At 45.9% G+C, this 72,089-nt stretch overlaps 1 long non-coding RNA gene across 1 annotated transcript; it reads left to right on the top strand.

Annotated features, from left to right (window-relative positions):
• The first annotated feature begins 26,310 nt into the window (after positions 1 to 26,310).
• LOC125554348 lies at positions 26,311 to 53,034 on the top strand. Its single transcript, XR_007304375.1, has 3 exons — positions 26,311 to 26,356; positions 50,607 to 50,683; positions 52,911 to 53,034. It is a non-coding gene; the product is annotated as an uncharacterized LOC125554348 (long non-coding RNA).
• Positions 53,035 to 72,089: the final 19,055 nt, after the last annotated feature.

Genomic DNA, 72,089 nt, shown 5'->3' with positions numbered 1-72,089 from the left:
CGCACTCGAGGTGAGTCATGAATTATGTCGCAGGGCAGAACTGCCTCTGCGTCATACACCATAAAGAAGGGTGTGTGTCCAGTAGTGCGATTCGGCGTGGTCCGCAGCCCCCAGAGTACGGAGTCGAGCTCCTCTACCCAGTGCATGTTAGATTCCTTTAAGGATCGCACTAATCAGGGTTTGATGCCGCTGATGATAAGACCATTTGCTCGCTCGACTTGACCATTAGTTTGTGGGTGATAGACAGAGGCATAATCGAGCTTGATGCCCATGTTGCTGCACCAGAGTTTTACCTCGTCGGCCGTGAAGTTCGTGCCGTTGTCAGTGATGATGCTGTGGGGGACGCCGTAACGGTGTACAACCTCGGATATGAAGTCTATCACCGGTCCGGATTCAGCCGTTTTAACGGGTTTGGCTTCTATCCATTTGGTGAATTTATCCACCATGACCAGTAGGTACTTTTTCTTATGGGTTTCCCCTTTAAGGAGTCCAACCATGTCAAGCCCCCAGACCGTGAAGGGCTAGGTAATGGGGATTGTTTGGAGGGCGGTGGGTGGCATATGGCTTTTGTTTGCAAAAAGCTGGCAACCGACGCAGCGTTGGACCAAGTCATGTGCATCTGCCCGGGCCGTCGGCCAATACAAACCTGTACGGAAGGCTTTTCTTACAAGGGCCCGGGCTGCGACATGGTGGCCGCCTAGTCTGGCGTGAATTTCTGCCAAAAGCTTCCGTCCTTCCTCTTCGGAGATGCACCTTTGAAGGACTCCGGTAGTGCTTTTCTTATACAGCTCTCCCTCATGGACCCTGTAGGCTTTAGACCGCCGCACTATGCAGCGTGCCTCATTTTGGTCCTCGGGAAGTTCCTGCCTAGTTAGGTAGGCCAGGAATGGTTCTGTCCACGGGGCGATGATGGCCATTATTACGTGGGCTGAAGGTGTTATTTCGGTGGCAGAGCTTCCGATTACGTCAGAGTGTTCGGTATCGGGCATTGTGGCCGGGTCCGAACTATTGTTACGGGTGTCCCCTTCCCATACCACGGACGTCTTAAACAACCTTTCCAAAAAGATGTTGGGGGGGGATTGTATCGCGTTTTGCGCCAATGCGGGCGAGGATATCCGCCGCCTGATTGTTTTCCCAAGCCACATGGTGAAATTCAAGCCCCTCGAACCAAGCTGACATCTTTAGGACGGTGTGGGATAGGCCGCCATTTTTGGATCCTTAGCATCGAAGTCTCCATTTATTTGGGATATTGCGAGGTTCGAGTCCCCACGCACCTCCAGGCTGCGAATGCCCATGGAAACTGCCATCCGAAGACCATGCAGTAGGGCCTTGTATTCGGCTGCATTGTTGGAGTCTGTATACAGTATATGGAGTACGTATTGAACTGTATCTCCTGTTGGGGACGTCAGGACGACGCCAGCCCCCAGTCCAGCCAGAATTTTGGAGCCGTCGAAATGCATGATCCAATTGGAGTATGTGCCGTACTCTTTAGGGAGTTCGGCTTCCGTCCATTCGGCGACAAAGTCGGCCAATACTTGCGACTTAAGGGCTCGCCGAGGCTTGTATGTTATGTCGAATGGGAGGAGCTCAATGGCCCATTCGGCAATCCGGCCCGTAGCGTCACGGTTGTTTATAATATCATTAAGTGGCACCTTCGAGGCCACTGTAATTGAACACTCTTGGAAGTAGTGTCGCAGCTTCCGGGATGCCATGAATACTGCATAGGCTCTCTTTTGATAATGTGGGTACCGTGATTTGCATGGAGTGAGGACAGTGGATACATAATATACCGACTTTTGAAGGGGGAATTTATGTCTGTCCGTTTCTCGTTTGACGACGAGCATTGCGCTTACAACCTGATGAGTTGCGGCAATGTACAACAACATTGGTTTGCCGATGTTTGGCGCGGCCAGGATTGGGTTGGTTGCCAGTATGGCTTTTATTTCTTCCAGTCTGGCTGTGGCAGCATCCGTCCACTTGAAGTGTTCGGTGCGCCGAAGGAGGCGATAAAGGGGTAATGCCTTTTCTCCTAAGCGGGAAATAAAGCGGCTTAGAGCCGCCACGCATCCAATTAATTTCTAGATTTGTTTGAGGTCCCTTGGGATAGCCAACTGTGACAGGGCTCGGATTTTGGCCGGATTTGCTTCAATTCCTCTACTGGAGACAATGAAGCCCAGGAGCTTTCTGGCTGGTACACCGAAAACTCATTTTTCTGTATTTAGCTTGATGTCGTATGTTCGGAGGTTATTGAATGTGAGCCTCAAGTCGTCTATTAGAGAGTTGACGTGTTTGGTTTTGACGACCACATCATCTACGTATGCCTCTACTGTTTTGCCAATCTGTTTCTCCAGACATGTCTGAATCATGCGCTGATATGTTGCACCGGCATTTTTGAGCCCAAAAGGCATTATGTTGAAATAGAAGGGGCCGTATGGTGTGATGAATGCCGTTGCGGCTTGGTCGGACTCCGCCATCTTGATTTGGTGGTAGCCAGAGTATGCGTCAAGGAAACACAATGAATCGTGTCCCGCGGTAGCATCGATAATTTGACCGATGCGGGGGAGGGGGAAGGGATCCTTTGGGCAGGCCTTGTTGAGGTCCTTGAAATCGACACATAGGCGCCAGGATTTGTCCTTCTTTGGTACCATCACCAGGTTTGCTAGCCAGTCCGGATGTTTTATTTCTCTAATGAATCCGGCCTCCAATAACTTGGCTAGTTCCTCTCCCATAGCTTGTCTCTTAGGTTCAGAGAAATGCCGAAGAGTCTGCTTGACCGGCTTGAATCCCTTTAGAATATTAAGGCTGTGCTCGACCAGCCTACGTGGGATTCTTGGCATATCTGAGGGATGCCAGGTGAATATGTCCCAATTCTCACGCAGTAACTCTCGTAGTGCGGCGTCCGTGGCGGGGTTTAACTGTGCCCCGATGGAGGCTGTTTTTGTAGGGTCCGTTGGGTGGACTTGGAATTTGACTATTTCATCCGCTGGTTTAAAAGAGGTGGACTTGGATCTCTTGTCAAGTATCACGTCGTCCCTATCCACCGTGGAGCGCAGTGCAGTTAATTCTTCGGCCGCAAGGGCTTCGGATAATGCCTCGAGGGCCAATGCGGCTGTTTTGTTTTCGGCGCGGAGGACTGTGTCCGGATCACTAGCGAGAGTGACGATTCCATTGGGCCCAGGCATTTTGAGCTTCATGTACCCATAATGGGGTATGGCTTGGAAGATCGTGAACGCCTCCCGCCCTAAAAGACCGTGGTATCCACTACTGAACAGGGCCACTTGGAATGTAATTTCTTTGGACCTATAGTTCTCTGGCGTGCCGAATACCACATCTAGTGTGATTTTCCCAGCACAGCGTGCTTCCCGACTGGGGATGATTCCTCTGAAGGTTGTGCTGCTTTGCTCAACGCGGTTCTAGTCTACTTCCATTTTCTGAAGAGTTTCCTCATAGATGAGGTTTAATCCACTGCCGCCATCCATGAGTACTTTGGTGAGTCGAAGGCCGTCCACAATTGGACTGAGGACCAGTGCAGCTGGTGCCCGGGCTGTTCGGAATTTAGGTTTGTCACTGGCATTGAAGGTACTAGCCGTGTCACTCCATGGATTTATTGCTGCCACGTGGCAGATTTCGGCAAGGCTGTTTAGTGTTCGCTTGCGCCTATTATTCGATGCGAAGGTCTCAAAGACTGTTAATATCGTATTTTTATCCCCGGGATGGTGCTCTGTGGCATCTGGGATGAGAAGATCGTCGCCACTTTTGGCCACCTGCCGGAGTATCCAACATGCTCTAAGGCTGTGTGTTGGTATGGTATCCGATGTACTATGAATTTTGCTGGGTCCGTTGAGCCATCCCTCCAATACGGTTCCATGCCCTGTAGAGGGTTTTTGCTTTTTTAGGATTAACTCGGGTGTCTTATGATAGTGCACCCTTTTACTTCGGACTAGGTGTATATTCGGAGCCGGATTATCCCAATATTTTGTTTCGGTTTTACAGGCGCTTTCCATCGCATAGTACTTTCGTACTATGGACGCCAAGTTAGCGAAGCGTGATATGTCACGGCGACTTATGGCTTTAAGGATTCCCTTGTCCGTGCAATTATTGCAGAAAAATAAGATTGCGTCTTCCTCACGACAGTCCTTAACCTTGTTCATCACAAGGAGGAATGTGGCCCAATAATGATGTACTGTTTCCTTGGGCTCTTGCCTGATGTGGAAAAGATCGCTTATGTTTGGGTGGGTGGGTGGAATTGAGTCCGAACCCTTACCCGATCTAAGACCCAGGGGCCGAGGAGTTTCCAATCTTGGAAGTTCGGGTTCCGGGATGTTGCCCGATAAGTCTGGCCCGCTGCCTGACTCTAGGTTCAGGGCTTGGGTGATGTCCTCCCGTAAACGGTTGTCCGGCTTGGAGAGCTCAGGGATCCGGACATAGTTAGTCCTCAAGATAGAGGAAGAATCGCTGCATTGTTCCTCCACCACCGCTATATGATGGGTGACCGGTGGAGAGTTAACCTCCCTTTGATCGGGTTTAAGACCAATCCGATCATAGTCCGTAGCGACTCCCAAGGCGACGATGCGATCCAAGAGCTCGTTTAGGGAAGAGAGCTCCATTGGATCCATCTGCTCGGCAAGTTCTGAGTTGACGTGGAGGCTGTTTTCGATGACCCGAGAAGTCATCATCGGTGCAGCAGCCGAACAGGCGGTCATGATGAAACCGCCTAGCCGGAGAATTTGGCCGACAGCCAAGGCTCCCCGGGCGGTAATGTTGTCTTTAAAGACGAGACATCCTTCCTTGTGGTGACGGCACAGTGAAACTCTCAATGAAAGCACCAATGTCGGTATCAAAACCGGCAGATCTTGGGTAGGGGGTCCGGAACTGTGTGTCTAGGCGGATGGTAACAGGAGACAGGGGACACGATGTTTTTACCCAGGTTCGGGCCCTCTCGATGGAGGTAAAACCCTACTCCTACTTGATTGATCTTGATGATATGAGTATTACAAGAGTTGATCTACCACAAGATTGGAGAGGCTGAACCCTAGAAGCTAGCCTATGGTATAATTGTTGTTGGTCCTATGGACTAAACCCTCTGGTTTATATAGACACCAGAGGGGGCTAGTGCTGGAAATATGCCCTAGAGGCAATAATAAAATGGTTATTATTGTGTTTCCTTGTTCATGATAATCGTCTATTGTCCATGTTATGATTGTATTAACCGGAAACCGTAATACATGTGTGAATACATAGACCACGACAAGTCCCTAGTAAGCCTCTAGTTGACTAGCTCGTTGATCAATAGATGGTCATGGTTTCCTGACCATGGACATTGGATGTCATTGATAACGGGATCACATCATTAGGAGAATGATGTGATGGACAAGACCCAATCTTAAGCGTAGCACAAGATCGTGTAGTCCGTTTGCTAAAGCTTTTCTAATGTCAAGTATATTTTCCTTAGACCATGAGATTGTGCAACTCCCGGATACCGTAGGAATGCTTTGGGTGCACCAAACATCACAACGTAACTGGGTGGCTATAATGGTGCACTACAAGTATCTCCAAAAGTGTCTGTTGGGTTGGCATGAATCGAGACTGGGATTTGTCACTCCGTATGACGGAGAGGTATCTCTGGGCCCACTCGGTAATGCATCATTATAATGAGCTCAATGTGACTAATGAGTTAGTCACGGGATCATGCATTACGGTACGAGTAAAGTGACTTGCCGGTAACGAGATTGAACGAGGTATTGGGATACCGACGATCGAATCTCGGGCAAGTAGCGTACCGATTGACAAAGGGAATTGTATACGGGATTGATTGAATCCCCGACATCGTGGTTCATCCGATGAGATCATCGTGGAACATGTGGGAGCCAACATGGGTATCCAGATCCTGCTGTTGGTTATTGGCTGGAGAGTTGTCTCGGTCATGTCTGCATGATTCCCGAACCCATAGGGTCTACACACTTAAGGTCCGATGACGCTAGGGTTATAGGGAAAGTTTGTGCGTGGTTACCATATGTTGTTCGGAGTCCCGGATGAAATCCCGGACGTCACGAGGAGTTCCGGAATGGTCCGGAGGTAAATAATAATATATATGAAGTGAGGTTTTGACCATCGGAAGTATTTCGGGTGTCACCGGTAATGTACCGGGACCACCGAAGGGTTTCGAGGGTCCATGGGGAGGGGCCACCAGCCCCGGAGGCTTGCATGGGCCAAGAGTGGGAAGGGACCAGCCCCTGAGTGGGCTGGTGCGCCTCCCACCAAGGCCCAAGGCACAGCTAGGAGGAGAAGGGGGAAAACCCTAGGCGTAGATGGGCCTAAGGCCCACCCTAGGGCGCGCCCCCTCTCCCCCTCTTGGCTGCCCCCTCCATCCCATCTAGGGCTGCCGCCCCCTAGGGGTGGGAACCCTAGAGGGGGCGCACCCTCCTCCCATCCTCCTATAAATAGTGGGGGTTTTGGGGCTGCCCAACACACGAGTCTTTCTCCCTCTTGGCGCAGCCCTACCCCTCTCCCTCCTCGTCTCTCGTAGTGCTTGGCGAAGCCCCTGCTGGAGTACCGCGCTCCTCCACCACCACTACACCATCGTGCTATTGCTGGATGGAGTCTTCCCCAACCTATCCTTCTCTCCTTGCTGGATCAAGGCATGGGAGACGTTATCGGGCTGCACGTGTGTTGAACGCGGAGGCGTCCTTGTTCGACGCTTAGATCGGAATCGACCGCGATCTGAATCGCCACGAGTACGACTATCTCATCCGCGTTCTTGCAATGCTTCCGCTTAGCGATCTACAAGGGTATGTAGATGCACTTCCCTTCCCCTCGTTGCTAGATTACTCCATAGATTGATCTTGGTGATGCGTAGAAAATTTTAAATTTCTGCTACGATCCCCAACAGTTGTATCAGAGCTAGGTCTATGCGTAGTTTCTATGCGTAGAACACAAGTTGTTGTGGGCGTCGATTTTGTCAATTTACTTGCCGTTAGTAGTCTTATCTTGATTCAGCGGCATCGTGGGATGAAGCGGCCCAGACCGACCTTACACATACTCTTACGTGAGACAGGTTCCACCGACTGACTTGCACTAGTTGCATAAGGTGGCTAGCAGGTGTCTGTCTCACTCACTTTAGTCGGATCAGATTCAATGAAAAGGGTCCTTATGAAGGGTAAATAGAAATTGGCATATCACGTTGTGGTTTTGGCATAGGTAAGAAACGTTCTTGCTAAGAAACCTATAGCAGCCACGGAAAATTTGCAACAACAATTAGAGGACGTCTAACTTATTTTTGCAACATATGCTGTGTGATGTGATATGGCCAAAAGGATGTGATGAATGATATATGTGATGTATGAGATTGATCATGTTCCTGTAATAGGAATCACGACTTGCGTGTCGATGAGTATGACAACCGGCAGGAGCCATAGGAGTTGTCTTAATTTATTGTATGACCTGTGTGTCAATGAAAAACGCCATGTAATTACTTGACTTTATTGCTAACCGTTACCCATAGTAGTAGAAGTAATAGTTGGCGAGACAACTTCGTGAAGACACGATGATGGAGATCATGATGATGGAGATCATGGTCTCATGCCGGTGACGAAGGTGATCATGCCGCGCCTCGAAGATGGAGATCAAAAGGCGCAAGATGATATTGGCCATATCATGTCACTTTATGATTTTCATGTGATGTTTGTCATGTTTACATCTTATATGCTTAGAACGACGGTAGCATAAATAAGATGATCCCTCGCTAAAATTTCAAGAAAGTGTTCCCCCTAACTGTGCACCATTGCGAAGGTTCGTTGTTTCGAAGCACCACGTGATGATCAGGTGTGATAGATTCTAACGTTCGCATACAATGGGTGTAAGCCAGATTTACACATGCGAAACACTTAGGTTGACTTGACGAGCCTAGTGTTGGAAATATGCCCTAGAGGCAATAATAAATTAGTTATTACTATATTTCCTTGTTCATGATAATCGTTTATTATCCATGCTAGAATTGTATTGATAGGAAACTTAGATACATGTGTGGATACATAGACAACACCATGTCCCTAGTAAGCCTCTAGTTGACTAGCTCGTTGATCAATAGATGGTTACGGTTTCCTGACCATGGACATTGGATGTCATTGATAACGGGATCATATCATTAGAAGAATGATGTGATGGACAAGACCCAATCCTAAGCACAGCACAAGATCGTGTAGTTCGCATGCTAAAGCTTTTCTAATGTCAAGTATCATTTCCTTAGACCATGAGATTGTGCAACTCTCGGATACCGTAGGAATACTTTGGGCGTGCCAAACGTCACAACGTAACTGGGTGGCTATAAAGGTGCACTACGGGTATCTCCGAAAGTGTCTGTTGGGTTGGCACGAATCGAGACTGGGATTTGTCACTCCGTGTGACGAAGAGGTATCTCTGGGCCCACTCGGTAGGACATCATCATAATGTGCACAATGTGATCAAGGAGTTGATCACGGGATGATGTGTTACGGAACGAGTAAAGAGACTTGCCGGTAACGAGATTGAACAAGGTATCGGGATACCGACGATCGAATCTAGGGCAAGTACAATACCGCTAGACAAAGGGAATTGTATACGGGATTGATCGAATCCTCGACATCGTGGTTCATCCGATGAGATCATCGTGGAACATGTGGGAGCCAACATGGGTATCCAGATCCCGCTGTTGGTTATTGACCGGAGAGTTATCTCGGTCATGTCTGCATGGTTCCCGAACCCGTAGGGTCTACACACTTAAGGTTCGATGACGCTAGGGTTATAGGGAATAGATATACGTGGTTACCGAATGTTGTTCGGAGTCTCGGATGAGATCCCGGACGTCACGAGGAGTTCCGGAATGGTCCGGAGGTAAATATTTATATATGGGAAGTCCTGTTTTGGTCGCCGGAAAAGTTTCGAGTTTTATCGGTAATGTACCGGGACCACCGAGAGGGTCCCGGTGGTCCACCAAGTGGGGCCACTAGCCCCGGAGGGCTGCATGGGCCAAGTGTGGGAGGGTACCAGCCCCAGGTGGGCTGGTGCGCCCCCCCACCAAGGCCCAAGGCGCCTCCAAGAGGGAAGGGGGGCAAACCCTAGGGCAGATGGGCCCTAAGGCCCACCCCAGGTGCGCCTCCCCCTCTCCCCCTTGTGGCCGCCACCCAGATGGGATCTGGGGGCTGCCGCCACCCAGATGGGATCTGGGGGCTGCCGCCACCCCTAGGGAGGGAACCCTAGGTGGGGGCGAAGCCCCTCCCCTTCCCCTATATATACTTGAGGTATTGGAGGCTGCAAGACACACGAGATTCTCTCCCTCTTGGCGCAGCCCTACCTCTCTTCCTCCTCATCTCTTGTAGTGCTTGGCAAAGCCCTGCTGGAGTCCCGCGCTCCTCCACCACCACCACGCCGCCGTGCTGCTGCTGGATGGAGTCTTCCCCAACCTCTCCTTCTCCCCTTGCTGGATCAAGGCATAGGAGACGTCACCGGGCTGTACGTGTGTTGAACACGGAGGTGCCGTCCATTCGGCACTAGGATCATCGGTGATTTGCATCATGACGAGTACGACTCCATCAACCCCGTTCACTTGAACGCTTCCACTTAGCGATCTACAAGGGTATGTAGATGCACTCTACTTCCCCTCGTTGCTAGATTACTCCATAGATTGATCTTGGTGATGCATAGAAAATTTTGAATTTCTGCTACGTTCCCCAACAGTGGCATCATGAGCTAGGTCTATGCATAGTTTCTATGCACGAGTAGAACACAAAGTAGTTATGGGCATTGATTTTGTTCAATATGCTTACCGTTACTAGTCCAATCTTGATTCGGCGGCATTGTGGGATGAAGCGGCCCGGACCGACCTTACACGTACTCTTACGTGAGACTGGTTCCACCGACTGACATGCACTAGTTGCATAAGGTGGCTAGCGGGTGTCTGTCTCTCCCACTTTAGTCGGATCGGATTCGATGAAAAGGGTCCTTATGAAGGGTAAATAGCAATTGGCATATCACGTTGTGGTTTTGCGTAGGTAAGAAAAGTTCTTGCTAGAAACCCATAGCAGCCACGTAAAACATGCGAACAACAATTAGAGGACGTCTAACTTGTTTTTGCAGGGTATGCTATGTGATGTGATATGGCCAAGAAGAATATGATGAATGATATGTGGTGTATGAGATTGATCATGTTCTTGTAATAGGAATCACGACTTGCATGTCGATGAGTATGACAATCGGCAAGAGCCATAGGAGTTGTCTTTATTTATTGTATGACCTGCGTGTCATTGAACAACGCCATGTAATTACTTTACTTTATTGCTAACCGGTAGCCATAGTAGTAGAAGTAATAAGTTGGCGAGACAACTTCATGGAGACACAATGATGGAGATCATGATGATGGAGATCATGGTGTCATGCCGGTGACGATGATGATCATGGAGCCCCGAAGATGGAGATCAAAAGGAGCAATATGATATTGGCCATATCATGTCACTATTTGATTGCATGTGATGTTTATCATGTTTATACGTCTTATTTGCTTAGAACGACGGTAGCTTAAATAAGATGATCCCTCACTAAAATTTCAAGAGAAGTGTTCTCCCTAACTGTGCACCGTTGCGAAAGTTCGTCGTTTCGAAGCACCATGTGATGATCGGGTGTGATAGATTCTTACGTTCGAATACAACGGGTGTTGACGAGCCTAGCATGTACAGACATGGCCTCGGGACACATGCGAAACACTTAGGTTGACTTGATGAGCCTAGCATGTACAGACATGGCCTCAGAACATGGAAGACCGAAAGGTCGAGCATGAGTCGTGTGGTAGATACGATCAACATGAAGATGTTCACCGATGATGACTAGTCCGTCTCACGTGATGATCGGACACGGCCTAGTTGATTCGGATCATGTATCACTTAGATGACTAGAGGGATGTCTATCTGAGTGGGAGTTCATAAGATGAACTTAATTATCCTGAACATAGTCAGGTCTTCGCAAATTATGTCGTAGCTCGCGCTTCAGTTCTACTGTTTAGATATGTTCCTAGAGAAAAATTAATTGAAAGTTGATAGTAGCAATTATGCAGACAGTAGGAGGCTTATATCCTTAATGCACCGCTCAGTGTGCTGAACCTCGAACGTCGTCTGTGGATGTTGCGAACATCTGGCATACACGTTTTGATGACTACATGATAGTTCAGTGCGTAATGCTAAATGGTTTAGAATTGAGGCACCAAAGATGTTTTTGAAACATCGGAGAACATATGAGATGTTCCAAGGACTGAAATTGGGATTTCAGGCTCGTGCCCACGTCAAGAGGTATAAGACCTCCGACGATTTTCTTAGCCCGCAAACTAAGGGAGAAAAGCTCAATTGTTGAGCTTGTGCTCAGTTTGTCTGAGTACAACAATCATTTGAATCGAGTGGGAGTTGATCTTCCAGATGAGATAGTGATGTTTCTCTGAAGTCATTACCACCAAGCTGCTAGAGCTTCGTGATGAACTGTAATATATCAGGGACATATATGATGATCCTTGAGATATTCGCGATGTTTTGACACCACAAAAGTAGAAATCAAGAAGGAGCATCAATTGTTGATGGTTGGTGAAACCACTAGTTTCAAGAAGGGCAAGGGCAAAAAGGGATACTTCATGAAACAACAAATCAGTTGCTGCTCTAGTGAAGAAACCCAAAGTTGAACCCAAGCCCGAGACTAAGTGCTTCTGTAATAAGGGGAAAGGTCACTGAGGCAGAACCACCCTAGATACTTGGTAGATGAGAAGGCTGACAAGGTTGACAGAAGTATGTATTGGACATATATTAAATGTGTACTTTACTAGTACTCCTAGTAGCAGCAGGGTATTAGATACGTGTTCGGTTGCTAAGTGTTATTAACTCAAATTAAAAGGCTACAGAATAAACGGAGACTAGCCAAAGGTGAGACGACGATATGTGTTGGAAGTTTTTCCAAGCTGGATGTGATCAAGCATCGCACGCTCCCTCTACCATCGAGATTGGTGTTTGCGTTGAGCATAGACATGATTGGATTATGTCTATCACAATACGGTTATTCATTTAAGGAGAATAATGGTTACTCTGTTTATTTGAATAATACCTTCAGTGGTCTTGCACCTAAAATGAATGGCTTATTGAGTCTCGATCGTAGTGATACACATGTTCATGCCAAAAGATATAAGATAGTAATGATAGTACCACCTACTTATGGCACTGCCACATAAGTCATATCGGTATAAAACGCATGAAGAAGCTCCATGTTGATGGATCTTTGGGCTCACTCGTTTTTTGAAAAGTTTGAGACATGCGAACCATGTCTATTGGTGTATATGCATGAAGAAACTCCATGCAAATGGACCGTTTGGACTCACTTGATTTTGAATCACTTGAGACATGCAAATCATACCACATGGGCAAGATGACTGAAAGCCTCGTTTTCAGTAAAATGGAACTAGAAAGCAACTTGTTGGAAGTAATACATTTTGATGTGTGCAGCCCAATGAGTGCTGAGGCGTGTAGTGGACATCATTATGTTCTTACTTCACGGATGATTTGAGTAGATGTTGAGTATATTTACTTGATGAATCACGAGTCTGAATTATTGAAAGGTTCAAGTAATTTCAAGGTGAAGTTGAAAGATCGTCATGACAAGAGGATAAAGATCGTCAGGTTCAAGTAATTGCTGTCTCAGATCCGAAAGCAATAAGGGATTGTTTCTAGAATCGGGTCCTTTCTCGAGGAAAAGTTTCTCTTGAAAGAATTGAGTGGGAGGATGGTGGAGACTTTATGAGGTTATTGAACCGTCTCTTCAACTAGTGTGTGGCAGGGCACAGGGAGTTGTTCCTGTGGCACCTACACCAATTGAAGTGGAAGCTTATGATAGTGATCATGAAACTTCGGATCAAGTCACTCCCAAACCTCGTAGGACGACAAGGATGCGTGCTACTTCAGAGAGGTACGTAATCCTGTCTTGGAAGTCATTTTGCTAGACAACAATGAACCTACGAGCTATGGAGAAGCGATGGTGGGCCTGGATTCCAAAATGGCTCGAGGCCATAAAATCCTAGAGAGGATCCATGTATGAAAACAAAGTGTAGACTTTGGAAGAACTACTTGATGGTCGTAAGGCTGTTAGGTACATATGGATTTTAAATGGAAGACAGACAATGATGGTAAGTATCACCATTAAGAAAGCTCCACTTGTCGTTAAGATGTTTTCCGACAAGTTCAAGGAGTTGACTACGATGAGACTTTCTCACTCGTAGCGATGCTAAGAGTCTGTTGGAATTATATTTTCGATTACTGCATTATTTATGAAATCTTGGAGATAGGATGTCAAAACATTGTTTCCTCGACGATTTTCTTGAGGAAAGGTTGTATGTGATACAACCAGAAGGTTTTAACAATCCTGAAAGATGCTAACAAGTATGCAAAGCTCTAGCAATCCTTCTAAGGACTGGAGTAAGCATCTCGGGGTTGGAATATACGCTTTGATGATGGTCAAAGATTTTGGGTTTATACAAAAATTATGAGAAACTTGTATTTCCAAAGAAGTGAGTGAGAGCACTATAGAATTTCCGATGAGTATATGTTGTTAACATATTGTTGATCGGAAATGATGTAGAATTTCTGGAAAGCATGCAGAGTTAGTTGAAAAGTGTTTTTCAATTGAAAACCTGGATTAGGCTACTTGAGTATTGAGCATTAAGATCTATAAGGATAGAGCAAAATGCTTAATACTACTTTCAAATGAATACATACCGTGACAAGATTTTGAAGAGTTCAAAATGGATCGGCAAAGAAGGAGTTCTTGGCTGTGTTATAAGGTGTGAACATTGAGTAAGACTCGAAACCTGACCGTGGCAGAATAGAGAGAAAGGACGAAGGTCGTCCCCTATGCTTTAGACGTAGGCTCTACAGTATGCTATGTTGTGTACCGCACCTAAAGTGTGCCTTGCCATGAGTCAGTAAGAGGTACAAGAGTGATCCAAGAATGGATCACAGGACAACGGTCAAAGTTATCCTTAGTAACTAGTGGACTAAGGAATTTTCTCGATTATGGAGGTGGTAAAAGAGTTCGTCGTAAAGGGTTACGCCGATGCAAACTTTGACACTAATCCAGATTATTCTGAGTAATAAACTGGATTCGTATAGTAGAACAGTTATTTGGACTAGCTCCAAATAGAACGTGATAGCTGCATCTAGGAGATGACATAGAGATTTGTAAAGCACACACGGATCTGAAAGGTTCACACCCGTTGACTATAACCTCTCTCACAAGCATAACATGATCAAACTCAGAACTCTTTGGGTGTTAGTCACATGGGGATGTGACCTTGAGTGTTAATCACATATCAATGTGAACTAGATTATTGACTCTAGTGCAAGTGGGAGACTGTTGGAAATATGCCCTAGAGGCAATAATAAATTAGTTATTATTATATTTCCTTGTTCACGATAATCGTTTATTATCCATGCTAGAATTGTATTGATAGGAAACTCAGATACATGTGTGGATACATAGACAACACCATGTTCCTAGTAAGCCTCTAGTTGACTAGCTCGTTGATCAATAGATGGTTACGATTTCCTGACCATGGACATTGGATGTCATTGATAACAGGATCATATCATTAGAAGAATGATGTGATGGACAAGACCCAATCCTAAGCATAGCACAAGATCGTGTAGTTCGCATGCTAAAGCTTTTCTAATGTCAAGTATCATTTCCTTAGACCATGAGATTGTGCAACTCCCGGATACCGTAGGAATACTTTGGGTGTGCCAAACGTCACAACGTAACTGGGTGGCTATAAAGGTGCACTATGGGTATCTCCAAAAGTGTCTGTTGGGTTGGCACGAATCGAGACTGGGATTTGTCACTCCATGTCACGGAGAGGTATCTCTAGGCCCACTCGGTAGGACATCATCATAATGTGCACAATGTGATCAAGGAGTTGATCACGGGATGATGTGCTATGGAACGAGTAAAGAGACTTGCCGGTAACGAGATTGAACAAGGTATCGGGATACCGACGATCGAATCTAGGGCAAGTACAATACCGCTAGACAAAGGGAATTGTATACGGGATTGATCGAATCCTCGACATCGTGGTTCATCCGATGAGATCATCGTGGAACATGTGGGAGCCAACATGGGTATCCAGATCCCACTGTTGGTTATTGACTGGGGAGTTATCTCGGTCATGTCTGCATGGTTCCCGAACCCGTAGGGTCTACACACTTAAGGTTTGATGACGCTAGGGTTATATGGAATAGATATACGTGGTTACCGAATGTTGTTCGGAGTCCCGTATGAGATCCCGGACGTCACGAGGAGTTCCGGAATGGTCCGGAGGTAAATATTTATATATGGGAAGTCCTGTTTTGGTCGCCGGAAAAGTTTCGGGTTTTATCGGTAATGTACCGGGACCACCGGGAGGGTCCCGGTGGTCCACCAAGTGGGGCCACTAGCCCCAGAGGGCTGCATGGGCCAAGTGTGGGAGGGTACCAGCCCCAGGTGGGCTGGTGCGCCCCCCCACCAAGGCCCAAGGCGCCTCCAAGAGGGAAGGGGGGCAAACCCTAGGGCAGATGGGCCCTAAGGCCCACCCCAGGTGCGCCTCCCCCTCTCCCCCTTGTGGCTGCCACCCAGATGGGATCTGGGGGCTGCTGCCACCCCTAGGGAGGGAACCCTAGCTGGGGGCGCAGCCCCTCCCCTTCCCCTATATATACTTGAGGTATTGGAGGCTGCAAGACACACGAGATCCTCTCCCTCTTGGCGCAGCCCTACATCTCTTCCTCCTCGTATCTCGTAGTGCTTGGCGCAGCCCTACTAGAGTCCCGCGCTCCTCCACCACCACCACGCCATCGTGCTGCTGCTGGATGGAGTCTTCCCCAACCTCTCCTTCTCCCCTTGCTGGATCAAGGCGTAGGAGACGTCACCGGGCTGTACGTGTGTTGAACACGGAGGTGTCGTCCGTTCGGCACTAGGATCATCGGTGATTTGGATCACGATGAGTACGACTCCATCAACCCCGTTCACTTGAACGCTTCCGCTTAGCGATCTACAAGGGTATGTAGATGCACTCTCCTTCCCCTCGTTGCTAGATTACTCCATAGAATGATCTTGGTGATGCGTAGAAAATTTTGAATTTCTGCTACGTTCCCCAACACCTAGCATGTACAGACATGGCCTCGGAACACGGAAGACCGAAAGGTCGAACATGAGTCGTATAGTGGATACGATCAACATGTAGATGTTCACCGATGATGACTAGTCCGTCTCACGTGATGATCGGACACGGCCTAGTTGACTCGGATCATGTATCACTTAGATGACTAGAGGGATGTCTATCTAAGTGGGAGTTCATTGAATAATTTGATTAGATGAACTTAATTATCATGAACATAGTCAAAAGGTCTTTGAAAATTTTGTCGTAGCTCACGCTTTGGTTCTACTATTTTAGATATGTTCCTAGAGAAAATTAAGTTGAGAGTTGACAGTAGCAATTATGTGGATTGGGTCCGTGAACTGAGGATTGTCCTCATTGCTGCACAGAAGGGCTATGTCCTTAATGCACCACTCAGTGTGTTGAACCTCGAGCATCGTCTGTAGATGTTGGGAAACATCTGACATACACGTTTTGATGACTATGTGATAGTTCAGTGCGTAATAGTAACGGTTTAGAATTGTGGCACCAAAGACGTTTTTGAAACATCGCAGAACATATAAGATGTTCCAAATACTAAAATTGGAATTTCAGACCAGTGCCACTGTCAAGAGGTATGAGACCTCTGACAAGTTTCTTAAGCCTGCAAACTAAGGGAGAGAAGCTCAATCGTTGAGCATGTGCTCAGATTGTCTCAGTACTACAATCGCTTGAATCGAGTGGGAGTTAATCTTCCAGATGAGATAGTGATGGTTCTCCATAGTCACTGCCACCAAGCTATTGGAGCTTCGTGATGAAATATAAAATATCATGGATAGACATGATGATCCTTGAGCAACTTGCGATGTTTGACACCGCAAAAGTAGAAATCAAGAAGGAGCATCAATTGTTGATGGTCAAACCACTAGTTTCAAGAAGTGCAAGGGAAAGAAGGGTACTTCATGAAACATCAAATCAGTTGCTGCTCTAGTGAGGAAACCCAAGGTTGAACCCAAACCCGAGACTAAGTGCTTCTATAATGAGGGGAACGGTCGCTGAATCAGAACTACCTAGATACTCGATAGATGAGAAGGCTGGCAAGGTCGACAGAAGTATATTGGATATACATTATAATGTGTACTTTACTAGTACTCCTAGTAGCACCAGGGTATTAAAATACCGGTTCAGTTGCTAAGTGTTAGTAACTCGACATAAAAGGCTACAGAATAATAGGAGACTAGCTGAAGGCGAGATGACGATATGTATTGGAAGTGTTTCCAAGGTTGATGTGATCAAGCATCGCATGCTCCCTCTACCATCGATATTGGTGTTAAACCTAAATAATTGTTATTTGGTGTTTGCATAGACATGATTGGATTATGTTTATCGCAATACGGTTATTCATTTAAGGAGAATAATGGTTACTCTATTTATTTGAATAATACCATTGTCACATCCCTAGTTTTGACAATGCCTAGTACTAGCATCTGGTGTTGCATCATGTTTACTTTTCACAGAAACTTGAAATGGGGACATGTGAAAGCCTCAGAAATCATTTCTAGAAATGACCAAGATAAAAATTGCTCCAAATGGGTCCAAGAAAATGTTCATGTTTCTCTCTGAAAATATTGGTCACAGGTAAAATTCAAACCAGTATTTTTAGGAGCTCATAAATATTCATTTTGGGCAGTTGGAACTAATGCAATAATTATTTGCATTGGATATATATGTTATATATTTTATATATGTCCAGTAATTCTAGGTAAATGTGAGGGGCTCTGGAATAATCCAAATAGTCCCTACAATAATTATCAGAAGAAAAGATAATGATTTAGTTCCTAAAACTAAATCAAGCTAATGTCAGAAATAGAAAAGAAAACAAAAAAACAGGAAAAAACCCTTATCTGGGCTCACTTGGTGGCCCAGCTGTGCTAGCCCAGCAGGCTGGCCCAGCTGACTGGAGATGCCAGTCATCCCCTAGCTCGCGCCAGTAGGCAGGGGGAACAACGCACACGCGCGAGGACACCACGCCACCAGGCTGCTTGCCTGCTTGCCTGGTCGTCTCCTCGGTGCCGTCCTAATATGCCCGACCTCCTCACTCGCCCCCTTGCTCTCTCCCTTGCCTCCTGTATCCATGGCCGAACCTTTCCCGAGCTTGCCGTCACCATGGTCGTGTCCACATCCATCCCCGAGCCTCTCCCACGTGCCCGCGAGATCCGCCAAGAAGCTCTCGGCCTCTCCGCTGAGTCACGCGGCGCCGGACACCCCCAAACGCCTTCACCGCTATCTTGTTCAACCTCGGGTCACCGAGATCGCCGGCGACCGTGCACCCGCTCCGACGCTTCCTCGAGCTAGCTGAGGCCACCAAACGAACCGCTGTGAGCTCCTGCGTGGATCCCCTCCTTCCCCCCCCCCCTTCGATTTCGAGCCTTAGACGTCGCCCCCTTGACGACCGTAGCCGCCGCCGCTTCAGCTCGTCACCGACGCAGCTCCGGTGACCAAATGGTCACCCCGACAAGTCCAACTTGCTCCCTGCAACGCGTAGTGCCCCGCTAGACCTTAGCCTCGCTCGTTTGCGCATCGCAACGCCAATCCCACACCCACCCGAGCTCCGGCAGCCGCCCAGCTCGACGGTGCGCCCAATTCCGTCCACCCCAGCTCCGGCGAAGGCCGCCGTTGGACTCGCCGCAACGCTAGCTTCTCGTAGAACCCACCCGCACGACCAGCCGTGGTCTGAAACGGCCTGCCAGCGATAGCCGCCGTGCACTGCTTTGCGCCGGTGATTAGTCGCCGGCTAAACCCCACTGTTAGCACTAATTAACTCCCCCCGCTCTCACTAACATGTGGGCCCAAGTGCCTAAATTAATTAGTTTAACTTCTCTATTAGATTAGTACTAATCTCAGAGGGCCCCTCCTGTCACCTTTGACTTGTACACGTCAGCATTGACTGGGTCCCACGTGTCAGCCTCAGTTGCTGACTCTGTGCCACTGACCAGTGGGCCCTACGGGTCAGGGTTGACCTGGACCAGTCGGTTGACCTGCTGACATCACTGGTACATCATGCTGACGCAGTAAATATTTTCTAGGATTTATAATAAATCAGAAATGATTTATTTATCTCAGAAAATATCCAAAACATTAAAAATTCATAGAAATTCAACGATAACTCCGAATGAAATAATTTATATATGAAAAATTATCAGAAAAATCCAATCTATCCATTGGTACTGGTTTCATGCATGATAAAGCAACTTAACCTTGTTGTATAGATCAAAACATGTTTATGCACTTTGGAAATTCATAGTTTGAATTTGAATTTGAACCTTGAGTTCAAATCAACCCAAACCCTTCTGTACTAGCTGCATTAGCTCAAACCACAGCATATTGCTACGTCATGATCATGCATCATATTGTGCATTGCATTGAACGTGTTTCTTCTTTGTTTGCCGGTATTGTTCCCCGTCGGTAGACGTTGTTCCGACGTTGTGATCGTTGACACTGATGAAAAGTCAATGCTATCTTCAGAAGTGCCAGGCAAGCAAAAACCCCTTGTTCATTCCGATACAATCCCACTATCTCGCTTCTGCTCTCATTTACTGCATTAAGACAACAATGCTTCAACTGTTACATGCTGCGGTAGTTGAACCCCTTTCCTCTGCATGTCCTGTCTTTGCCACAGTAAATAGATGAAACCCACTAGCATGAGTAGGAGTTGTTTGAGCCTTGATGTGCCTACTCCTTATGCTTGTTGTCATGCCTGCTACTGCTTAGAGTTGAGTCGGGTCTGATTCATCGGGGATGAATTGGAATGTGGTGAACATGTCTTACTGTTGAGATCTAAGTGTGTGAACACGATTTGGTAAAGGTAGCGGTGAGAGGCCATGTAGGAGTACATGGTGGGTTGTCTCATTGAAGCCGTCCTCAGGAACTGAGTTCTGTGTTTGTGATCGATGAAACAGTTAATACCACACATTGTGATCCTTAATTGACTCTCTCGGCTTCTTAATCACCCTTGTCCTCTGTCCAGGAGTTGCAAGTAGTTTCTGGTGTTTGTAGTATGCTGGAGGTCGTGGGCAGCGCTGACCCGTGGGGTGGGCTGTGATGCGGTAGGCACGTGGCACGGTGTACCGGGCGCCCGTTTGGTGTCTCGGGAACCTTGCTCACATCGTTCGGGGCCGTATGTGGAAACCTCGGCCGGACTCCCTGCGGATGGAACCTAAATAGGCGATAAACCTGGACTAGAGACTTGAGTGTTTAGGTAGGCCGTGGCCGGCACCCTCGCCGGGCTTCCGCTTGAAGGTTGCCGAGTACATGTCGTGTAAACGGCGATAAGTGGTGAGAGCATGTGTGAAGAAGTACACCCCTCCAAGGTTAACAACATCTATTCGAATAGCCGTGTCCACGGTAAAGGACTTCTGGGTTGTGTATAACAGTTCATAGATAACTTCAAGTGGATACTCTAAAACTCGCAAGATAAGCGTGAGTGCTATGGATGGCGTATCTCATAGGTTAATGGGAGCGGATCCATAGTGGCGTATTGCATGGTGAATATGTGGACTCGTGTTTGCTTATTTTATGTTTTGTAGAGAGACGACAGTCTCGCTAGTAGTTCCGTGTGGACTCCGACATTTAGCTTGATACCTCAGCTACGATCTTGTGCCCTCAGCAGGATCTGGTAGATAGTCAGGCTTCTCAGCCTTTTTCATTTGCAGATGTCTTTACCCAGACATGTTAAGCTTCCGCATGTGCTTTGACTTGTATGCTTTGAATGTTGGGTCATGAGACCCATGTTTGTAATATCTGGTTCTTCGGAGCCTAATGAATAAATACTTGAGTCATAGAGTCTTATTGTGATGCCATGTTGTATTTACACATATCGAGCATATTGTGTGTATGGTTGAAATGCTTGGTATGTGTGGGACCCGACAATCTAGTTGTTTATCCTTGGTAGCCTCTCTTATGGGGAAATGTGGTCTAGTGCTTCCTTGAGCCATAGTAGTCCGCTACAGCCCGGTTCACCGGAGTCCTGCTAGCCCAGCACTACTGCTCAGGACACTTGACTGGCCGGGATGTGTTTCACTTTGTTCCTGTGTCTGTCCCTTCGGGGAAATGTCACGCGGTGACATCCGGAGTCCTGCCTAGCCTGCTACAGCCCAGGTTACCGGAGTCCTGTTAGCCCAGTGCTACAGCCCGGATTCACACGCTGCTGACCGACATGCGCGAAGTTGTTTCATGTATGCCTGTCTCCATGGGTTAGTGCCGCTTTGGGTTCACGACTAGCCATGTCGGCCCGGGTTCTCTGTCATATGGATGCTAGCGACACTATCATATACGTGAGCCAAAAGGCGCAAACGGTCCCAGGCCATGGTAAGGCGACACCCGTGGGAATACCGTGCGTGAGGCCGCAAAGTGAAATGAGGTGTTACCAGCTAGATCGATGTGACTTGGAATCGGGGTCCTGACAACATTTGGTATCAGAGCTTGACTGCCTGTAGGATTACCAAGCCAAACTGGTCGAAGTTGAGTCTAGAAATGCTTTAGTTATAGAAGGGAATTGACTGTGGAAGGGAACGTAAGGCTCTTTTTACTCCTTTACCTTATGTCCTCTGATCTTAGTCACCCTCTTCTCTTCTACGGGGATTAAGAACTAGGCATTATCATCTATCTATCAAGATGATGAGTTACTATGATAGAGACTAATAGGATTGATGGATTTAAGCCCAGTTCAGTTTCTACTACTTCTATGTGTTGACAGTTGATCTCAGCACCTCGATATGATGTTACTGAGTGGTTATGCCACCATTTTGCATGATGTCTCAAATCTTTTGAGCATTTTACAGCCGTTATGCTGTCCGAGTCATCCTAGGTTTCTAAACGGTCTGATGCATTTGCAAATCCCTTCCTCCCGTTCCTGCTGCCCTTTTGGGCCAGATTAAGCACACTACATGGTCTGTGAGGTACTCCGTTGCCTCGGCGTATATGTTGGAGCTACTATTATGACCCTAGGTGTCTTATGAAACCACTCAGTAATCTAGCAATGTTTTGTGTTCCCAGTGTGATGATTCTGGTCATCATTCTCGAAAGCATCCCGTGATGTTATTAGTTAGTAGGTACTCTATTCTTGGGTTCTTGAACCCGAGATTCACTCTACTTACCTCATGTTCATAGTGTTTGCTAGTTCCTTTATGATATTAGTAGCCTTGCCTTAGTCCTCGAGGTCCGTAGTATTTCCTTCTTCCAAATACTATGAACCACTTATGGTAGAAGTTCCTCGTTGAACCGAACGATCACAACCAGAGTGCTCTTGACGAGCTCTCTATTCTATGATGTGACTCTGTTAGTTCTACCTTCTCTGCATGGGTTATCCGGAAGAAACCTGTTGAACTTGGTTTGACATACTAATCTATGCATCTACAACTCAGAAAGTTATATGTTCCTTTGAGTTGTCCCTCTTTAGTTGTATTCTAACCCTCTTCTATCAATTGATAGTCAAGAGTATGCGTGCATTCGTTCATCGAAACCTATTACTCTTGTGGTCCGTCAAGCCATTCTATTCCAGAATGACTAGGAGAAACAAACTCCAGTACCTTATCCATTTCTAGGATTGGGTCAAAGTAGTTGTATTCCACAGATCAAAATGCCAATCCAGTTTTGTTCTGTTCAACCTTGGAGTATTACCATCTTTATATCAAGAATATCATGGGAATTGCACACCATCCTATGAACTCTTGATACAGTGGTAATTCTCGCCATCATTTTTCATTCCTCGGTCCCCGTGTTGTTGCAACCGGAATGACGACAAGTGAATTATGATGTGTGAAATGAATACAACTAGCAACTCCGTTGCTTGGTAGCTAATGGACAATAATTTCATCCTTAGCGTGTTGGTTATTGAATCATCATTCTAAGATAGATTGTGCTACCTAGTCCTTATTTCTGGTGCACTCTTCGATCAATGAGTTAGGATTGTGTCGATCCCTCACTCTTTTGATCATATCATCTTGCCCTGAAAAGCAAGGTTGTTCTCGAGCTTAGTAACATATGGTGGTTCGTGATTTTCCGAATATCTTCTCGGAAGTATTACCAGGTTGTCCCCTGACTGTTATGTTGAGCTCGTGATCAAGTTGGTTTCTTGTGAACCACCCCTCCTACAAGAAACTGTGTTGGATATCCCTGAACTAGTTCGGTAAGCTAAACAATAACTTGGAGAGTTGGAAGATGAAAGCTTGTCTGACTTAGTTCGTATTAAGGGATATCTTTGTGTGTGTGTGTGTTGAAGAAAGATGATATCTCCATCGATTGGTCCTCATGATCAGTTGTTGGATCTATTGCCGTGTCAAAACTTTGACTTGAGTATGGGCTATCGTCAAGTCAAATCAGAACCAATGATGTTCGTAATGTTGTCTTACTCGTGGTTGATCCCTCGAGCATACACCATTACATCTTTTGGTCTGACCAATGCTATCACCGTGTTCACATGATGGTGGAAGTCCAGTGATATGGAAATTCCGATGAGTTGCTGTTGATCCCATCAGCAGCATTTTGTCTCCCCCATAATTAATATTGAACATCAACCTAGTGTTGGAAACTTTGTAAACAATGCCTTCATGTTCCGTTCATGAAGCATATGTTTGGATGAAAGTAGCGACTTCCTCCAAGTTCACGTGCAATCGATGCAAGTTGCCGCCGTGAATTCGAGAAAGATTGTTTTTGCTTCCTCTGGAATCATCCCAAGTTAGTCACGCATATGTGCGAAGTACTCTATGGTTTGGTACGTTGGCCGCCTCCATTCTATATGTGTTCCTAGAACACCAAGCCACTGATTGATTTGTTCAAGGAGAAGAAGATCCTTCTTAAGACCCGGGCTTATACAAGGACTTCGATATCCCCAATGATGGTTCCCCACCTGAACTCGGTAGTGCTTTATTGTAAGACTTCTACATGGTCATGCTTGTCTTGGACAACGTGTTCACATGTATGTAGCAGAACCAGCTCATGTTTTGGAGCTTACTATCGTAGTTCAATTCCCGAGAATCTCGCAATGTCATCTCGTCGATTTGTGTTGCAAACTTTCATTTTTCTTTCCAGACCTAATGAGTCTGGATTATCCTGACACCAGCCAGATCTGAATCTCAGGCAGATATGATGGTTGGAACCTTTCTCAAGAACTATAATATTGGTCTTTCTGTAACCCGGTAAAGTGGATGTTGTGGCCAACACACCCAACCGGAAGGCTTATTATTGTAGTATCTTGATTGAGAAAGTTGGCCACCTCCCCATAAGGATCTCGTAGAATTTATTCCACTAGTTGTTCCTTATGGATTTTTGTGTTCCCGAAGTCCGACCTTTTACTTGATGTCTAGATATCAAACCATATCTATGAATGGGTTACACTAGCACATCAAGGAGAACATTAGAAGCAGAGTGCTAAATGTCTCTTGGTCGATCATCCAGATTCTGTTTCCTTAGCCTCGCTAAGGGAAGTCTGAGAAGGTGTTATCTTCCTTTGTACCCGCATCATCCCTCACTAGTCATCATGGTAGTATGTCGTGTTGCCAGGATCCTTGCCACGGATGTTGGTAAAACCTTGATGAATATGGAAATGCTCAAGTTCTTGAGAGCACGCTCAGACACTAGGTTACTTCCTCAGTATCAAATGGAATGTGCCTTCCGTTTGCCGAGTTGTCTTATAACTCTAGTTTCCTTTCCAAGCTGAGTATGCCATTCTTTAGAATTCCTTCAAATGATCGTTTGTGATTTTCCATAGGCTGGTATAGAGAGTTTCAATGATATATGCATCAAAAGTAATTCTTTTTGCCACTTAAGGGAATATTTTACGAGTCACCTCTCCCAAGGTGCCCCATTATGGGATCATGGTAATTGTTTTCTCGCTACATTGAAACCCTCGTCAAGTTGTTTTTTCTGTCCCTCCTGATGCATGTTTTTCCTCTCAGCTCCAGAGATGTTTCTACGTATAATTATGTGAGTTGATCTTTTGATCATTAAGATGATCCTAAGTTGCTCGAACCTCAAGAAGATCGATTCTTCTAAAATTCTTCCTTTCTTCTCGTTGTCATGTTGGATGTAGTTCTCAAGGCAAGACATCAAGATCAAGGTGATGCAATGAATCAACATCCTCGAGAAAGACATCTGGATCGTGAAGATTGTATTAGCTTGTGTACCTCTGTCTTCTTACCTCATGACTTGAATCTCGGGACGAGATTCTTGTTTAGTAGGGGTGAGTTGTCACATCCCTAGTTCTGACAATGCCTGGTACTAGCATCTGGTGTTGCATCATGTTTACTTTTCACGGAAACTTGAAATGGGGACATGTGAAAGCCTCAGAAATCATTTCTAGAAATGACCAAGATAAAAATTGCTCCAAATGGGTCCAAGAAAATGTTCATGTTCCTCTCTGAAAATATTGGTCAGAGGTAAAATTTAAACCTGTATTTTTAGGAGCTCATAAATATTCATTTGGGGCAGTTGGAACTAATGCAATAATTATTTGCATTGGATATATATGTTATATATTTTATATATGTCCAATAATTCTGGGTAAATGTGAGGGGCTCTGGAATAATCCAAATAGTCCCTACAATAATTATCAGAAGAAAAGAAAATGATTTAGTGCCTAAAACTAAATCAAACTAATGTCAAAAATAGAAAAGAAAACAAAAAAAGGAAAAACCCTTACCTGGGCTCACCTGGTGGCCCAGCTGTGCTAGCCCAGCAGGCTGGCCCACCTGACAGGAGATGCCAGTTATCCCATACCTCATGCCAGCTACTGATGTTGCTACTGCTACTTATATAAAGATTTTCCTTTGATATTGATTCTGCTAGGTAGGCTATATGATGTGGTGCTATATGAAACTTGTGTCGAATTTTCTGCAGATGGAGTGCCACGAGACTTTTCTCGGCATGTTGAACTTCGGTGTCTAAACACTAGTGCCAGATAGTCCAATTGGAGAGCAAGAGTGGTCGATGTTAGTTGAATTGGTAGTCTCCTCCTTCCGTTGTTTGTGCAGGGTCAGTCTCTTTGTTGTTCGTCCTTCGCCTTGCTGATCGAGAAGGTGATTTCTTCCTTGCTCGTGTCCTGTTTGACAAATGCACGGGAACTGACATGGCTTTGTTTCTCGTTTCGTTACCTATCCAGGTCCTTTGCTTGTTCGCTGACCGTCTGTGTTGTTGGCTAGCAAGGTTAGTCGTGCTTTCCTTGGCTTGCTTTATTAGTTGTGTGTGCCTATCCTGCTGCTTGTGGGGTTATCCTTCCGATCTTGTTGAAAAGAAACACATCCTTTCTTTCTTATGATTGCTTCGGTTCTTTTGTTCCTGCTTGCTGCTTTCGGAGGCGTATATTCATTTAGGTTCAGGTCCATGCTTGTGCAGTTTACTCGATTTTCAGTACCTTGTCTTGCATGGGCAAGTTATAGCTTTTGACCGTTCTTCTACAATCCTTGATGTTTGTTGCTCCTTGTTTGTGTAAGCCCAATCCAGTTGCTGCTACTTATATATATATGTACTTTGTGATCTACCAGGCCACATCCTGATGTTTGCACTTGTACGGATTTACTCTTGTTGCTCATTGGCACATGAAAGTTAATTGATTCATGGTTGGAGCTCTTGACATATGAAAGTTACTTGATCCATGGTTGCATTGTGCATTAGGCCGTCTTTCCGGGCATATCCTTACAACTAGGATGTGCCCAATTTTTGTTCCTGTCTTGCAAATGATGCTTGCTGCATGATACGTCCATTTTGCATCATGCTTTTATATCGATATTTATTGCATTATGGGCTGTTATTTCACGTTATGTCACAATACTTATGGCTATTCTCTTTTATTTTACAAGGTTTACATAAGGAGGGAGAATGCCAGCAGCTGGAATTCTGGGCTGGAAAAGGAGAAAATATTAGAGACTTATTCTGCGCAACTCCAAAAGTCCTGAAACTCCACGGAACATCTTAAAATAAATAAAGAAAAATCCTCGCCAAAGATGAAGGCCAGGGGGCCCACACCCTGCTCACGAGGGTGGGGGCTCCCCCCTCCCCCTTAGGGCGCACCCCCCTACCTTGTGGGCCCCCTAGTGGGTCTCCGACGCTCATCTTCTACTATATGAAGTCTTTCGATGAGAAAAAAAATCAGAAGCAACCTTTCGGGACAAGACTCCACCGCCACAAGGCAGAACCTTGGCGGAACCAATCTAGAGCTCCGGCAGAGCTGTTCTGCCGGGGATACTTCCCTCCGGGAGGGGGAAATCATCACCATCGTCACAACCAACGCTCCTCTCATCAGGAGAGGGCAATCTTCTCCATCAACATCTTCGCTAGCACCATCTCAGCTCCAAACCCTAGTTCATCTCTTGTATCCAATTCTTGTCTCAAAGTCCGGGATTGGTGCTAGTAGGTTGCTAGTAGTGTTGATTACTCCTTGTAGTTGATGCTAGTTGGTTTATTTGGTGGAAGATCATATGTTTAGATCCTATATGCATACTATTACCCCTCTGATTATGAACATGAATATGCTTTGTGAGTAATTACGTTTGTTCCTAAGGACAAGGGAGAAGTCTTGCTATTAGTAGTTATGTGAATTTGGTATTCGTTTGATATTTTGATGAGATGTATGTTGTCTAGCCTCTAGTGGTGTTATGTGAACGTCGACTACATAACACTTCACCATTATTTGGGCCTAGAGGAAGGCATTGGGAAGTAATAAGTAGATGATGGGTTGCTAGAGTGACAGAAGCTTAAACCCTAGTTTATGCGTTGCTTCGTAAGGGGCTGATTTGGATCCATATGTTTCATGCTATGGTTAGGTTTACCTTAATACTTTTGTTGTAGTTGCGGATGCTTGCAATAGAGGTTAATCATAAGTGGGATTCTGTTCAAGTAAGAACAGCACCCAAGCACCGGTCCACCCACATGTCAAATTATCAAAGTACCGAACGCGAATCATATGAACGTGATGAAAACTAGCTTGACGATATTCCCATGTGTCCTCGGGACGCTTTTCCTATTATAAGAGTTTGTTCTAGTTGTCCTTTGCTACAAAAAGGTATGGGCCACCTTGCTGCACTTTATTTACTTTTGTTACTTGTTGCTCGTTACAATTTACCTTATCACAAAACTATCTGTTACCACTTATATTTCAGTACTTGCAGAGAATACCTTGCAAAAAACCGCTTATCATTTCCTTCTGCTCCTCGTTGGGTTCGATACTCTTTCTTATCAAAAGGACTGCGATAGATCCCCTATACTTGTGGGTCATCAAGACTCTTTTCTGGCGCCGTTGCCGGGGAGTGAAGCGCCTTTAGTAGGTGGAATTTGGTAAGGAAAAATGTATATAGTGTGCTGAAATTTACTGTCACTTGTTACTATGGAAAGTAATCCTCTGAGGAGCTTGTTCGGGGTATCTTCACCCCGTCCAGTAGAGCAAAGAGTTGCTCCTCAACCTACTGAACCTATTGAAAATGAAACTCCTTTTGAATTTCCTTCGGGTATGATGGAAAAACAGCTAGCTAATCCTTTTACAGGAGATGGAACAAAGCATCCTGATGAGCATTTAATATATGTGGATGAAGTTTGTGGATTATTTAAGCTTGCAGGTATACCCGATGATGTTGCTAAGAAGAAGGTCTTCCCTTTATCTTTGAAGGGAGACGCATTGACATGGTATAGGCTATGTGATGATACGAGATCATGGAACTATAGAAGATTGAAATTGGAATTTCATCAAAAGTATTACCCTATGCATCTTGTTCATCGTGATCGCAATTATATATATAATTTTTGGCCTCGCGTAGGAGAAAGCAACGCTCAAGCTTGGGGGAGGCTTGAATCGATGTTATATTCATGCCCCAATCATGGGTTTCCAAGGGAAACAATTATTCAAAATTTGTATGCTCGGCTTTCTGAAAACAATCGCACCATGCTCGATACTTCTTGTGCTGGCTCTTTTATGATGAAGACTATTGAATTCAAATGGGACTTATTGGATAGAATTAAATGCAACTCTAAAGATTGGGACCTCGACGAAGGTAAGGAGTCAGGTATGACACCTAAGTTTGATTGTGTCAAATTTTTTATGGATACCGATATTTTCCGTAAGTTTAGCACTAAATATGGACTTGACTCTGAGATAGTAGCTTCTTTCTGTGAATATTTTGCTACTTATGTTGATCTCCCTAAGGAGAAGTGGTTTAAATATCATCCTCCCATAGAAGTAAAAGTAGCTGCACCTATTAAAGTTGAAGAAAAGACTGTCACTTATAATGATCCTATTGTTCCTACTTCTTATGTTGAGAAACCACCTTTCCCTGTTAGAATAAAGGATCATGCTAAAGCTTCAACTGTTGTTCGTAAAAGCAATATTAGAACTTATACTCCTCCTGAGCAAGTTAAAGTAGAACCTAATATTGCTATTGTTAAAGATCTCTTGTCTGATAATATTGATGGGCATGTTATTCAATTCAACGGTGAAACTGCTAGAATCGCTAAACTGTGTGCTAAAGATAAACATAGACCTGTGGTAGGCGTGCCTGTTATTTCTGTTAAAATAGGAGATCATTGTTATCATGGCTTATGTGATATGGGTGCTAGTGCTAGTGTTATACCGCATGCTTTGTACGAAGAAATTAAGCATGAAATTGCACCTGCTGAGTTAGAAGGTATTGATGTCACAATCAAACTTGCTAATAGAGATACTATTTCACCAATTGGGATTGTTAGAGATGTTGAAGTCTTGTGTGGGAAAACTAAATATCCTGCTGATTTTCTTGTTCTCAGTTCTCCACAAGATAGCTTTTGTCCCATTATATTTGGTAGACCCTTCTTGAACACTGTTAATGCTAGGATAGATTGCGAAAAGAATGTTGTTACTATTGGCTTGGATGATATGATTCATGAGTTTAATTTCTCCAAATTTAGTAAACAACATCGTGAGGAAGAATTGGCTAGTAAGGATGAAATTATTGGTCTTGCTTCTATTGCCGTACCTCCTAGTGATCCTTTAGAACACTATTTGCTAGACCATGAAAATGATATGTTCATGAATGAAAGAAGGGAAATAGATGAAGTATTCTTTAAACAGGAACCTATTCTGCAACACAATTTGCCTGTTGAAATTTTAGGGGATCCTCCTCCACCTAAGGGTGATCCCGTGTTTGAGCTTAAACCGTTGCCTGATAATCTTAAATATGCTTATCTTGATGAAAAGAAGATATATCCTGTTATTATTAGTGCTAACCTTTCAGAGCATGAAGAAGAAACATTATTGAAAACTCTGAAGAAGCACCGTGCTGCTATTGGATATACTCTTGATGATCTTAAGGGTATTAGTCCCACTCTATGTCAACATAAAATAAATTTGGAGGCGGACACCAAACCAGTTCGTGATCCTCAATGACGTCTGAATCCTAAAATGAAAGAAGTGGTAAGAAAAGAAATATTAAAGCTTCTGGAGGCAGGTATAATTTATCCCGTTCCTGATAGCCAGTGGGTAAGTCATGTCCATTGTGTCCCTAAGAAAGGAGGTATTACTGTTGTTCCTAATGATAAGGATGAATTGATCCCGCAAAGAATTATCATAGGTTATAGGATGGTAATCGGTTTCCGCAAATTAAATAAAGCTACTAAGAAAGATCATTACCCCTTAACTTTTATTGATCAAATGCTAGAAAGATTATGCAAACATACACATTACTGCTTTCTAGATGGTTATTCTGGTTTCTCTCAAATACCTGTGTCGGCTAAAGATCAATCAAAGACTACTTTTACATGCCCTTTTGGTACTTTTTCTTATAGACGTATGCCTTTTGGTTTATGTAATGCACCTACTACCTTTCAAAGATGCATGATGGCTATATTCTCTGACTTTTGTGAAAAGATTTGTGAGGTTTTCATGGATGACTTTTCCGTCTATGGTTCCTCTTTTGATGATTGCTTGAGCAATCTTGATCGAGTTTTGCAGAGATGTGAAGAAACTAATCTTGTCTTGAATTGGGAAAAGTGCCACTTTATGGTTAATGAAGGTATTGTCTTGGGGCATAAAGTTTCTGAAAGAGGTATTGAAGTTGATAAAGCCAAGGTTGATGCTATTGAAAAGATGCCATGTCCCAAGGACATCAAAGGTATAAAAAGTTTCCTTGGTCACGCCAGATTTTATAAGAGGTTCATTAAGGACTTCTCAAAAATTTCTCGGCCTCTGACTAATTTATTGCAAAAAGATATACCATTTGTCTTTGATGATGATTGTGTAGAAGCATTTGAAATACTTAAGAAAGCATTAGTCTCTGCACCTGTTGTTCAGCCACCCGATTGGAATTTACCCTTTGAAATTATGTGTGATGCTAGTGATTATGCTGTAGGTGCTGTTCTAGGGCAAAGAGTTGATAAGAAATTAAATGTTATCCATTATGCTAGTAAGACTCTAGACAATGCTCAAAGAAATTATGCTACTACTAAAAAGGAACTGTTAGCAGTTGTATTTGCGTGTGATAAGTTCAGACCTTATATTGTTGATTCTAAAGTAACTATTCACACTAATCATGCTGCTATTAAATATCTTATGGAAAAGAAAGATGCTAAACCTAGACTTATTAGATGGGTTCTCTTGCTACAAGAATTTGATTTGCATATTGTTGATAGAAAGGGAGCTGAGAACCCCGTTGCAGACAACTTGTCTAGGTTAGAAAATGTTCTTGATGACCCACCACCTATTGATGATAGCTTTCCTGATGAACAATTAAATGTTATAAGTACTTCACGTAGTACTCCTTGGTATGATGATTATGCTAATTATATTGTTGTTAAGTTTATACCACCTAGCTTCACATACCAGCAAAAGAAAAAGTTTTTCTATGTTTTAAGACATTACTTTTGGGATGACCCACATCTTTATAAAGAAGGAGTAGATGGTGTTATTAGACGTTGTGTACCAGAGCATGAGCAGGAACAAATCCTACGCAAGTGTCACTCTGAAGCTTATGGAGGACACCACGCTGGAGATAGAACTGCACATAAGGTATTGCAATCCGGTTTTTATTGGCCTACTCTCTTCAAGGATGCCCGTAAGTTTGTCTTGTCATGCGATGAATGTCAAAGAATTGGTAATATTAGTAGACGTCAAGAAATGCCTATGAATTATTCACTTGTAATTGAACCATTTGATGTTTGGGGCTTTGATTATATGGGACATTTTCCTGCCTCTAATGGATATACACATATTCTAGTTACTGTTGATTATGTTACTAAGTGGGTAGAAGCTATTCCAACTAGTAGTGATGATCATAACACTTCTATTAAAATGCTTAAGGAAGTTATTTTTCCGAGGTTTGGAGTCCCTAGATATTTAATGACTGATGGTGGTTCACACTTTATTCATGGTGCTTTCCGTAAAATGCATGCTAAGTATGATGTTAATCATAGAATTGCATCTCCTTATCACTAATAGTCTAGTGGTCAAGTAGAATTGAGAAATAGAGAGCTCAAATTAATTTTACAAAAGACTGTTAATAGGTCTAGAAAGAATTGGTCCAAGAAACTTGATGATGCATTATGGGCTTATAGAACTACATACAAAAATCCTATGGGTATGCCTCCGTATAAAATGGTTTATGGAAAAGCATGTCACTTACCTCTCGAACTAGAACATAAGGCATATTGGGCTATTAAAGAGCTCAACTATGATTTCAAACTTGCCGGTGAGAAGAGGTTATTTGATATTAGCTCACTTGATGAATGGAGAACCCAAGCATATAAAAATGCCAGGTTGTTTAAAGAAAAGGTTAAAAGATGGCATGATAAAAGGATACAAAAGCGTGAGTTTAATGTAGGTGATTATGTATTGCTATAAAACTCTCGTTTAAGATTTTTTGCAGGAAAACTTCTCTCTAAATGGGAAGGCCCCTACGTTATCGAGGAGGTCTATCGTTCCGGTGCTATAAAGATCAACAACTTCGAAGGTACAAACCCGAAGGTGGTAAACGGTCAAAGAATTAAACATTATGTCTCAGGTAATCCTATAAATGCTGAAACCAATATTATTGAAACCGTAACCCCGGAGGAATACATAAGAGACACTTTCCAGACCGTTTCAAACTCCAAAAAGGAATAGGTATGTGATACGGTAAGTAAACCGACTCCAAAAAAAATTTTAAGGCAATATTTCTCTGTTTTGTAATATTTAGAAAAATAGAAAAATAAGTAGCAGTCCGGGAAGGACACGAGGGTGGTGGGCGCGCCCTACCCCCCTGGGCGCACCCCCCTACCTCGTGAGCACCTCGTGTGCCCTCCGGACTCCGTTTTCTTCCACGATATGTATTTTGGTCGGTAAAAATTCACTATATATTCTCCCGAAGGTTTTGACTCCTGTATCACGCAAATATCCTCTGTTTTTGTTTCGAGTTGTGCTGCTGCAGATTAAATCAACATGTCGTCTTAAGATTCAGAGGAGGATTGCCCAGTTTCTTACTGGCCTTTCGATAAAAACATATTCAAGGATACCTATCCATATATATGGTACCCCGATGAGGAAGATGAAGATGAACCAGTTCCCCCTCGTTTCAAGCAAGAAAGCAAAGAGGCATTATGAAAAAGGATAATAAAGCTTGAGATAGAGAATGATGAGTTGAGGATCGATAATTTCACCCTTTGACGCAAGTTGGAGAAAGAGAAGGGCAAGCCCGCACCATCAACAACACATTCACCTTCTCCAACAACAAAGAAGGAGACATAATCACATGGGTATGGGCACTCCCCTTGGCAACTGCCAAGCTTGGGGGAGGTGCCCCGGTATCGTATCACAATCACAACTCCTATCTTTACCGTTTTTCTTAGTTCGATCCTATTAGTAGTATCTTGATCTAGTAGAATAAAGTTTATGGCATGATCTAGTTTTGAGTTTTGCCTTATGATCTCTCTATGTAATCGAGTCTGTGAGCTATATATAATAAAGATTAGTGTTGAGTCAAGGGCTTGATTATTTTTCCATGATCTTGAGTGGATAAAAAGAAAAGAAGAAAAAGAATAAAAAGAAACAAAGAGTTCATGTTGATCTTATTAAGAGTAATGACTTCACATAGAAAGAGTATGATGATTAAAAGTTGTTGGGAGTTGGCAGACATAGCTTTGGTCATCGTTGCAATTAAAAGGAAGTAATAAGGAAAGAGAGGTTTCACATATAGATACATTATCATTGACATCTTTTATGATTGGGAGCACTCATTAAAATATGACATGCTAAAGAGTTGATGTTGGACAAGGAAGACAACATAATGAGTTATGTTTTCTTATATATGAGATAAAGTATGTTGTCATGGATCCTCTAACATGTTGAGCTTTTCTTTCCCCCTCATGCTAGCCAAATTCTCAGCACCAAGTAGAGATACTACTTGTGCTTCCAAATAACCCTTAAACCAGTTTTGCCATGAGAGTCCACCATATCTACCTATGGATTGAGTAAGATCCTTCAAGTAAGTTGTCATCGGTGCAAAGCAATTAAAATTGCTCTAAATATGTATGATTGATTGGTGTGGGAGAAATAAGCTTTATACGATCTTGTGATGTGGAAGTAATAAAAGCGACGGACTGCATAATAAAGGTTCACATCACAAGGGGCAATATAAAGTGATGTTCTTTCGCATTGAGATTTTATGCATCCAACCACAAAAGCGCATGGCAACCTATGCTTCCCTCTGCGAAGGGCCTATCTTTTATTATTATCCTCTACCTTATGCAAGAGTCACGGTGATCTTCACCTTTCCTTATCCATTTTATCCTTTGGCAAGCCCAGCATGTTGGAAAGAACATGATATATATATCTAATTGGATGTAGGGGAGCATGAATTATTATTGTTGACATTACCCTTGAGGTAAAAGGTTGTGGGGCAAAACTATAAGCCCCTATCTTTCTCTGTGTCCGATTAAAACTCCGTAACCACAAGTATTGCGTGAGTGTTAGCACTTATGAAGGACTAGATGATAGCTGAGTATGTGGACTTGCTTTTTAGCTCTGACATAGACTCTGTTGGGGATATTACTACTGGGCATAAACCGGCCTACCTGGGTCGGTTAACTTCGTCAGTAGTTAAGTATGTTAAAGCCCAAGAAGACAGATGAGGGCTCAAGGCCCATGGGCGGTTCAAGGCCTGTAGCCGTAAACCGGCGTTAGAGGTTAACTTGTATTGTAAGTTAGAAATAAGTAGAGACCAAACCGGACACATCTATGAGCCGGTATTGGGACTCTATAAGCCGACGGGAGTCACCCGTGTATATAAGGGGACGACCCGGCGGCGGTTCAAGGACAACAGACAACAACTCGAGACATAGGCGAAGCTTGTTTGCTCCCTAGTCATCGAAACCCCATCAATTCCATCACAACTAGACGTAGGCTTTTACCTTCATCGAAGGGGCCGAACTAGTATAAGCTCTCTTGCGTCCCTGTTTCCGCTTTAACCCCTTCAAGCTAACCCGTCGCGATGGCTCCACGACTAAGTCCTTTCTCTAGGACATCTGCCGTGACAATTCCACGACAGTTGGCGCCCACCGTGGGGCTATCGCACGATGGTTTCCGGTTCTTGGAGGGCCTCTTTGAAGGACTCGAGGGCTACGCCGTAGGCCGTATGACTAAGATTCGTTGCGGCAAGCTCTACATCGACGACGCAGGCTGGGGCCCCGAGGCCGGCTCAATTGAGTACGGGTACCGGGTCCCCTTTGGTGGCATTCATGTTTTCATTGGCAAGATCGATGAACCGGGCCCTGAGCCGGACATCTGCACCGATCTCGTCGAGACGGCTCAGCGTGCGCGATCCGCCCAGGTTAAACCGGCCATGAAGCGTGCCTTCGTGGGAGTCATCCATGGAGGAAGTTATGAGGATGGATCGGAATCTCACGGCGATTTCGTCGTTTGTTTCGATGACGAGTCATCGACCGGAGAAACCGAATATCTTTATCAGCTACAAGACGGCCGGATTGGGGGCTGTTCCGATGGCGACAGCATTCCGGACCCCTCTGATCTGCCCAACCGGGTTGGAATATTCATGACTAGTACACAAGCGGCGCTTCATTCTTCGACTGCTGCGGTAACCACCTTCGGTTCAGCAGCGGCGACGGCTGCCGGGGCAGGAGGCCCTGTGCGCCCGCCGGCTCAAGTTCTATCAGAGCTGTTTGATGCATTGGTTGCGCTTATGGCGGAGGCTAATCCGGCGGATCAGGGTGTTCACAACGCCGAGATTGCAAAAGTGAAGGAACAGATCACCCAGGCCAAGGCAGATCTGGCAGCTGAGGACACCAGGATGGCCGCGGAGTGGGCCGCTTTAGACGCACAAGCCTACAGGCTCATGTTGGACCAGAGTGCGTCACAGGAAGTCATGAGGAGGAAGTACCGATCCCGTTTGCCTCCGGTTTTTGAGGCCAGAGACCTTTTTAATACTCCAGGAGCAGGAACCGGCAATCCGCTGGAGGGAAACCGGGCGGAAGCTCCCGGGACCGGCGCACCGGTTCAGCCTCATCAGATGGACCCGCCTCGTCAAAACACCGTTATACATCAGGCTGTTTTAACACCTCCGGGTCACTACTCCAACCCGATGGACAATCTCGTTGCCGCTGCTGCACGGCTGGAGGCTATTCCAATTGAAGGTGATTCGCCGCAAGTAGAGACGCGACGGGTCAAGGAGCTTCTGAGGACAGCTTTGGTCCAATAGGAAGCGTACTCGTACAGCCGCGACCGGATCCACTCGACCCCCCATCCAAGCCGGAGCTATAGCAGACATATGGATGAACCGGCGGTATCAAGTAACGAACGACGTGGAGCACCCCGTGGCGACAACCCGACGGGTGGTGCTGATAACACTCAGGAGGTGGTGAACCGGGCCCGAGCGCGCAGGGAGGCCGAGTTAGCCGCGCAGCATCAGGCTCGGCAGCTCACGCCGGTTTGTCCAACCGTCTCGATCGAACCTGGTGTTACTTCTAGTTCTTTGGGGGTGACTTGCCTTATCCCCGCGTTACGCAATGTACGCCTGCCCAAGGATTTCAAGGGTCTGCGCAAGGTACCAAACTACACGGTGGATCAGCCTCTAGAGACATGGGTGGAGAGCTATGAGATGGCCATGGAGATGCTGGATGTGGATGACGCGGCGTGTGCGAAATACTTCACCATGATGCTTGAAGGAACGGCCCGTACTTGGTTAAAAAGCTTGCCGGCTAATTCTATCAGTTCATGGGCCCAATTACGAGCCCGGTTTATCAGCAATTTCAAGGATACATGTAAACAGCTTATGTAGATAGTGGATTTAGCTGCATGCGTCCAGGAGGAAGGAGAATCAACAACTCATTGGGTGCGCCGGGTTTCACAAGTGTTGCACTCCTCAGACCGCATCAACGCTGACACCGCCGTATTAACCCTAGAAGGCAACTGCCGGTTTGGGCCCCTGAAGCTAAAGTTGGGACGGATGAAGCGTCATTGCACTGACATGGGGACCCTCATTGCCGCTTTGGTGAAATATGCTGATTCTGATAGTACCAAGGATCCCGAATCTGATGATGACAAGACAGGGAAGGGAAAGAGGAACAGCAACTCCAAAGGTCAGCAGCATCACTGGGTAGGCAATGGTGGTGGAGGCAAGCGTAAAGCGGATGGTAGCATGGACTTTGTGGCTAATACCAACGCACAGGACAATGGCCAGCGACGCAGGGGTAAACCGAAAAATCGTAATGGGCCACCCAACCCTAACCCAGACCGCCTAAACTATTTGTTAAGCCAGCCCTGTCCAAGACATGAGACGAAGGAGGCGCCAGCAAACCACCTTTGGAAGGATTGCTTTATTATGCAGGAGTTCAAGAATTCTAATAATTTCCGGTATGATCACGAATCCGGCGGTGGCTCAGGATCCGGGCCGGGTTACGGTGGAGGAAGTTCTGGTTCAGGATTTAATGGTAATCCGGGCGGACATAATGGTCAAAATAGTCAGAACAACCAGGGTGGTTACAACCAACAGCAGCAACAGTCAGGTTACCAGAGCAACCCAAAGCAGTTGAGTAGTGGGCAGTACCATGTCTTCACCACTAGCTTGGACAAACGAGACCGGAAGGTTCAGAGGCGGACGGTCAACTCTGTTGAACCAGCCATACCCCGTTATCTACGTTGGTCTGAACAGCCAATCATATGGAGCAGAGAGGATCACCCTCCCTAGGTCGATAATCCGGGTTAGTTGGCTCTGGTGGTGGCGCCTCAGGTGGGAGGTTATAAGTTCACCAAGGTGCTCATGGATGGAGGTAGCAGCATTAATATCTTGTACTATGAGACCTTCCGTCGTATGGGGCTGACAGATAAGAATCTTAAACCGTCTAATACGGTGTTCCACGGTGTAGTACCTGGCAAATCAGCATATCATGTTGGTAAGATAGCTCTGGAAGTGGCCTTTGGGGATGATCATGATTCCAGGTCGGAGACATTGATGTTTGAAGTGCTGAAAATACAAAGTCCGTATCACACCCTATTTGGGCGACCGGCCTACGCCAAGTTTATGGCACGGCCCTGTTATGTGTATTTGCAGCTCAAGATGCCGGGTCACAAGGGGACAATAACGGTTCACGGAAGCCGCAAAATCGCTTTGGAGTGCGAGGAAGGTGATGTGGCCTATGCAGAGTCAGTTTGTGCTACCGAGGAGCTAAAATATTATAAGGACAATGTTGATCCGGCGGACATGACTCCATTAAAAAAGCCAACTACGGAGCATGATCCGGCCCTGAAGTTCAAATCGGCAGCAGAAACTAAGCTTGTTGACTTTGTACCTGGCGATTCGTCCAAGCAGTTCAGCATCAGTGCTAATTTGGATCTAAAATAGGAAAGCGCGCTCATCGAGTTCATTCGTGAAAATCGGGACATTTTTGCATGGAAGCCCTCTGACATGCCAGGTGTACCGAGGCAACTCACTGAGCACACCCTTAATGTGGATCCCAAATACAAACCGCTGAAACAGTTCCTCCGCCAGATTAACGAAGAAAGACGCAAGGCAATTGGAGAAGAGGTAGCCAGGCTCTTAGCAGCTGGTTTTATTGTTGAAGTTTTTCACCCTGAGTGGCTTGCCAATCCGGTGCTGGTCCTTAAGAAAAACGGCACCTGGCGCATGTGTGTGGATTACACAGATCTTAATAAAGCTTGTCCAGCAGATCCTTTTGCCCTCCCCGTATTGATCAAATTATTGATGCTACGGCGGGTTGTGAGCGTTTAAGTTTTTTGGATGCATATTCTGGCTATCATCAGATCAAAATGGCAGTTAAGGACCAGGAGAAAACGGCATTCATAACTCCCTTTGGAGCCTTCTGCTATGTATCTATGCCCTTTGGGCTCAAGAGTGCCCAGGCAACTTATCATCGTTGTGTGCAAAATTGTCTACACAAACAGATTGGCCGTAATGTACACGCCTACGTGGATGATATCGTGGTTAAATCCAGGGAGAAGGAGACTCTGATTGATGATTTAAAGGAAACCTTTGATAACCTGAGGACATACAAGATGATGCTTAATCCGGATAAATGCGTCTTTGGTGTACCAGCGGGCAAGTTATTAGGCTTCCTGGTGTCCAATAGGGGAATTGAGGCTAATCCGGAGAAGATCACAGCCATCACCTCCCTGGCTAAACCGAAGTGTATCAATGATGTTCAACGCCTGGCAGGCCGGATTGCCGCGTTAACCCGGTTTATCAGTAGTCTTGGTGAGAAGGCAATCCCTTTGTATCAGATGTTGAAGAAGACGGATCAGTTTGTCTGGAGTTCTGCTGCTGAGGAAGCATTTGAGGACTTAAAGCGGCAATTGGCCAATCCGCCTGTGCTCGCCGCTCCCATTGACAAGGAGCTGTTACTGCTATATGTTGCTGCTAATGCTCGCGCGGTCAGCGTGGCTATTGTGGTGGAACGAAAGGAGGCAGGTAAGGAGCATCCGGTTCAGCGTCCGGTCTATTATATCAGCGAGGTGCTCATTGAGTCCAAGCAAAGGTATCCGCATTGGCAGAAGCTGGTGTATGGAGTTTTTATGGCAAGCCGGAAGCTTAAACAATACTTCCAAGGGCATCCAATTACGGTGGTCAGTTCTGCTCCTTTGGGGGATATCATCCAGAACCGGGAAGCAACTGGCCGGATTGCCAAGTGGGCTATAGAGCTTGGGCCGCACGATTTGAAGTATGTGCCTCGGACGGCGATTAAGTCTCAAGCACTGGTTGATTTTATCAATGACTGGACGGAAATGCAAGCACCTGAGGAAAAGCCGGATCACACATATTGGACCATCCATTTTGACGGATCCAGGCAATTGGAAGGTTCGGGGGCTGGAGTTGTATTAACTTCCCCACGAGGTGATAAGTTTTGTTATGTTCTCCGCTTAATGTTCCCTTGTACTAAAAATGCAGCTGAGTATGAAGCCTTACTCCATGGTCTCCGGATGGCTAAGGAGATGAATCTATGTCGAGTTAAGTGCATCGGTGACTCGGACCTCGTGGCTCAGCAAGTGTCTGGCACTTGGGACTCCAAGGATCCACTCATGGCAGCATATCATCGTGAAGTGGATATTGTTGTAGGTCATTTCAAAGGCTATCAAGTGGACCATGTGGATCAGCGGAAAAATGAAGCGGCAGACGCTTTAAGCCGGCTGGGCTCTCAGCTCAAACCGGTGCCGCCCAATGTTTTTCTGGATGTGTTGCACAACCCGTCGGTCAAGATCCCTGGCGAAGCGGATTTGGCTATTCCTGATCCAGAAGCTCAATTGGTGGCAGCTCTTCATGTTATTCCGGATTGGACGCTTCCCTATCTGGCGTACAAGAACCAGGGCGAGTTACCAGAGGATGAGATTCTGGCCAGACAGATAATCCGGCGATCCAAGTCCATGACTATTATCAACGGCGAGTTGCATCATTGCAGTGTGTCGGGAGCATTTCAACGCTGTGTGTCTCCTGAAGAAGGCCGTAAAATTTTGCGTGAGATCCACACAGGAGATTGTGGTCACCACGCCGGTTCAAAATCTCTGGTGGCTAAAGCGTTTCGCCATGGCTTCTATTGGTTAACTCCTCATGCTGATGCAGAGGATCTGGTCAGATGATGTGATGGTTGCCAAAGGTTCTCAAGACGTGCTCATGTACCAGCTCAAGAATTGAGAATGATTCCAATTACTTGGCCGTTTGCGACTTGGGGGCTGGATATGGTTGGGCCTTTCAAAAGGTCCAAAGATAAGAAAACCCACCTCCTGGTGGCGGTTGACAAGTTTACAGAGTGGGTGGAGGAAGAACCTGTTAGCAAGTGTGATGCGGCCACGGCGGTTCAGTTCATTAAAAAAGTAATTTTCCGGTTTGGCTTTCCACACAGTATCATCACAGATAATGGTACCAATTTGTCCAAAGGTGCCATGAAGGAGTTCTGCGAACGAGAGCACATCCGGCTCGACGTTTCATCAGTGGCACACCCACAGTCTAATGGTCAAGCAGAAAGATCTAATCAAGAGATCTTGAGAGGCATCAAGCCCCGGCTCATGGTTCCTTTGCAGAGAACGCCGGGTTGTTGGGTAGAAGAATTATCATCTGTGTTATGGAGCATCAATACAACACCCAACAGGTCAACAGGATACACACCGTTCTTCATGGTTTACGGAGCGGAGGCAGTTCTCCCCAGTGATATCCGTCATGATTCACCTCGTGTGACGGCTTATGTTGAAGCGGACAACGAAATAGCACGGCAAGATGCTTTGGACCGGTTGGATGAAGAGCGTGACATAGCAGCCGCCCGATCGGCAATTTACCAACAGGATCTTCGTCGTTATCACAGTCACCGAGTCAAAACCAGAACCTTCCAGGAAGGAGATTTGGTGCTTCGGCTCATTCAAGATCAGACTGATATGCATAAGTTATCCCCACCTTGGGAGGGGCCTTTCATGGTCAGCAAGAATCTGCACAACGGGTCATACTATCTAATCGATATTCGAGAGCATAAGGACTCACGTACATCAGAGGAGGAGACCAACAGGCCGTGGAACATAGCTCATCTTCGGCCTTATTATACCTGAGCCATTGGTTCTACTTATGTACATATTACAATGATGTATATATTATGATTAACTATAATAAACCGGAACCTCAGCTAAAGCGGGGTATCTATTCTTTTACATCATGTGTGGTTACACGGAGTTGTTCTAAAGCGGCTTCCGGTTTACCCCTTGAGTTCGCTTTGCTAAAAGCATCGTGTTATATCACTTGGAGGATTGGTCGTGTCCGAACCAATACCATACCTCTTGATAGGTGAGAGCCACCAGATCACTTGGGGACTTGGTCACGTCTGAACCACTCATGCCTCTTGATCGGCCTAAGGCCACAGAATCACTTGGGGGCTTGGTCGAACCCTAACCATCGCCATGCCACTTGGTCGGCATAAATGCCACGGTTTCATTTGGGGACCTGGCTGACTAGAACCATAGTTACACCTAACGGGAGCTTGGTCGTGTTCGGCCATGGTAACGCCATTTGATCAGCTCAAATAAACCTTTTTTGCAAACGGTTTTCTCATTGCTTTTGCTTCGCACTTTTCTTTGCAAGATACTTTTTTCTTTTTTATTGCGTTCTTTTTAAACCGACAAAGTTTTCAACCAATCAATTGACGGAACACAGTTCACGTCAATCCGAAGACTATTTGCCCGGCTTGATCCTTGTTGTTAACATCCTCTTATGGAGTAACACGGTGTTTATTATAACCCGGCACGGTTTACATGGTAAACCAGTGTCATATATATACAGGAGTTGTTATCTCCTCCAACAGTGTGGGTTTGCAAAACTCCGCTTCAAGATTGGCCAAGCCAACTTCATGCTCAACGATGGCAGGTATTATGTATCTCAAAAATTTGGTTATATACTTAAAAAATTGGGTGTTTTGACTTCATATATGCAAACATCATATTCCGCCTGACGGTACAACCGCGGTGGCACTTGAGGAATTTCTTATTGCAGAAAGTGCTTTGGAAAATTCATCACCACAGGAAGAACAAATTATGCACGAAGGCATATCAACATCAAAAGTATCAGCTAGCCTATTACAAGGCAACACGGTGCCCATAATAATATCATTGTTTTTTCGCAAAGGAGAGGTAGTTTTAAAACCGGCTTCCGGTTCAAGCTTGGTCACTAGCCCGGCCTGATGGTTGTGGGTCATCCTGCGCCGCTTCAGCCTTCGTTTCTCTACCCAGTGGCTGGAAATCAACAGTTGTCCAGTTGATTCCCATTAATGCTTGAAAAACAGCTTCATCATGGATCAACAATGACGGGTCAATATCGGGAGCGTAAGTATGCTTACGGATTGGAGGGATCAGATTTTCCGATTCATGGATTGGTGCAGCTATTCGCTTGTTCTGATTGTCATATTGGGCTTGATAATGAGACAAGTCTGCTTCTTCAGCCAATTGACAAGCTAGCGGATGTACCTCCCGGTTTATTGCTCGCAAATCCACTTCACCAAATTTTGACCCGTCTTCCTTCAAGCTGGGATAGCCCTGAGCCGCTTCAATAGGATCGAACTCCGGCACCCAGGCTTTTGCCCGGATTAAGGCATTGATCGCACCGGTTCGAGCAGCAAATTTCTTCAGCTCTTCAACTCGGGCAGGAAGCATCGACAGTTTCATCAGAGTGTCTTGAATCAAAGTAGGCGCCGGTTTGTTATGGGATGCGGTACAGATGATCCGCTGGGCACCAGTATACAATTGTTCAACCAATGTATAGGCGGATTTCAGTTTCTTCCGTACATCTGACCCCAAGTGACCAATGCGTGTCCCTGAAATGCCATAAAGGGTTAATAAACCGGCAACTCTGTAAGAAGGCAGAGCCAATTCAGAAGTCAAACTGACTTACCAAAGATAGCAGTAGTCATGGCATGCACGTGCCGCTTTATGCTGGTCAGTTCATCCGCCACTGGTTTTAGTGCAGCCTCGGCATCCTCTGCTCGTTTGATTAAAGCGGGCTTTTCAGTAGCCCAATCCGCCCGATTCTTCTTGAAGCTCTCCTTAAGCTGTTCCATGGCGCTTAAAGCGCTGGCCAATTCCTCTTTTGCTTTGGAGGTTTCAGCTTGTTGGGTTTTCAGGTTTTCTTGGAGGTCAGTGACTTGGTTTTCTTTCGTCTTCAGCTCCGCCTGCATGCAGACAGATATATGCTTCAACAAAACAGTACAAGGATTGAAGTACCAACCACATAACAAGTTATGCACTTAGCACTTGGGGGCTAATGCATATTCGATCTTCATCTTTCAATTGCTTACAAAGTCCCAAGATCAATACAAGTATTCAACTTGGCACTTGGGGGCTAATGGCTATTTGCTCGTATATATATTCTGATGCGGCAATCTCAATTACTTAAAGTACCGGTTTAACTACGCTAAGTTGAACCGGCCCTTGGGGGCTACATCGGCGAATTTCAAAGTATTAAGATTTATGTTAATAAGTCCCGGTTTGAAAGAAGATTACAAACCGGCCCTTGGGGGCTAGGAGAGTCAGCAAGTATTGAAGCATACAAGCAGGAAAGAGCATATGGAAGTTACCTCGTATTTATCCTTCATCATATTAACCAGACTGGCTTCATAGTCATGGCTGGTATACAGCCAGTTCAGGTAGCCGGAATGGATATCTTGGGCATTCAGAGCAGCATAAGTTGCCAGATCAGCATTCCACTTGCCTTTACCAAAGGCAGTAAATTCTTCCTTGGCAGAATGTTTGGACAAAGCAATAGGATTGCTTGGCTCAGTATGGCCAGTGCCAGTAATGACAACCTCGTCCTCCTGAGTATCGCTGGTTTGCACTGGGGCTGTTGGCTTGTCGGTAGGTTTTGCTGGACCGGTGGATCTCTCAATCCGGATGGAACCTGTGGGCTGATTGACAGGACTTGAGGTATCAGTAGGTCTCTCTTCAGCAATAAGATCGTCGTCTTGCTGCGGTGGATCGTTGGGTATATCCTCAGGAATAGCCGCTTCAAGATCGGGTGTCTTGCCTGGCTCAAGAACGGCATCTTCTTCGGCCGCTTTGTCCAGGCGGGCCTTCTTGCTTGGCCTAGGTTTGGCCCTGAAAAGAATAACAAAATCAAATACAGCATATGTTCTAAGGCGATGTGCTGCAAGTATCATAATAAGTATAGCTTACCCAAGCACCGTTTTGAGCGGTGGCAGCTGAGTAGCCGATGACTCGCCAGAAGATGAGTGGGAAGTAACCTGGTAATCGGAGTCAGATGGATTAAGAGGTTGACGAAAGCAGCGCACTTTAGGAAAATCACTGACAAGCAAATTAGAGACCTGTGAACGGCATTTCCGAACCGGACTGTTCGGTAAACCGGCGGAGGTAACTACCTGGCCGCTATGCCGGGTTGTGCGACGAGCTTCGTGCTGTTGGGTCTTCATAAGAAATTTGGGATCCAAATAAGCAAGAGGATGAGAAAATTTAACTTTCCGGTTTGCCTGACGGATTTTTAGCGAAGGCAAAGGTTCTGAATCGGAAGAGAGAATAATTACCTCTGCAGCATCAGCGTGGCTGGCTTCGGCATCATCCTGACAAATATCATCATCAATAAGATGCATGAAAAATAAGCCAAGTGAGTCAAGCTCTACCTCAAGGTCCGGATTATCCACATCATCATCAGGGGCCGGATTGGAAGACGCAGTAGTTCTTTTCCTGTGGGCAGTCTTCTTTACAGCTTTAGTCTTTTGTCGGGTTGCTCTTTCCGGTTTATCTGGTTTTTCCGGTTTCTCTTGCGGCAATTTCTTGCTCCAAAACGGATCATTGCCCTGATTACACAGACACTGATATTAAACAATGACCAGATATATCAATAACAGATTCAGCAAAAGGAAAAATCAAGGGCTTACAGCTGGCGGTTTGTTGGTGGCATAGAAGGGAAGCAGACCGTTTTTAGCACAGATATGTTCCGGTTCATTCAGCATCTTATTCACAGCCTCTGTGATTTCTTCATCGGTGAGCTGGATTTTGGAATGTCGCACTAGGTCATCAACACTGCCGGTATACTCGCACATCAAACCGGAGCGCTGACTAAGGGGCAGTATGCTCCATGATATCCAACAGCGAGCGAGATCAACCCCTGTTAAACCGTTGGCCATAAAGGCTCTGAGCTTCGACAGTTGAGGAGCATATTTGCTTCTCTCCTGGGCAGTCAATCTTTGCGGAAAAGGGTGTGTATTGTTGAGCCGCTCCGGACGAAAGCCGAGCAAGGGATTCTCACCAGAAGGGGAGGTGTCTTTGAAGTAGAACCATGTCTGATTCCACTCTTTGGGGTGGCTGTGCAGTTTGGCGTGAGGGTATGTGGCCTCTTTCCTTTTCTGGATCGCCACGCCACCCAACTCCGTATTGGAGCCGTCAGTAAACTCAGTACGATGGTTTAGATGGAAAAGGTCTCGGAACAATTCCACTATGGGCTCCTCTTGAAAGAACGCTTCACAGAGCACTTGGAAGTGACACATATTTGTAACAGAATTGGGGCTAGTGTCTTGTGGATGGAGTTGGAAATCGGCCAAAACATCTCGGTAAAATTTAGAACCGGGTGGCTTAAAGCCCCGAGCTAAGTGATCTACGAAAACAACAACCTCTCCTTCTTGAGGAGTGGGAGGGCATTCTTTGCCAGGAACCCTCCAATGGATGGTATCTTTGCTTCCTAAAGCGCCGATCAGGACTAGATCGTCCAGCTGAGCCTCTGTGACGCGAGAAGGAACCCAATTGCATTCATATACTTGCTTGGCCATGATGGAATCTACAAGGTAGAAGATCCCGGTTCAAAAATGCATTTGATCAAGGTACATTGGTATGTGCAATGTTAAACCGGAGACAGATCTATCTGAACCGGAGTTTTATGAAGCAACAACATCTGGCGGTTCAACAAGGGGACTAATGGTATATACCGGTTTGGCAATTTTTTTCTACAAGGTTAAACCGCCGGGTTTAAACATTGAAGCAGATGAGTAAGTTTATAGAAACAGATTTCGTAAAATTTCTCTACAGCGATGGATCTGAAGCAAGTTCAGAAAAAAGATAAATATTCAGAGGTCCAAAAGGAGCAGTACCGAATCAATGAACAAGACGTACATACAGATCTATGGTTTTGAGATGTGCAAGTGAAGGTGAAGAGTAAACAACTACCATTGCACAGAATAAAGATTTGCGGAGCCATCTAAAGATCTATCATATGAGCAAGAGGCAGACGATGAACACTGAAGAACTGCGAAACCCTAGGTCAGATCTGCGGGGGAAAGGATGGAAGATTTACCGGAGCTGAGGAAGACGCGGAAGGTTGCCGCGATGATCTGGTGCGCTCAGGTTGATGCAGCGGCCAAGGTTGAGGCAGTGGTCGACGGCGGCGGCGGAGCTCCGAGGCTGGCGACGCGAGGAAGACGAAGAAGGCACGGAAGGAGAAAAGAAATGACCCTTCGGTCCTATTTATAAGGAGAAAGAACATGTGTCAGGCGCGACAATCAAGGGGCCACGAAACGGAGCTGTCGCCTCGATTTCCGCAGATCTATTAAACAAAGAAGCATAATGGATAGCTTCGTTATGACAGGTGACGTCACTCCGGTTTACAGCAATCAGAGAAGATGACATCATGGCGGTTTACCAATTTATGAGAAGATGTTGAATATGAAGCTTTTTGTTAAAGGATTGACATGAACCCGTTCAAATCAATCTGGGGCCTAATGTTGGGGATATTACTACTGGGCGTAAACCGGCCTACCTGGGCCGGGTTAACTTCGTCAGTAGTTAAGTATGTTAAAGCCCAAGAAGACAGATGAGGGCTCAAGGCCCATGGGCGGTTCAAGGCCTGTAGCCGTAAACCGGCGTTAGAGGTTAACTTGTATTGTAAGTTAGGAATAAGTAGAGACCAAACCGGACACATCTATGAGCCGGTATTGGGACTCTGTAAGCCAACGGGAGTCACCCGTGTATATAAGGGGACGACATGGCGGCGGTTCAAGGACAACAGACAACAACTCGAGACATAGGCGAAGCTTGTTTTCTCCCTAGTCATCGAAACCCCATCAATTCCATCACAACTAGACGTAGGCTTTTACCTTCATCGAAGGGGCCGAACTAGTATAAGCTCTCTTGTGTCCCTGTGTCTGCTTTAACCCCTTCAAGCTAACCCGTCGCGATGGCTCCACGACTAAGTCCTTTCTCTAGGACATCTGCCGTGACAATTCCACGACAGACTCTTTCCGATGTTATGATAAATTGCAATTGTTTCAATGACTGAGGTTATAGTTTGTTGGTGCTCAATGAGGTTTCTGATTCATACTTTTGCATTGTGAATAGATCATCACTTGAACAGAAGTAATCATATGACAAAATCTATATAAGTTGCTGTTATGAGAATAATCATGATGCCTTCATGTCCGTATTTTATTTTTGTCGACGCCTCTACCTCTAAACATGAGGACATATTTATTGTTATCGGCTTTTCTCTTGAGGACAAGCGAGGTCTAAGCTTGGGGGAGTTGATACGTCCATTTTGCATCATGCTTTTATATCGATATTTATTGCATTATGGGCTGTTATTTCACGTTATGTCACAATACTTATGGCTATTCTCTCTTATTTTACAAGGTTTACATAAGGAGGGAGAATGCCGGCAGCTGGAATTCTGGGCTGAAAAGGAGCAAATATTAGAGACCTATTCTGCGCAACTCCAAAAGCCCTGAAACTCCATGGAACATCTTAAAATAAATAAATAAAATCCTCGCCAAAGATGAAGGCCAGGGGGCCCACACCCTGCTCACGAGGGTGGGGGCGCCCCCCCCCCCTTAGGGCGCGCCCCCTACCTCGTGGGCCCCCTGGTGGGTCTCCGACGCTCATCTTCTGCTATATGAAGTCTTTCGATGAGAAAAAAATCAGAAGCAACCTTTCGGGACGAGACTCCGCCGCCACGAGGCAGAACCTTGGCGGAACCAATCTAGAGCTCCGGCAGAGCTGTTCTGCCGGGGATACTTCCCTCCGGGAGGGGGAAATCATCACCATCGTCATCACCAACGCTCCTCTCATCAGGAGAGGGCAATCTCCATCAACATCTTCACCAGCACCATCTCATCTCCAAACCCTAGTTCATCTCTTGTATCCAATTCTTGTCTCCAAGTCCGGGATTGGTGCTAGTAGGTTGCTAGTAGTGTTGATTACTCCTTGTAGTTGATGCTAGTTGGTTTATTTGGTGGAAGATCATATGTTCAGATCCTTTATGCATATTATTCCCCCTCTGATTATGAACATGAATATGCTTTGTGAGTAGTTACGTTTGTTCCTGAGGACAAGGGAGAAGTCTTGCTATTAGTAGTCATGTGAATTTGGTATTCGTTCGATATTTTGATGAGATGTATGTTGTCTAGCCTCTAGTGGTGTTATGTGAACGTCGACTACATAACACTTCACCATTATTTGGGCCTAGAGGAAGGCATTGGGAAGTAATAAGTAGATGATGGGTTGCTAGAGTGACAGAAGCTTAAACACTAGTTTATGAGTTGCTTCGTAAGGGGCTGATTTGGATCCACATGTTTCATGCTATGGTTAGGTTTACCTTAATACTTTTGTTGTAGTTGCGGATGCTTGCAATAGAGGTTAATGTTAATCATAAGTGGGATGCTTGTTCAAGTAAGAAACACCCAAGCACCGGTCCACCCACATATCAAATTATCAAAGTACCGAACGCGAATCATATAAACGTGATGAAAACTAGCTTGACGATATTCCCATGTGTCCTCGGGAGCGCTTTTCCTTATATAAGAGTTTGTTTCCGGCTTATCCTTTGCTACAAAAAGGATTGGGCCACCTTGCTGCACTTTATTTACTTTTGTTACTTGTTGCTCGTTACAATTTACCTTATCACAAAACTATCTGTTACCACTTATCTCAGTACTTGTAGAGAATATCTTACTGAAAACCGCTTATCATTTCCTTCTGCTCCTCGTTGGGTTCGACACTCTTACTTATCGAAACGACTACGATAGATCCCCTATACTTGTGGGTCATCACTGCAGAATCCAGTGTAATAGGCATTATCGCTTGCGTGTGCACAGACCAATGTTTGCTGCTTTGATACGTGTGCTTCGGAATTTAGTGGGCCATCTCTTTCAGTTGCTTTAGTGTGTGTTCTTTAGAATCCGGCGAAGCACCACTTCCTATTATATGTCCACAGAATGGTTCTTGTAGCTCATTAATACATGCCGATTAGTGGACACTCCAAAAAAAATGAGCCTGTTATTTCAGTGTCCAGTAGGTCCTTTTTTGGCCGTTTATTCATATCGTCATCCATGTGCTTATCTGAAGCATGACGACTTTGTTCTTTTTGTTTTTTGTATCCTTTGCTCAGCTTCTCGGCTGCTGTATTTCCTACCGAGGTTTGTGCTTGCTCTTTGGACCTGCCTCTCATGTAGGTCCCTGGTTCCTTTTGTTTTACAGGTCATGTTGTGGTTCCCTTCACTTTCTTTGTCGTCTGCCGCTCTGTTACCTTGGTGGTTCCCCGTCTTGCTATTAAGGTTAGTGTTCTATGCATGTGTTTTTAGTTTTTCTTCTTTCGTTTCTGTTGATTACTTATTGTTTTATTCTGGTGACTAACTAGGTATTGCCTGCATGCTTTACTTTTGTGTTTTGGTTTCTTATACTGCTTATTTTATTTATACAATTTGCCATGCTCGGTGGACTCGAGCAATTTTGTCAGGATATGTAGATTTAGCAAGACTCAGGTTCAGTGCACTCGAGCAATTTTGTCAGTATATGTAGATTTAGTAAGATTCAGGTTCAGTGCACTCGAGCAATTTTGTGAGGATATGTAGATTTAGTAAGGCAAGCAAATTACTTGAAAGAAATAGGTAGAGCCACTATAATAAATATCGGTGGCATGCGCTGTATGTGTATGCAGTTGTAAGAGAAAAAAAATTACCTGAAAGAAATACGTACAACCACTATGATAAGTATCAGTAGCATGCACTATATATGTATGCAGAACAGACCATAGTCATGATTTTGTATTGCTCAGAACAAGATTTTTATGCACTGATCATCGATTCAGTCTTTAGGGGTTACAGAAAAGTGACATATATCAGGCAGTGCTACCACTAATAGTGCAATTGTATATTTGGAGAAAGGAAGCAGGTTAACCACTCAGTATTAGATTATGATGCTACATGTAGCAGTACCATCTAAAAAGGACATACATATTACTTCATGAAAAATCTTGGTAGAAAAGTAGTGAAGCCTTTTTGCAGTGGATTGCATGTAATACCACGACACTGCTATATCTGCCAAAAACTGAGCTATATATAGTAGAACATTTCAGATGAAAATACTCTCCATAATGAATTTGTTAGCAAAGCTTAGTCCTCTATGAATATTAGATGCATTCTTTGGCACCTTTAATCTCCATGTGAAGAATGTGATCTTGCAACTTGCTTGTTCATTCTCCATTTATGCTAAAACTATTTCTTTCTAGAAGGCATACTACTTTTCTTGTGCTCAGAAAACTAAGCTATCTGGCACATGCTCTACTCTGCTTTAGCAGGTGCTCATGGTCGCAGAGGCCAAGGAATACATGATACCCCGGTACTTTACTAATGACCCATGTTAACGGAATATTTTTGTTGCAAACATTTTTGTTAGTTGTCCTTTCATTTTATTTATTTGTAATCATGGTTGGATAGTGACTTTGAGTGTGCTTCTTCACTAAAAGAGGTGTTTCGCAAATTTTCACTTGTTTCGGAATGGAATAATCTCATGGATTGTATGAAAAACTAAATTTAGTTATTTCAATATGCATAATGTTTGGTTACGGTAATTCTGATGGCCAGGCACTATACTGCGCATAAGTAAAATTTCCAGTTTTTTTTTGTGTGGTCAGTACCAGAACTTATAAAGAATGTTAGCTTCCGATTGGACCCTTGCTGATTCATTTCGACCACAGTACTAGAACCCAGGTTGTTACAACACCACTTTGTAGTTTTGTTCCTCAGTAGAAAGTCGCTTAGCTGACGTTATAGCATGAGGTCTGCTGAACTTTCCCTGTCATGCCCTTTGGTTCCTACACGATGTTGCATTTGCCTGGCAATGTCGTGTCTCTCTAGACACAGGTGAATGCACTTGACTTTTTGAGATCGAGGCCACCAACAGCATATGCCAAGGGCGTCCATTGATAACCTGCCCAATGCCTGGATTCACCGAGGAGGTACAACCGGACACGTGGTCAGCTGCCTGCTGGTCTGGAAACTACACAATATCTCTGAACCCACTATCCTCTAATGCATGAATCTCTATGCTCAATTGGGCTACAACTAATTTATCATCGTTTCATCTTATTGCAAACATCATGTTTTTCATTGAAAGAAAGAACATTAAGAAATATTTTCTCATTCTATTGTAGCAATAGCTACTGTACGAATAGTGGTACTGTGTTCGGCCGTTTGTTCTTGTGGCTTCCTGGCCATGGGCGCTTTACTGCTTTGTTCCAGAAAAAACCTGGTATGTTTATTCTGCTGGTACAACTACTCTTTGGCTGGGACATTTTGGCTTGGAATAACATAAATGAACCTACAATTTCTTAATATTTTATATCACTTTTTGTATTGATGTCCTTGTGCACACCATGTGGATGCTTTGAAAGTATTTACCCCGCTTTCTTTTGATTTGAGTTGTCTTTATGTCAAGGACTATTACATAGCATTAAGAAAGGCCGTAGTTAACCAGAATAACAACTGCGACATTTCCTTGCAGAAAAACTATAATGTTACTTGCAGTGGTGATGATAGCGGGTCTTCCGAATCGCTTCCTCGGCCTAACAACGCAACCTACAGACCAACTGTTATCAACATCGGTATGATGCTGGTAAGCACACCACGACAGATTTACTTTTTAAAACCTACTGCTTATACTCATCTTTTAAACCTCTTACTGTTTATAGCTCTGTAGGACCTTCGCACCGTTGCATGAAAGCCAAGAAGAAAAAAAGGAGCATACATCGCATGGTACAAAACCGTCTACCATTACCATTGTCATGCCATTATACCTAATTTTATTTCCCTTCCTATTCATACTAATCTTTCAAACCCTCTTCATGATTATCATCATACAACACCTACAACTAAATACATAAAACTGAAGAAGGCTGAACACAAGGCCTACAGAACCCGTACGATCAAACAATGTGTTCGTTTTCTCTACTAATACCAGTACATGCATATGCTTACACCAACCATTTAATATACCATTGAATACGGGCACCCGACACTATCTACTCCCTCCGTTCGGAATGACTTGTCTCGGAAATGGACGTATATAGAACTAAAATACGTCTAGATACATCCATTTCTGCGACAAGTAATTCCGAACGGAGGAAGTACTTTCTAAGCTTTGATGGTCACTGCAGATGGGGAAACAAAGTGAGGCTATACATGAAGAGGCTCACATGTTTGCCACTCAAAGAATGCCAAGACCCTATACACATCACCTACAATTATATATACAATTCTTCTTAGTGTTGTTACCTTTCATTTCCAATGTTTTTTTTCTCAGTGTTACCTTTCATTTCCAATATTTCTTTTCTCAGTATTGTTACCTTTCATTTGCAGTATTTCTCGGTCAGTTTTACCCAGAAATATCTCCGCCGTTGTATGACTTGCCAATAAAATCTAGAGATGGAAATCCCTGCATCAAAGCCCATCTAATCAAAGGAGTCGATAACAGGGCAACAATTACCAGAGGCTGGGCAGGCTTCTTCCCCAAGCTAATATGAAGGAAAGATAAATATATGTCTTCGCCTTCAAGCGCAACTACAAGCGCTTGCGTCTCACCGTGCACGCCCTCTGAGCATCGTGTTCAGTCTACTAAACTACGTAATTAGCCTATGAAGTTCTTTGTGTATAGCTTCACCCTAAGAACCTGTTTGCTTTTGGCACTGGACTCTCTGTTCATCATGTTTAGTCTACTAAACTACCTAAATATCCTATGAAGCTCTGTGTAGCTTCACCTTAAGAACCTGTTCGCTTTTAGCACTACTCCCTTGTTTGCTTTTGGCACTACTCTGGTATGTATAAATTTGGAAACCATGATGCTTTGTTAGATCCGTGTAATATATATATATTCCAACTGCATCTAAACCCTGTTGTTTAATGCATTTTTTATATATATTTAGGGAAAAGCTTTCTGCTTCTGTGACCAAAGGAACCCATTTACATTGCCCTATATATGATCGTCAATCAATATCCCAGAAGACCTAAAAGGGAAATTAATACTTTCTGAAATCCAAGTTTAACACTATTATTGTATCCACCATCATATCCAAAATTGCTTACCTCCTCTTCTAAACATTCTTTTTTTCGTCTGAAAGTCAATTTAAGTCATCCTACTCACTACTAACATCGCTTCTAACTCGCTTTTTGCGCCATTGGCGCAACCAGGTCATCTAGTTGGTGTAAAGACCAACTATAGCCGGGTAGGAGATCGTTGATGAGCTCAAGCTCTTCTACGCGTTCAACTAGTAAATCTCAATTTGTACGAGGCATTCGTATACCAATTTGCATTTTCTGCTCTGAATGTGCACATGTTCTTTCTGTCATCTGATAGGTTCTGAGAATCGGCGAAGATGCAGACCGCGGATTGATCAGTTCACCTATCACTAGTACTTCATACAAAGATCGTTGTGGTTGTGCACTAGTGTCTTCGATATGGAATTATTCGATTAAAATAATGCACGGTCATTGCAGGAATTTTTCAGTTATCACCACAACGTATCCATCCCCCCAGTCCCTCAAACCAAACACTTAAAATGGCTATCTCTAACCATCCCACCCAACCAAACAAAAAAAAAAAGGCTATCCCTAGCCAGGTGATTGGGGATACCCTCAACCACCCAAACTTATCCCAGGAACCAAACACATCCTTACGTGCAAGCTATGAAACGGCTAGAGGCCGGATAACCAGCGTTATTGCTCCTGATGGACCCGGTGTGCCCCTAGGTCTGTTGGGCCAGGGCTCTTTGTTCCTTTTCTAAAGTTCTTGTGTTGTGTTTGACAGTCCAGGCGGAAATCATTCACTAAACATGGCACATGTGAGGGAGAGAGTGATTTCGTCAATTATCCGGCTAGATCAAGAATTCAAGATGAAACGGCACGGCAGCTTTCTCTCCCACCTCCGGCTCTCAATCCTTCCTCTTCATGCTTCTTCTATTTCAGCACACTTGTGCTTGTATCCCTCAATTTACTGAGTGAATCCCTTTGAGATGCTATCTGTAATCCCCCATCGATCTTAATCAATAAAGTGTTATATATTGATTCGCAAAAAAAGAAATGGTCGCAGAATCTCTTTCCTTAGAAACTTGAACTCATCAACAAAGAAAGAGAGATCACAAGTAGGAAATTACAACGTATCTTCATTTGTCGGATACTAATTAAGGAGATTAAAACCTTACCTAGCTACAGAAAAGTGGGAAAGGCACTCTAGACGGGAACTAAACTTGGAACGTATGAGATTACTTGAAAGGCACATGTCACCGTTGGGTATTCAACAAACACGCCCGTGTCAGGGTGGTAATACCTCAACTGGAGCTGCATGTGAAGCGGAGCCCTTTCTTCTTCCTTGCTCCTCCCAGGTTCTTGAGTTTCACGGCAGAGATAGCAGGGTTCGGCATGGAGCACTAGCACGTCAGTGTAGGCAGCTATTGGACGTAGACATCGGAGTCGTGGAAAAGTGTGTATCTCGATGACATGGCGTGGCTCCCATTGTGGCGCGTCGTCCAAGTCGCGGCAGATCCACGTCTCGTGCGAACCGTCGCCGTAGTCAGCCTCGTGACGAGGCACGCACACGCACAGCTCCCCACGCAGCTCGGCTAAGCTCGCAGCCGCGTAGTCCAGGCTCGGGCTGCAAGGAGGCCCTGGCAGGACACCGAACGACTCGTCTTCTAACTTGAAGCGGATGAATCCCGGCGCTTCCCGGAGTAGCAACTCCTCGACGGTCCAAAGCAACGAGTCCTTGAAGAAGGTGGCGGTTCGGCCTGGCAAGACAGGGTAAGGTGGAGGCGCTGCCGTCTCTCGCCAACGCTGGTCCGCCGCTCCGACGGTGAGCACCTCCATCCCGAGGGTGTAGTGGTTAGGGTTGTCCACGGGCCCTTCCATGGAGCGGTAGAAGAAGCGAGCAACCTTGTAAGCTTTGGAGCGAGGGTCATGGCCGAGGCCGAAAGCCTGATGGCCCTGGAATCCAAAAGGGGTTGAACCAAACATGACAGCGTGAGGAGGCCTCAAGGGAAGCACGAGGACACGCCTTGTGGCCGGGTTGAGCACACGCACCATGGCGTCGGAAGGCACCAGCACCAGCCCGTCACAGTGCGCAAGGTCGTGGGAAACATTCGTCGTGCCCGGGACGGAGTAGTCGGCGCCCATGGGGTGTACGAGGGTGGCGGTGTCCTGCTCCCACGGGTACAGGCCAGCGGCGGCGGCGGTATTCCTGTCGTCGCCGTCGGCCTTGACGCCCTGCTCCCACCTATACAAGCCGGCGGCGGTGATCCCGCCATCCCCCTTAACATGTGGGGCGATGAGCGTGAACGTGTTCTGGGCGGCGCGGAGGCGGAGGTGTGCGCGGACAAAGAAATCATTGTCAATGGTGTCGCGCCATGCCTTGCAAACACACCTGAACCGCAGCAGCGAATTCACGGGGAGCCGGAGGAGGATCTCCGTGGACACCAGCTCGGTCAGATGTTGTGGGTAACAAGACATGGCCATGGCCAGGATCAAGGGCGTGATCTCTAGGACTTGGGCTTTTATTAGGGCGAGGTCGGTGCGGTTAGTATTTTGGCGCAAGTTGCGCACGTCCTCCGGTTTTATATACCGGCATCCAACAGTACCGAGTCCATCTCCGACTCGTACGCCTACTTGATCCCACCAAGTTTTGGATCTCTAGATTTGGGTGCGTCGGCACATCTAGATGTGCTCTATTTATTGCACATCTAAGTGAGTGAATCAAGCATAAAGAGAAAAAGAAAAAAGAGAAAGAAAATATTCACACGAATCTCAATGTAAGATCAATGACATATGACTTAGATGTGCAATACTTATGGCACATCTAGATGTGCTTTAGCAAAACTGTATTATTACAAGTTTCGGTTTTATTAGGGCATGTACAACAGTGTTGACTCAGCTGTCTGTAACACATGCCACCTAGGATTTGTGATGAGTTGGATCAAAAAGAAAAGAGAGAGAAAGAGGTCATCTGTAATTCTGCAGACGGTCGAATCCCATAAAATTCGGCGGCTAACGACGCATGTTTTCCCGTTGTATCGCATGTCGTCGGTAACAATACTCGATCGTCTTCTTCGCAACATAGTGTCCTACGAGCGCCATGACCTCCTCGATCCAGCAGAGCGCGTCCCGGCCGGCCGGTTTGCAGATCAGGCGCCATGGTTCACGGGATTCTTAAATGAGAAGAAGCCACTGCCGAAGCCCAACGCCCCGTCCGGTACGTCTCTTCCAGCCACTCCACTTCTACCGCCGCCTCAACCTGGCCGCCCAAAGGCGACAGGGAGGCGATTGTCTGCCTGCGCTAGGGTTAGGGTTTACCTGCGGGGATGAGAGCGGCTACGGTGGAGGAGAGGGGGCGACGGCGCTACCCTGGACTCCGACCGGTGTGTGTCTACTTCGCCAGGGGCGGGGCTGATGGCGGAGAAAGCAACGGGAAAGACGACGAAGATCTCGGAGAAGATGGCATCTCCAATGGCGGCGGCGGCGGACCTAAAGAAGACTGTGCCTCCATCTAGGGCTACCGGGGATGGGGGCGCGAGCCAGAAGAAGATGGGTGCTGCGACGTCTCTTGCATCTGGCGGATCCGGAGTGCGAAACCAGCGGAGCTCGGTGACCCCGGCTAAGGTGCCGGATGCATCGGGATCCACCAGTAAGAAAACGGATGAAGGGATTGGGGTAGCAGCAGCCACACCGCTCCGCAAGATTGGAGAATCAGCTAGTCGGGAGTCATCTAAATCCCCGGTAGAGAGCAAGACGCCGGATCCAACGTCGAGTCTTTCAGCGAGATTGGGTGGAATGGTACTGTTGGACAAGGAGGCCGAGGGCCTGGTTTTTGATGAACATGTTCAGGCAACACCAAAGGTCCCAAGATGGGCGGCTGTAGGGAAGGTCTGTTCGTCAAGGCCAATGATTAAGAGTGCACTGGAAAGAACGATGCAGAGGGCTTGGGGACTACACAAGGAGGCCAGATTCAAAGATTTAGCGTCCAATGTACTTGAAGTACACTTTGGTAGTGAGGGGGACTAGAAACATGCAATGAATAATGGGCCGTGGCAATATGATTTCAGTGTACTGCTTCTCAAGGAGTACGAAGAAAATAAAAGGCCATCAGAGATGATCTTTGACAAAGTGGATGTCTGGGTGCGAGTAGATGATCTACCACCTGACAAGAGGACATAAAGCTTTGGTAAAGCACTTGGCAAATGGCTTTGTGAAATTGTGAAAGTGGATGTTGATAAAGATGGGTTTGCCCGGGGGAACAACCAGTTCGAGCCAAAATCTCAGTTTTTGAACCCTTGGTTAGAGGTTTTTACCTTAGGAAATCAGTGGAGGATAAAACTCGTACGTGGTTTGACTTTCACTATGAAAAGATACCCCACTTTTGCTTTGAATGTGGAAGGCTAGTTCATGATGGTGGCATCTGTGTTCCACCGATAGAGTCTTCAGCACGGTGGGGAGGCTGGCTTCGTGCGTCACCTGGAAGAAATAGTAATACAAAGGAGGGTCGCAGGGGCCATCTTTGAGCAGTAGCAACAATGGGGGAGGAACTGGACGGACTGGCGACAGCGACCAGAGACGTCATGGAAACATGAATAGGGATATTCCTGCTAAACGCAACCTACATGTAACGCCCTCGATGCGGCTATAGCTCCCACGTGTCGAGTCACGACTTAGAGGCATAACCGCATTGAAAGCAATGTCGCAAGTTAGGCAATCTTCACAACATCCCATGTAATATAGATAATAAAAGGGGAGATACATAGTTGGCTTACACTCGCCACGTCAATTAAAGTACATAAATAGCATTACATCAATCAAACACTCATGGCCCGACTACGACGCCAAAATAAAAGATAACCCAACAAGCGACACGGTCCCGATCACCCCAACTGGGCACCACTACTGATCATCAGGGAAAGACACGTAGTATCGGCGTGAGTCCTCGTCGAACTCCCACTTGAGCTCAAGCGCGTCATCTGGAACGGAATCATCAGGCCCTGCATCTGGTTTGGAAGTAATCTGTGAGCCACAGGGACTCAGCAATCTCGCACCCTCGCGATCAAGACTATTTAAGCTTAATAGGTAAGGCAAGGTAAAATATGTGAAGCTGCAGCAAGCGACTAGCATATATGGTGGCTAACCTGTTCGCAAAAGAGAGCGGGAAGAGGAGGCAAAGCGCGAACGAGTAACTAGAGAACATCCTGCGTCAAGCATTACTCCAACACCGTGTTCACTTCCCGGACTCCGCCGAGAAGAGACCATCACGGTAACTCACACTGTTGATTCATTTTAATTAAGTTAAGGTTCAAGTTATCTACAACCGGACATTAACAAATTCCCATCTGCCCATAACCGCGGGCACGGCTTTCGAAAGTTCAAATCCCTGCAGGGGAGTCCCAACTTAGCCCATGACAAGCTCTCACGGTCAACGAAGGAATAGACCTTCTCCCGAGACATTCTGATCAGACTCGGTATCCCGGTTCTACAAGACACTTCGACAAGTTAAAACAAATCCAGCAACACCGCCCGAATGTGCCGACAAATCCCGATAGGAGCTGCACATATCTCGTTCTCAGGGCACACTCGGATTGTCTTAACTTCCGGTAGGCCAGCCCAGAGTTGCCCCTGGTGGCCACCAGCGGCTGACGAGTTGGACCAACACTCAGAGGAGCACTGGCCCGGGGGGGTTTAAAATAAGATGACCCTCGGTCTCCGGAACCCAAGGGAAAAAGAGGCTAGGTGGCAAATGGTAAAACCAAGGTTGGGCATTGCTGGAAAAGCTTTAATCAAGGCGAACTATTAAGGGGTTCCCATTATCACCCAACCGCGTAAGGAACGCAAAAATCCGGGAACATAACACCGATATGACGGAAACTAGGGCGGCAAGAGTGGAACAAAACACTAGGCGAGAGGCCGAGCCTTCCACCCTTTACCAAGTATATAGATGCATTAAGATAACAAGGCAATATAATGATATCCCAACAAGTAAATAATGTTCCAACAAGGAACAGTCTCCAATCTTCACCTGCAACTAGCAACGCTATAAGAGGGGCTGAGCAAAGCGGTAACATAGCCAATCAACGGTTTGCTAGGACATGGTGGGTTAGAGGTTTGACATAGAAATTTGGGAGGCATGATAAGAAAGTGGTAGGCATCGTAGCATAGGCATAGCAAAAGAGCGAGCATCTAGCAAAGCAAAGATAGTAGTGATTTCGAGGGTATGATTATCTTGCCTGCAAAGTTGTCAGAGTTGACTGGATCCTCGAAAGCAAACTCAACGGGCTCCTCGTTAGCGAACTCGTCTCCCGGCTCTACCCAAATAAGACAAACAAGCAACAAGGACACAATCAACCACGTGCAAACTCAAACAACATGATGCAAAGATGGTATGCTATGCAGGATGCAATATGTGATGCATATGCAAGATTTGACAAGGAATGCATGAACTTGGCCTCAACTTGGAAATCCAAGTACGCCACTGGAAAGGTGAGATGAAATCTCTTGAAAACGATATAAAGAACGCCGGAATCGGAGTTACGGTTTGAAAATGGCAAGCAATTCAAATATGGCCACGTTCTGCGATTTACAGCAAGTAGCCATCTAAATGCAACAAGATGAACATGCTACAGCACCCAAACATGGCATCAAAATACATGGCAGGGATCCACTCATGATGCTTAACAAAATACTAACACTGAGCTACGGCAAATTCATCCATTAACAGGTTCAAACAAGCATGGCAAAAATGCATTGGTAAACAGATTTCAGACTTAGTGAAATTAACACTTGTCTGGAATTTCAGATCAGGTAGCCCACTTTGGAGCATGAAAACTATATGCTACAGGACCTGAACATGACAAAGTAAGGCATGGCATGGAGCTACTCAAAGAGCTTAACAAAAGTCCCTTAGTGACCTTGAGCCAAAAGGGATCAGGAAATACATTTGCAAGCATGTGAACATGGCAAAAACATAATCAGTTCTCAGACTTAGTGAAAACTGGAGCATGCTGAAACAGATATCAAGTAGGCATGTTTACGAGCTCGATGCACTCACTACAGAGCAAGTCATGACAATCTAAGTATACACCCATCAAGAATACACAAAATACAAGCTAGACATGGTAAGAACAATAACATAGCATGCATCAGAGGATCAACTACAACATCCTCGGCAAAATCGCTAACAAATAGACAATCTGCCCAGATTCACGAAATGACGAAAGTAGAGCTCGATTGACTCAAGCTAGGGTGCTCCATAATTGCAAACAAATACATGGATGGATAGAGCACTACAAGATTAACAAAACATCCTTACTGATCATCCTCAAAAGAGGCACGGATCACTAGGAATCAACATGAACATATGGCATAATGAGATAAACAGCTCAAGGACTTAGTGGAAATGCTAAGTCCCTGAAATCAGCATTAACAAATGCACCACTTTACAAGCTTGTGCTAGTCACCACACACATCACAAAAATACATGGGTTGCACCTCTAGATAGATGGCAAAACATATAACAAAGCTCATGTAGAGCTCAGGGGCATATTATGCACACAATAATCATGGCAAAAATGACAAATATCTAATTGGAGCAGCAGATCTGACAATTATCTCAAATAGCATTCTCCCAACAGCATTTCGTGCATCAAGATGAACTCAAATGAAAGTGATGCAATGAGATGAAATGATGTGCTCTCTGAGACGAACATTTTGATATGCTATATGCCCAAAATGGAGCTACGGATGCAAAGTTATGATGCGATGAACAGGGGCAAAATATCTAGGGTTTGAGGCAAAAAGTCAACCGAGAGAAAAGCTCAGATCCAGATCTGGCCGGGCGCGCGGAACGAGGATCGCCGGACTTCGAGCTCCTATTCGTCGGAATCATCGGGGATCGTCGGAGTAGGGCTGGCCGGAGCTTGCGGCGGCGAGGAGAAGGCGGCGCCGGCGCGGCATGGTCGCCGGAGCGCGGCGCGGTGCCGGGCGGCGGAAGCGGCGCGGTGGGGCGGCGCCGGAGCGAGGAGGCGGCGTCGGGCGGCGATGGCGCCACGGTGGCGCGGCGGCGCCGGACGGCGAGGCAAGGGGCGGCGCGGCGAGGCGCTCGGGAGGAGGAGGCGAGGCCCGGGCGCGGGACGGAGAGGGCCGGCCTTGGGCCCGGCGGGCCGGCGGCGGGAGGAGGCCGACCGGGACATGGGGCACCTCCCGGTTGGCTGCGGTCGGCGGCGGACGTTGTCCGGCGCGGGCCGGACACGTCTGGTGCGCGGAGGAGCTGATTTTTTAGGGTTAGGGGTGGAGAGATCCGAAAATTTCGGGAGTGGGTCTATATATAGGCATAGGAGGAGCTAGGAGAGTCCAAATGAGGTGCGGTTTTCGGCCACGCGATCGTGATCGAACGCTCTAGATGATGGAGAGGGTTTTGGTGGGTTTTGGGCCAAATTGTAGGGGTGTTGGGCTGCAACACACACGAGGCCTTTTCGGTCCCTCGGTTAACCGTTGAAGCATCAAACGAAGTCCAAATGGTACGAAACTTGACAGGCGGTCTACCGGTAGTAAACCAAGGCCGCTTAGCAAGTCTCGGTCCAATCCAGAAATGTTTAATCCCCACACACGAAAGAAAGGTAGAAATGACCACCGGAGGAGAACGGAGCGCCGAAATGCAAAACGGACAACGGGGAAAATGCTCGAATGCATGAGATGAACACGTATGCAAATGCAATGCACATGATGACATGATATGAGATGCATGACAACGACAACAACACACGGAGACAAAAACCCGAACCCGAGAAAATAAAATAACTTAACGCCGGAAACGACAGGAGTTAGAGTACATATTGGGAAAATCATATACGGGGTCTTACACTACAGGCAAATTTTGCTAAGTCCAGAGATCCGCGCACTGGCATGGGATCTAAGCATGATAAGGGAGAGGTCAATAGCCCCCTTAAGGACAGAGCACGCGATGAGGAGGGAAGGAGGGAGTTTGATCTTCGGCAAGGACTGGAACAGAGGAGAGAAAGAGAGATGAGGGATAAACTGCAGGATCAGCAGCGAAAGCAGAATGTGGACAATGCTAGGGGAGGGGAGTGGGAAAGAAAAGGAGGAAGTTACATGCACCACCAGTCAGATTATAAAAGGGGCGAGGCCTCTAGATAGGATACGCGGTATGATGGATGGGAGGGAAGGAAGATAGGAACTTATATTAGGAAGCCGAGGCAGGAGTATAGAGAAGTATACAATGAGAGACCACAGTTTCGGCGGGAACATGGGGGCGTAAGAGGGGACCGAAACAATACTGGGTGGCTAAGGATGATCCGGACAGGCAGACGACGAACGATGAGTTCATTCGCGATACGAGACAGAAGACGTCTTCAGTGTTTGATCGCATCTCAGAGAACAATGAAATAGCGGCGGACCCCGGCGCGCGGGGCCGCCGGACGCCATGAATCTCCTTGCCTAGAACTGTCGAGGATTGGGGTTGGACTCGACGGTTGGCGAACTTAGGGACCTGATACGGTCGTACAACCCAGCAGTGGTGTTCTTGTCAGAAACAAAAAAGAAATCAGAACCTATGAACAAGCTCAAACGGAGTCTAGGTTTCCGGCAAGGGGTGGCTGTTAGTAGTAAGGGCAGGAGTGGAGGACTGGCTCTGTGGTGGAGAGATGATGTTGAGGTTTCAGTGAGATCGTGGTGCCAGTATTTTGTGGATGCGGCAATTACATTCGAAGGGAGAACCTTTAGATTCACTGGAATCTATGGGGAACCAAGGACGGAGCTTAGGAAGAAAACATGGGAAGCACTTAGATATTTGAAATCACAAGACGATCTCCCATGGATATGTGCCGGCGATTTTAATGAGGCATTATTTCAAGCGGAGCAACTGGGTGGTAATGAGAGAAATTTAAACCAGATGGAAGATTTTAGGGAATGCTTGGAGGTTTGTAGACTAGCAGACTTGGGATACTCAGATGTACCTATATGTGGGACAACAAGAGGGATCCACCGGAGAACATCCAAGTTCGGTTGGATAGAGCAACGTGTAATAGTGATTTTATGAACCTCTTCTCGGCCACAACTGTGCAACATGTAATCACTGAGGAATCGGATCATATGGCACTGGCTATATGCATTCGAGAGGAAGAAAATGCCAGACCACATATTGCAAGGAGATTTAGATTTGAAGAGATGTGGACACGACATGAACTGTATGATTCCATGGTGCAGGAGGCGTGGGAGTTGGAAGGTCATTCTGGCACTGGGCTGCATGCACTGCCTGGGAGACTGGCGCGCGTCACTAGACGCATGCAAGAGTGGGGTCGACATGTGTTTGGTTTGGTGAGACTGCAAATCAAAAGACTCAAGGCGGACCTACAACATGCAAAAGAAAATGAGCTTACCCCAGCACGTATGCAGCAGATAAAGGAGACGGAAGGAAAACTACATGAGATTTACTTAAGGGAGGAGATTATGCGAAGACAACAATCAAGAGTGGACTGGTTAAAAGCTGGAGACCGAAATACACAATACTTTCAAAACCGTGCTTCACACAGGCGGAGGAAGAATACGGTTCGCTTCTTAACCAGGCAGGATGGGACTAGATGCACACATGACGAAGGGATGAGAGCTATGGCTAGGGATTTTTACTCCTTGCTGTTTGCGTCACAGGGCGCAACAAATATGGAGGAGATTCTCCAACTCTTACCTGCTTGCATTACAGGTAATATGAACGAGGCGCTTACGGCCGTTGTCACTGATGAGGAGATTGAGAACGCTTTGTTCCAAATGGGGCCTACAAAGGCGCCGGGGCCGGATGGTTTACCGGCGCTCTTCTACCAGAGGCACTGGCCTATGGTGAAGAACGAAGTCTGTAAGGCGGTGCAAGATTTCCTAAGTGGAGAGAAGATTCCGGAAGGCTTCAATGACACTATTTTGGTTCTTATTCCAAAGACCAAATCTCCGGAGTTTCTTTCCTAGTTTAGACCAATCAGCCTATGCAATGTTTTATACAAGATAGCGGCAAAGGTCCTCGCAAACAGGCTCAAGAAGGTGTTACCTGTTATCATTTCTGAGGAGCAGAGTGCATTTGTACCTGGACGGATGATTACAGACAATGTGCTAGTGGCGTATGAGTGTGTACACGCTATCAGGAAACGAAAAAGAAAAAAGCCTTTGTGTGCCGTTAAACTTGACATGATAAAGGCCTATGACCGGGTGGAGTGGGTTTTTCTGGAAAAAGTTATGGAGCAGCTAGGCTTTTCTCATACATGGACGGCCATGGTCATGAGATGTGTCACCTCCGCAAGATTCTCTGTGAAGCTAAATGGTGACTTATCAGAAGGCTTTCTCCCTACGAGGGGGCTTAGACAGGGGGACCCGTTGTCCCCGTGTCTCTTTCTCTTCTATGTAGAAGGCTTCTCAGCGTTACTCAAGCAAGCGCAACAGGAGAAGGAGATTCGGGGGGTCTCTTTTGGCAGGTCGGGACCGAGTATTACACATCTTCTCTTTGCCGATGATAGCATTGTGTTTCTAGAAGCCTCACACTCGAATATGACGAGGCTTAGATCCATCCTTCGGGCATATGAAGAGGCGTCCGGTCAGAAGGTAAACATGCAAAAATCGTCTATCTTTTTTGGCAAAGGGTGTAGGGAGGAAAGCAAAGCTGAGCTGAAAAATGCATTGGGGGTGGAATCAGAGGCCCTAAGTGAACAATATTTGGGTCTACCCACGATGGTGGGAAGATCTAAGGATGGTTCTTTTAAACATGTGAAAGAATCATCAAAAGGAAAGGTTAGTGGGTGGAAAGGACAAGGTTTATCAAAGGCTGTGAGGGAAGTATTGGTGAAGTCGGGGCTGCAAGCAACACCGACATACCCAATGAGCTGCTTCCAGCTCTCCAAGAAGATGTGCCGGAACCTGAAATCTATCTCTTCGAAATTCTGGTGAGGAGCAGCCGATGGGGAACGCAAAGTCCACTGGGTGGCGTGGGATAAAATGTGTACGAGGAAAAGGGAAGGTGGAATGGGGTTCAGAAATTTTGAGATTTTCAACCAAGCTCTTCTAGCAAAGCAAGTGTGGCGGATCATTATGGTGCCAAATTCTTATGTGCACGGGTGTTAAAAGCTAGATACTTTCAGGACATGGATATAATGTCAGCCCCATGCCCACAAGGTTGTTCTTTCACCTGGAGAAGTCTAATGCATGGGAGGGATCTGTTAGCGCAAGGGTTGGTGTGGAGAGTGGGAGACGGCGCTACAATCAATGTACATCATAGTAATTGGATCCCAAGGGCAGGGAGCATGACACCACTTGGTGTTGTGTTCGTCCCAAATTTAACCAAGGTGTCAGACTTTATAAAGGTCCAGTCTTCCGAGTGGGATGTCGACAAACTGAACCGGGTGTTCTCCGATGGTGACGTCGCAGATATCAAAAATAGTGTCATAGGCGGGCAGGGGAAAGAGGATTACATGGCTTGGAACTTCACAAAGAGTGGGCATTTTACAGTTCGCTCAGCATATCATCTTGGTATGTCGCTCAAGGCAACCAAAATGGAGCAGGCTTCGGGATCCTCTTCCGTGGCTGATCATAAAAGCTGGAATGAGTTGTGGAGTGCAGATTTGCAGAATAAGATTAAAATACATGCATGGCGCATGCTATCTAATGGTCTGGCGGTTGGTATGGAGCTTCACCGACGGAGAATCAAGCCCGGAATTTTCTGTCCAGCGTGTGGAAGGGAGGAAACTATCATCCACAGATTCTGGCAATGTCCCCACTCACGCCATTATTGGAAGCTGCTTGCTGACGTAGTGGCCGCCCCCTTAGCAGGACTGCCTGAAGGGATTGAGGGCTACAGCGGAATGAGAGCTTGGGTTTTGGACTGGTTGAGCAGGACGGGGAATGAAGAAAGGGAGCTGATCTTGAGGAGCTGGTACGAGCTATGGTTAGCACGTAATAAGGCAAGGGACACTCACCAGATGGAAGATCCAAAGCTGATTGTTCAACGAGTTTTGTACCTCACGGACGAGTGGAGGGCGAGCAAGGATACGGCGAGCAAGGATATGGCGACCAAACAGGCTGTGGCAAGGGGACCGGACACGTGGAGCAAACCTGATGATGGCTGGGTTAAAGTGAACTCTGATGGGGCCCTGGCCAAACACCAAGGATCAGGAGGAGGAGGAGCTGTTCTCAGGAACAACCATGGCGAGTTCATTGCGGGAGTGTGCCATTTTTTCCCTCTTGCTGCTGACGCAGAGACGGTGGAGTTACTGGCGTGCCGACGAGCTGTTATCCTGGCACAAGAACTAAACATCCAGAGGTTGATCCTTGAGACAGACTCACATGTAGCCGTCTGGAAAATCTCGAGTGAGCAGAAGGATCTATCTGGCAATGGTCAAATAGTAGAAGAGTTGAAGACACTTCTCTCTACGTTTAGTGGTTTTAGAATTGCTTGGGTGCGTCGGTCTGCGAATAAAGTCGCACATATTTTAGCAAGGGAAGGTTGTAAGAATTTTCTTTGTAAGACTTGGCTTCATGTACCTCCAAAGTGTATAAGCTCGGAGATTACAGCAGATGGAGCTGCGAACCTTTAATAAGAGTCCCGATAACTGCCACACGTGTGGTATATCAGGTAGTTGTGCCACACGCCTCGTGTGGCGTGGACAGCAACCAGCGCACACATCTACATGTGGGCAAAACAACTAATGCCCGCACACATATTTTTTCCCTCCTGAACCCTCTTACACGCGTGCGTGTGGGCGAAGTTGATAACGCCCACATGCCCGTATGTCAGGCCTCGTACCCTTCTGGTCCCGCACGCGACGCGTGATGCCCACCGCGCGCCCGCAGTTGTCATGGTCCAGACCCTCGTCCATGTTCGTTTATCTGCAGTTGCCATGTCGCTGAACTACGGTTGCCATGTCGGACAACTGCAGTTGCCATGGTTGCTCAACTGCAGTTGCCATGTATGGTCTGATCTAATGTAGTTGCCATGATTTCATAACTTTAGGAGTTGCCACATACTAACACTAGGCAGTTGAGAGAGTTGCCATGTGCTCACAACCATGCTAGGGCAGTTGCCATGTAAAAAGGAAGAGTTGCCATCTGCTTACGTGCACGTTAGGGAAGTTGCCATGTACGTGCATGTTGGGGCAGTTGCCATGTACCATGCAAAAACACATGACAACTCGGTAAAAGATAGTTGCCATCTGCTTACGTGCACACTAGGCAGTTGTCGTGTACCCTGCAAAAACACATGGCAACTCGGGTAAAAAAAGAGAGTTGCCACCTGCTTATAAAGCACACTAGAGGCAGTTGCCATGTGCGCTGCAAAAACACATGGCAACTAGCAGCTTACGTGTGGGAGAGGAGACGGGCATGTGGGTGTTGGAAATATGCCCTAGAGGCAATAACAAATTAGTTATTGTTATATTTCCTTGTTCATGATAATCGTTTATTATCCATGCTATAATTGTATTGATAGGAAACTCAGATACATGTGTGGATACATAGACAACACCATGTCCCTAGTAAGCCTCTAGTTGACTAGCGCGTTGATCAATAGATGGTTACGGTTTCCTGACCATGGACATTGGATGTCGTTGATAACGGGATCACATCATTAGGAGAATGATGTGATGGACAAGACCCAATCCTAAGCATAGCACTAGATCGTGTAGTTCGTATGCTAAAGCTTTTCTAATGTCAAGTATCATTTCCTTAGACCATGAGATTGTGCAACTCCCGGATACCGTAGGAGTGCTTTGGGTGTGCCAAATGTCACAACGTAACTGGGTGACTATAAAGGTGCACTACGGGTATCTCCGAAAGTATCTGTTGGGTTGGCACGAATCGAGACTGGGATTTGTCACTCCGTGTGACGGAGAGGTATCTCTGGGCCCACTCGGTAGGACATCATCACAATGTGCACAATGTGATCAAGGAGTTGATCACGGGATGATGTGTTACGGAACGAGTAAAGAGACTTGCCGGTAACGAGATTGAACAAGGTATTGGGATACCGACGATCGAATCTCGGGCAAGTATCGTACCGCTAGACAAAGGGAATTGTATACGGGATTAATTAAGTCCTTGACATCGTGGTTCATCTGATGAGATCATCGTGGAACATGTGGGAGCCAACATGGGTATCCAGATCCCGCTGTTGGTTATTGACTGTAGAACGTCTCGGTCATGTCTGCATGGTTCCCGAACCCGGAGGGTCTACACACTTAAGGTTCGATGACGCTAGGGTTATAAAGGAAGTTTGTATGTGGTTACCGAATGTTGTTCGGAGTCCCGGATGAGATCCCGGACGTCACGAGGAGTTCCGGAATGGTCCGGAGGTAAAGATTTATATATAGGAAGTCCTGTTTCGGCCATCGGGACAAGTTTCGGGGTCATCGGTATTGTACCGGGACCACCGGAAGGGTCCCGGGGGGTCCACCGGGTGGGGCCACCTACCCCGGGGGGGCACATGGGCTGTAGGGTGTGCACCTTGGCCTATATGGGCCAAGGGCACCAGCCCCAAGAGGCCCATGCGCCAAAGGATAAGGAAAGGAAGAGTCCTAAAGGGGGAAGGCACCTCCGAGGTGCCTTGGGGAGGAGGGACTCCTCCTAGCCGCACCCTTCCTTGGAGGAAGGGCCAAGGCTGCGCCTCCCCCCCTCTCCCTTGCCCCTATATATATGTGGGGGGTGGGAGGGCAGCCACAGCCACACCAATGTCCTGGCGCAGCCCTCCCCCTCTCCCAAGTCCTTCTCCTCTCCCGTGGTGCTTGGCGAAGCCCTGCAGGATTGCCACGCTCCCTCCACCACCACCACGCCGTTGTGCTGCTGCTGGATGGAGTCTTCCTCAACCTCTCCCTCTCTCCTTGCTGGATCAAGGCGTGGGAGACGTCACCGGGCTGTACGTGTGTTGAACGCGGAGGTGCCGTCGTTCGCACTTGTCATCGGTGATTTGGATCACGACGAGTACGACTCCATCAACCCCGTTCACTTGAACGCTTCCGCTTATCGATCTACAAGGTATGTAGATGCACTCTCTTCCCCTCGTTGCTGATTCTCCATAGATAGATCTTGGTGATGCGTAGGAAAATTTTGAATTTCTGCTACGTTCCCAACAGTGGCAGTGGCATCATGAGCTAGGTCTATTGCGTAGATTCTATGCATGAGTAGAACACAAAGTAGTTGTGGGCGTTGATTTTGTTCAATATGCTTGCCGTTACTAGTCCAATCTTGTTTCGACGGTATTGTGGGATGAAGCGGCCCGGACTGACCTTACACGTACTCTTACGTGAGACTGGTTCCACCGACTGACATGCACTAGTTGCGTAAGGTGGCTAGCGGGTGCCTGCCTCTCCCACTTTAGTCGGATCGGATTCGATGAAAAGGGTCCTTATGAAGGGTAAATAGCAATTGGCATATCATGTTGTGGTTTTTGCGTAGGTAAGAAACGTTCTTGCTAGAAACCCATAGCAGCCACGTAAAACATGCAAACAACAATTAGAGGACGTCTAACTTGTTTTTGCAGGGTATGCTATGTGATGTGATATGGACAAAGGATGTGATGAATGATATATGTGATGTATGAGATTGATCATGTTCTTGTAATAGGAATCACGACTTGCATGTCGATGAGTATGACAACCGGCAGGAGCCATAGGAGTTGTCTTAATTTATTTATGACCTGCGTGTCAATATAAACGTCATGTAATTACTTTACTTTATTGCTAACTGTTAGTTGTAGTAGTAGAAGTAATAGTTGGCGAGACAACTTCATGAAGACACAATGATGGAGATCATGATGATGGAGATCATGGTGTCATGCCGGTGACGATGATGATCATGGAGCCCCGAAGATGGAGATCAAAAGGAGCAAAGTGATGATGGCCATATCATGTCACTATTTGATTGCATGTGATGTTTATCATGTTTATACATCTTATTTGCTTAGAACGACGGTAGTAAATAAGATGATCCCTCTTTAAAATTTCAAGAAAGTCTTCCCCCTAACTGTGCACCATTGCGACAGTTCGTTGTTTCAAAACACCACGTGATGATCGGGTGTTTGATTTTAACGTTCACATACAACGGGTGTAAGACAGATTTACACACGTGAAAACACTTAGGTTGACTTGACGAGCCTAGCATGTGTACAGACATGGCCTCGGAACACAGAAGACCGAAAGGTCGAGCATGAGTCGTATGGTAGATACGATCAGCATGAAGATGTTCACCGATGTTGACTAGTCCGTCTCACGTGATGATCGGACACGGCCTAGTTGACTCGGATCATGTAATCACTTAGATGACTAGAGGGATGTCTATCTGAGTGGGAGTTCATAAGATGAACTTAATTATCCTGAACTTAGTCAAAAAGGATTTTGCAAATTATGTCGTAGCTCGCGCTTCAGTTCTACTGTTTAGTTATGTTCCTAGAGAAAATTTAGTTGAAAGTTGATAGTAGCAATTATGCGGACTAGGTCCGTAAACTGAGGATTGTCCTCATTGCTTCATAGAAGGCTTATGTCCTTAATGCACCGCTCAGTGTGCTGAACCTCGAACGCCGTCTGTGGATGTTGCGAACATCTGACATACGCATTTGATAACTACGTGATAGTTCAGTTAAACGGTTTACAGTTGAGGCACCGAAGACGTTTTTGAAACATTG

Source organism: Triticum urartu, chromosome 4 (assembly GCF_003073215.2).
Source record: "Triticum urartu cultivar G1812 chromosome 4, Tu2.1, whole genome shotgun sequence".
Classification (NCBI taxonomy): domain Eukaryota; kingdom Viridiplantae; phylum Streptophyta; class Magnoliopsida; order Poales; family Poaceae; genus Triticum; species Triticum urartu.
This window is presented reverse-complemented; position numbering and strand designations above follow the sequence as displayed.